This window comes from Muscardinus avellanarius (assembly GCF_963383645.1).
Source record: "Muscardinus avellanarius genome assembly, chromosome: 5".
NCBI classification, from domain to species: Eukaryota; Metazoa; Chordata; class Mammalia; order Rodentia; family Gliridae; genus Muscardinus; species Muscardinus avellanarius.
The window spans coordinates 108,222,316-108,283,263 of NC_137790.1; the positions used below are offsets into that span (position 1 = coordinate 108,222,316).

General features: G+C 35.6%; 1 protein-coding gene across 1 annotated transcript; it reads left to right on the top strand.

Moving 5' to 3' along the window:
• Positions 1–21,495: 21,495 nt before the first annotated feature.
• PDCD10 (programmed cell death 10) lies at positions 21,496–50,658 on the top strand (the record flags this gene model as incomplete). The annotated part of the gene is made up of 7 exons (XM_080696317.1): positions 21,496–21,591; positions 31,479–31,532; positions 36,925–37,042; positions 38,645–38,771; positions 46,770–46,848; positions 47,101–47,183; positions 50,577–50,658. 7 exons carry the CDS (start codon positions 21,496–21,498, stop codon positions 50,656–50,658), a joined length of 639 nt encoding a protein of 212 aa, XP_080552443.1.
• Positions 50,659–60,948: the final 10,290 nt, after the last annotated feature.

Genomic DNA, 60,948 nt, shown 5'->3' on the forward strand with positions numbered 1-60,948 from the left:
AACCGAGGGAATAAATGACTTGCCCAAGGTCACCAGCATAGGGACAGATCTTCTGAATCTAGCCCAGTTAAAGTCCAGGTTCTGAACCAGGGCTACCGCCCGAGGAAGAAAGAATAAGGAGGTTGATTGTAGTTTTTGAAGAAGATGGAGGAAGTTGCAAAGACATAGCGTTTTATGTATATCTAAGGAGCTGTAAGATGAACAGTTTTGCTTTTGAAGTGGGGTGAAATTCCTCGCTAAAGGATCCCAACATTTTGGAAAAGTAAAAAGGATCATTTTCAACTTACATGTTTTTCCCATTCATTAGGGTTATATTAAATGTTACACTCTACTTCCACAGATTGTTTTTACGGATAGGTAATGTTTAACAATATACCTCATCCTTGCAGTGAAAAGAATATTCCTTTCCATTCTTGCTTTACTCCAGTTTTGTAAAACAGAGAGCAGTGGGTTTGGAATTCTTTCATAGAACTTATTTTGCACATTTTTCTTTCTGAAATAATGCCAACACCAAGTAGAATTTGTTGTGCTCATTAGTAGAAGTTCAAGTTTTTGTATATGACACTTTGCTTAGATTTATGTTGACTTTCCCCTCACTTTCTTGTCCAGAATGTATGTGTTTAATGATATTTATATTGACTTGTTTCAGGTTTATCCTCTGTAGTTGTTAATGTGGCCATTACGCTTAATAAATATTACTATTGGATAGGTTTGTAATGGAACTGTAGGAATATATTTATAGGTATCAGCATTTCTTTGTAATATATTTATATCTATAAGGATATAAATGTAGTAAGTAGCAGATATTCCATCTTGGTCAATTTATGTTTATTGTATATATGTTGACCATCAAAAATATTCCGTATTTTAGCTATACTCTATAGTTATTAATGTTATCAATAATTTATCCAGTTTTTAAAAATACAAACACATTTTCTAAGATCAGAGGTATTATGTTTCTCTGTGATTGAAGTTAACATGGACTGGTTTTGATAGAAGACCTTTAAAGTAGAAAAAGAAGCATGATACTATAGAATGAAGTAAAATCAGGAATAATGTAGCACCAGGAGTAAAGTATTACGCAGGTAGAGAAGAATCAACCAAACAAATGGAAAATCATGTGGGCTTTGTGCTAGATTAGGAGGCTGTGGTACTTTAGACCATGAACTGTGTTCAGTTAGTGATGGTAGAGCAGTAAACTGAATGTACTTTCTAGATGGCAGTGCAGACCTTCGCCTTTTGCTGAGGAAGGTGTGAAATGAGTTCTGACTTTTGGCATGCAACTGTGGTTATGGAAAGAACTTTTGAACTAAGGAAAAATTTGAAACAAGTAAAATTGATATGAAGTACTTGTTTTGGGTATATTAGTTTTTATTTTTAATATTTCCACTAAGTTCTTTTTATCTCTGAAATCCATTACAATTTTGACCTTTCACCTATGTTGGGATGGCAGAGTAATGTTTCTCTTTTTATTTATCATCTTCCAGTCACATGTTAGAGTTCCCAGAGTGATGTGTTCATTTGTATTAACTGTAGTTTGTAGCTCACTAATGTCCACATTTGTCCCCCATTGGGGCTTGGTAGGAGACTTGTGTCAACTTTTGAACATCATCTTGTTGGGGACTTAGTATGTCTTGCATATACATCTCTTTCTCTTAAGCCTCTATGAGTAGGGCCTGTATATTATTTTTGTAATCTCATTAGGTAGAATAATTAAGTGTTTACAGAGAATGGAAGAGGCTCAAATTGGTTAAATGACTTGTCCAACATCATGTGACTAGTAACTGGTGGGAACTAGGCATAACCTGGATCTTCTAACTACAGATCTTTAATAGTATGGAATAAAACTTAATTCTCTTAGATTATTTTATGTGAAAATAAAAAGATAACATGAGTTTAATATTTTACCCTTTTACTCTCTTTAATATTGACAATTTATCTTTTGTTCCCTGTGCTTTTCTCTACTTTCTTATCCTCAGCTTTTCTCATTTATCGTATCTGTCATTTATTACACACATAAGCTCCTTCCTGACTTGGATCTTTTTATTTATATGCACCATCTCCCTACCTGGACAGTGTTCCCTTATTTTCCAAATCTGGTCAACTTCTAGTCAATTTTCAAGTTTTGGTTTAAGTGTTTTATCTCAGGGACTTTCTTTGATCCCTCCTTCTCAAAACAGAATTAGTTTCTACTGTATCTTCACTATACTCTGTATACTTTTTTGTCATTACAAACAACACTAGGAAATCATTCTGTACTTTTTTGATAAATAGCTCTTTTAGTGGCCTGTAAGTTACTTCAGCAAGGGCTTATTTGTCATGTGTCTTACCCACTACTTATACCACCTGGCACAAAGTAAGTGTTCAGTAAGTATTTGTGGGATGACTAAGTGAATATATTCATGCATAGTGTCTCCAGCACTCTGCTAGCAACAGAAATACAGAAAGGAATGAAACAGGTATGCTTCCTACCTCATTGAGGATTGAAAGGTACAAGAATTTTCAAATGAGCTAAAGCTTCGGAAATTTAAGTTATACAAAAGGAGATATTACTAGAAGTTTAATATGAATTATAAAAATGTGTTTGTGTTTGTTTTTTCTTCTCTAGATATGTAGTTTTCATTTACAGCAAAATTTCTTTTTTTTCTTTTTTTCAGTCCTGGGAATGGAACTCAGGGCCATTCTACCTCTGAGCTATACCCCTAGCTTTATTTTTTGTTTTTATTTTGAAACAGAGTCTCACTAAGTTGCAGAGGGCCTCACTAAGTAGCTGAGGCTGGCCTCAAACCTGCAATCCTATCTCAGCCACCCAGGTACTGGAATAACAAGTGTGCACCACCACACCCAGCTGCAAAATTCTTTTTAACACAGCATTTTGGAGACCTAATCACTGTCTTGCTTTTTGTCACACAACATTATAACAAAATACAGACCTGAATGAAACCTAAAGGATTTGCTATTCTTCCCTCATGTTTTCTCATTTTTGTCTTCAAAACAATTACTTTATTTGGGTAACATTCACACTTATTTTACAGCTGAGGACATCAAGGACTTAAGTATATCAAAGTTACCAGGGAGAAAATGTTGGAGCTAAGGTTTGAATCTGTATCCGTCTCTGTGTTTTTTCCTTATTCTTTGTTTTTATTTTATTTTATTTTTGCAGGTCTGGGGATGGAACCCAGGGGCATTTGACCTCCAAGCTACAGCCCATACCCTATTTTTTATTCTTTATTTTGAAACAGGGTCTCACTAAGTTGTGGATGGCCTCACAAGTAGCTGAGGCTGTCCACGATCCTCCAGTCTCAGCCTCCCGAATGCTGGGATTACAAGCGTGCGCCACCACGCCCAGCTTCCTTTTTCTTTGTTTTTAACCATACTATCATCTGTGAATTTTACTTTTAATATTATTTGCTTCAGACAAGGTGGCTTTGGAAGACTGAATAGTTACTTCAGATGACATTATAGTTTGGGCTTATATTTCATTGGGTCTTATAGTAATACTTGTATTAAACCTAGATATTTATAAGATTATTTTAAAAATATACAAAGTATCAGGGATAAATTGCGTTTAGTTTTGGTTATGAAAGCAAATTCTATAATCTTTTGCAGTATCTCACTAGTGGGATAAAGTATATTCAGCAGCTCTGTTGCTTTCTTGGTTATCAATAACACTCTTCCACAAGATACTGTCAAAAGTGATTGTTAATATTTGGCTTTAAATTTTGATAATGACACTAGTTTTTATTAGTAAATGTAAATCTTTGCTAAGTCCTAAACTTTTTAAGTCAGTCGTGCTGCTATTTGAATCTGGAATAGCAGTTTCATATTTACCTAGCATAACTAGTATGTGAGATAAAAATGAGATAGTACCTCTTATGTTGTTAGACTATCAAGACTATTTTGATATTAATGTCTCTAAGAATCTTAAGACATTTATTTGGTATTTTCTCTATTATGAACTGCAAAAATGATTTAAAAGTTAAATAGTATCATTTTTGAAATACAGTAAGTTGTGGTCTTAGAGGCTTATGGGATGTGTATATACACAAATAATGTAAAATTGTAAGGTGTGTGTGTGTGTGTGTGTGTGTGTGTGTGTGTGTGTGGTATTGGGAATTGAACCCAGGTTATTCTACCTCCAAGCTACTCCCTCAGCTGTATTTTATTTTTTATTTTGAAACAAGGTCTCACTAAGTTGCAGAGGGCCTCAAGTAAGTAGCTGAGGCTGGTGGTGAACCTGAGATCTTCCTGTTTTAGCCTCTCAAGTACTGGGATTACAAGTGTGTGCCACTATGCCTGGCTTAAATGAAAACATTTTATTATAGCTATTAGGAAGAAATTATTTGCTAAAAGATAGGCAGTAATTGATAGTTCATTTTTATATAAAATGGATTTTTTTAAATTTAAGCTGCAAAATTTAACTCTCTTGAATGTATTATCTATAACCCTATTTCAGGGCTACTCTTCCATTTTGGTTGTAAGGAACTTTTTTTTTAGCTACCCAAAAGTGATTTATTTATTTATTTATTTTGGTGGTACTTGGGTTCCTGGAAGCCCTTCTACCTCCGGGTACAGTCCCAGACCTATTTTATATTTTTATTTGGAAACAGGGTCTCTTAAGCCAGTGCGGCTGGCTTCGAACCTGTGCAATCCTCCTGTCTCTGCCTCTCAAGCGCAGGGATTACAAGCGTGCACCACCATGCCCAGTGCAAAAGTGATTTAAAGCTCTTTAGTTTTATTCTTCTACAATTTCCTAGACCCAAGGGTTGCCTGTGGAGTAAAAGGTTAAACAAAAACAAACAACAACAACAAACAAAAAGTAAAAAATAGGGCTTTACTAGCAGGCTTGAATATTATTGGGTAACAACACTGACACATACGGAGTTGTTATTATTTACTCAGTCAGGCCAGTCCTTGAAAATAAATTTACCAGTTGGTAAGTTTAAATTGCATAGTAATGATATCCTTTTACTCATTCGCTTTTCATATGTCTGTTGAGTATATGATACAGTGAAATTGCCTTGTCTACTTTGAAAAGAGCTGGAATCCATGGTAGCTTACATTATTAAGCACTAATTGTGCCAGGCCTAATGCTGAGCATTTTACATCATGATGTCATTCTTATAATGCCAAGAGAGAAGGATACCATCACCCACAGTTTATAAATGAGAAAACTAACATTCAGAGAAGTTAAGGAATTTGCCCAGGGTCTCAGTACCAATAATTACTTAGAATTAGGATTTGAATGCTGGCTAGCTGACTCAGTAAGCCAGGTTTTTAATCATTTCAGTAAAATTGATGTTAGAGTTTAAATTCTATTGGAGAACAGTTATTAGATTTACAGTTAGAGAAAGGTATATCTTATGCTAAGATCAGTGTAACAAATACAAATTACTTAGTATTCAGACTTATTTCTAAAAAATGTATTAGTGTTTAATAATTTTTACATACAGTAGAGACTAAAACATCATTAACACATCCAGTTTTCCTTTATCATTGGAATAGATTACTTTTTGTTGGATAATAGGTCACATATCTGATTTATTTATTCAGAAACTATGTTGGAAGAGAATACGTGTAATATAAGGATCAGTCAATGTGACAAGGTACTCATTGAAAAAGACCCTAAAACTGGCGTGAGATAGTGCAGACCATGTCTCTTACCTCTCTCATTCTAGGGCACATGTATATGGAATGGAATTATCAGTTGTTGTTTTCTTTTTTGTGTTCTTTTTAAAAAGTTCAGTGTGGGCATTGAACTTTTTAAGGTAATTGGATGTTGCATTTGATGCCAGTATGCTCCCCAAAGTGTTATACAAATTGGCACTTTAACATGTCACTGTATTTCTTATTTACTTATTTATGAATGATACTGAGATTTGAATCAAGGGGTGTGCTACCTTTGAGCTACACTCACATTCCCATTTTAGTTTTTAGTTTGAAACAGGTCACTGAGTTGCTGAGGGCTTCTCTAAATTGCTGAGGCTGGCTTTAAAAGTGTGAACCTAGCTGGGCGTGGTGGCGCATGCTTATAATCCCCGTGCTTGGGAGGTGGAGACAGGAGGATTGTGCTGGTTTGAAGCCAGCCCCGCTGGCTTAAGAGACCCTGTTTCCAAAAATTAATAAAAGTATAAAATAAGTCTGGGAGTGTAGCCCAGAAATAGAAGGGCTTCCAGGAACCCCAGTACCACCAAAAAAAAAAAAAAAAAAAAAAGTATGATCATCCTGTCTTAATCTCCCAAGTACTGGGATTACAGGTGTGCACCACTATGCCTACTATCATTGTATTTTTTTACCCTCTCTCTGACCTGAAAGACCATACACCCTCAGAAGCATAGACTTTTCATTACTAAATCTTCAACTAACATGCTTGCTGACTTAGCCCAAGCAGAGTACTGAGATAGGTCCTAGAAAAAAATGAATAAAACTTCCCTTTGGGGAATTTATACTTTAGTAGATGGTAGGGCTTATAAAGGCCATCATGTGGGCATTTAGCCTTTCTAATATTATTAAGTACTTCCACATGCTTCAGTTCTTTTGATATCTTTGGGTTATAGCTGAAAGAAGGGGAAGATGATATTTTCTCTAATTTGCTTTCTGGTCTTAGGCACTGAAACAAGTCTCCTTGCCTTAGTCAGCCATCATGTCTTCCTAGAGGATGACCCGGAATCCAGCTGAGAGTACTGTTAGGGAATAAGAAAACCCTCAGATGTTACACTCCTGCTGACTTCTCATACTTATGTAAGGTTATACAACAAAAACCAGTTGGGAATGTTCAGTGAGTCAGACCTGGCCTCCAGGCTGCAACTGCTCACTGTAGGAATTCACATTGTTACAAGATACTAATTTAATTCCAAAGGATTTTGGATAATGCTGTGGTCTTATATTCAGAATTGTATATGCTTTGTGGATGACTACCCATATTGGCATTTTGGCAACATTGTCAAAACCTGAGAGATTTCCAAGGTTCTACCTTAAGTTCTTTCTTAAAAACTGGATTATACTTTTTGCCAAGTGAAAGGTTACAGGAGAAACTGTATATGTAATATTAAAATTTACCATTCAGTTGTCTTTGCTTCTTTGTAAGTAATAACATGTATATTTAAGATCAGTTGGGAGCAGAAGATTATGTTAAACCCCATCACTGAGATAGAACCGTGGCCCCTTTAGCACCTAGTATTAAAAAAGGAGCCAGGGTAATTTATTTAAAGATAAAGCTTTTATTAACATTTTGAGTATCTTGTGGCAGTTTTGGGTTGTTGTTTTGTTTGTTGTTTAGGGGAATTGGTGCAAGGGGTTCTTGAGCTATACTCCAGCCCTTTTTAAAAATATATATTTTATTTTGAAACAGTGTTATACCAAGTTGCTATGGCTGACTTCAAACCTTTAATCTCATCTCAGCCTCCCAGGTACTGGGATTACAGGGATGTGCCACTGTGCCCAGCATGGCAGTGTTTTTGGTAGAAAGAAATGTATAAGGAAATATGTTTCATATTGTAGAAGGCATTCAGCAATTAGGAGTTATTACATGAAAGGGGCATCTGAGTGATACAATGCAGGTAGGCATGACCCAGTGTGGTACAGATTCCTTAAATTGTACTTTTATGCAGAGAAGCAAAATACTTGGCAGGCTTGTATTTACTTGAATTTCTAAGGGATTTTATAGGAAATCTAGACACAATTGGGAATTTAAAGCAGATCACAGATACTAATAAAAAGGAAAATACAAAGCCATGGACCTCAATGAAATATTAAGTAACTCATTATTCAATGGGGCAATTGATTTTTAAGCTTCTGCATTGAGAATTTCATGGGCAAAAGATGAGCATACTTGGGGACAGATTTGTTTCCTGCCTTCTATTAAGTGTTTTTGTTTAAGTTTTGCCCAAATAAGTATTTAACAAATTTTAGACACTGAAATAGAAAAAAAAGTGAAGATATAAATTGGAGAGATTTGTACTTTTCCCCTGAACTAGTTGTTTCTAAGTACTTGAGAAGACAGTTATTGCTATTTTTGTTATTGTTGCTTCCCATATGTAGTTCAGTGGTAATGATTTCTTGAATTCTTTTGTCAGTTTCAATTAGCTGTTATCAGATTATCCTCTTTTATAAAATGTCTCCAAAAGGTTTTTGATCACATTTTGATTCCAATGTGTTACCCAGCCTGCTTCTAGGTCACAGCTTCCTTTTTGAAGCTGACCTATGCACACAAGAGTAATTTTAACACCATTGTGGTAGTTTTAAAGTGCATCTGATAGCTTTACATGGTGGTGCATGCTTTTTATCCTGGTACTTGGGAGGTTGAAACAGGAGTATCTCAAGTTGGAGGTCATTGCCTGGTAGCTTAGCAAAGACTTGTCTCAAAATTTAAAAAAAAAGGTCTAGGGTATAGCTCAGTGGTGGAACTCCTTGGGTTCAATAGCCAGTACCACAATCTATATGAATGAATGAATGAATGAATGAATGAATGAATGATACAACTTATGAAAGAATTCTTACTGTGTCCTAAAACTGAGTAATTGGCTTTGGATGACATTTTCTTCTGGTGGCCAAAATAGTATATCTGCCTCTATTCTAGCAAATGGGAAAGAAAAGTTTTTGAAAATATCTGTGAAGTGTTGTTGTATTGTGATATCAGATTTAGACTGATTTTGAATGCTGTGGGGGGGCAGGACTAAGGTGAGGCAAGAGAAGCATCAAGGTGCCAGGTATAGTACATTCCTCCAGTCCCAGTACTTAAGAGGTCGAAATTGGAGGATTAGAAGTTCAAAGCCACCCTCGGCAACTTTGCCAGACATTTAACAACTTGGTGAGAACCTGTTCCAAACTAAAAGGGCTGTTTGTGTAGCTCAGAGATAGAATGCTGGGGGTGTAGCTCAGAAGTTTAAGCCTCTAGGTTTAATCCCCAGTACTAAAATAAAATAAATTAAAAATAATATAGGCATCTGTTTTGCAAAATTAAAGAAGGCACCAACTGTCATGCAAGTCAAAGGTAGTACACTGGCATGAGGTTTGCCTCATCCTAGTTGGAGCTCTGATCCCATGTCACGTTCCAAGAACTTTAATATCAGTAAGTGATATGAATTGAATACTTAATGGATGTCAGCCACTGTATTAAGTGTTTTAAATAGACCTAGTACTCTTTATAGCCCTGTAAGATGAGTATTTCAACATCAGTATTTCCTTTAATTTCTTACTGCTTTTGGAAGTGGAGATGAAGTAATGTAAGTGATAGCACCCACCTGAACAAGATTTAAACTCAAGTCTTTGTTTGAAATGTAAGCACTTATCTCTGCTCTGTACTGTCCATAGGTATGTAGGAAACTTAATTTCTTCTTGAATACTTTGAAAACTATTTTATATTAAGAAGCAGTACTCCCCCAAATATGTAAGTGCATACACTTGAAATGATGCAGTTAGCTTTTAAGGTGAATTAGAGGTCTTGTCAGTATCAAATTAAAGGTCCAAGCCAGGCATGGTGGCGCACACTTGTAATCTCAGCATTTGAGGAGGCTGAGGCTGGAGGATCACAGTTTGTGGACAGCCTCAACTACTTAGGCCCTCCTTAGTGTGACCTTGTTTCAAAATAAAGAATAAAAAATAGGGCAGGGAGTGTAGCTCGGAGGTCAAATGCCCCTGGGTTCCATCCCTAGACCTGAAAAAAAAAAAAAAAAAAGAATTAAAGGTCCACAAAATTCTGCTGCTGAGTATTGGAAAGTGACCGCTGAATTGACTACATTACTCAGTGTCCAAGTACCTCTTCATAGAGTTTGGGAGTCTTGGCTGTGTGCTGATTGAGCCACAGATAACACACAGAGCAGGGCAGGTTCATTTAGAAGGAGTTCAGTTTGTTAGACTATCTCAGATGTCCAGTGTAGTAGGATATAGTAGTACAGTAACATGTTTGGTTAAAATATCTGTCAGCATTCTGTTTTGTTTCTTACTATAATTTGAGTGGATTTTAATTTTTTTAAATTCAGAAAGTTGGAGATTGAACCGTATATATAGTTGAACTCTAGATCTAACTATATATAAAATGACAGTTTTCCCTTTAAAATGTTAGGGTGTTAGCCAGGCATAGTGGTGCACACCTGTAATCCCAGTACTTGGGAAGCTGAGACAGGAGGATCTCAGGTTTGAAGCCAGCCTCAGCAACTTAGCAAGGCCCTCAGAAACTTAGTGTGACCCTGTTTCCAAATAAGAATAAAATAGGGCTGGGTATAGCTCAGAGGTAGAATACCTGGGTTCAATTTCTAGTACCATCTAAGTATAATCTCTAGTTCCACTACCAGGAAAAAAAAATTGTTTTTTAGAGTTTTATCATATAAATTTCTTAAATTCATTAGGACGTGTGACAAGAATAAGGGTAAGTTTAGTGGTTAGAAATTGAGATCTGGAACTGAATTATGGAAAAGTTGGGGTCTAGATATCCCTTAACCTTACTATTAGGGTAACTCCACCTTTGTTCTTCATAATACTTTATTCAGAATGCTTGAGCTAAGTGTGCTGGTGAACCCTTGTAATCCCAGTACTTGGGAGGCTGAGACAGGAGGATTGCACAAGTTCGAAGCCACCTCACTTACTTAGTGAGGCTTTCAGCAGTTTAGTGAGACCCTGTTTTTCCAAATAAAATATAAAATAGGTCTGGGAGTGTAGCCCAGAGGTTAAAAGCCCCTGAGTTCCAGTACCTTCCCCACCACACACAAAAGAATGCTTGTGTGGTGATTATTGTTCTAGAGCAGTGGTTTTCAGATTGAGGAGGTAGGTAAAAATTTCTCTGACGGGGAGAGACCATCAAGACTTAGATGCTTAATATGATTATTGGATAAATGGATAAATGAGCAGTTTAGTGTTGTTCTTTCTCTTATACAGGGAAATATAAATGATTTTATTTTTTAAAAGTTCTACTGTCTTGGTTGAGGAGTTATGGGAGAGGCCTGACTCTAGAGAGAGCTAATCTTGTCATTCTAGGTTAGAATATATATGCATTTTTCTCTACTTAATCATAATATCTAATATTAAATAATTACTGTGTGCCATGTACTGTTCTGTCTGTAATAATACATTAAGTCTTCACAGCAACCTTAAGAGATAGATGGTATTATTATCAGCATCTCACAGGTGAGAGGAGTACTTACCTCTTTACCAAGAGTGTTTTTAATATTACTAGATATACTTGAAACAGTCTTATTTCAAGTTTCCTTTAGGTAACATGAATTTTGAAATATTTCTTATGACCTTGATGTTCTTATGTTAGGCAGCTTTCTGTCAATATAACAAGATATTTGAGATGATCAACTTCTTCAAAGATTTATTTTAGCTTATAATTTGGGCAGTTTCTGATGATATTCTGTTTGCCCTGTGACTTTGTGCCTGTGGAGATGTAGCACATCATGGCAAGAGTATGCTGTGAGAAGTCTCAAACCAGGGAGCAAAGAGTGAGGAGGGAGCTGGAGTCTCAGTCTCTTTCAAGGGCATGCATCAGTCATCTAAGGACCTCTCACTAGGCCACAGCCTCCCAATATTGCCAACTTGGAAAAAAAGCCTTTGACACTTGGACCTTTTGGGGAGACATTCAGGATCCAACTGTATTCTCTTCTGGCTCCCAGAGGTTCATGTCCATGTCCATGTCCATGTCATAATTAAAAATGCATTCAGTCCATTTCCAACAAGAGTCCAGAGTTTTAACTCTTCCAGCATTGCTCAAGAGTACAAGTCCACTGTCTCAAGGCGTGCTGTGAGCCTATATAATAATAAGAAAGTAACTGGGCGTGGTGGCACATGCTTGTAATCCCAGCATTCAGGAGGCTAAGACAAGAGGATCATGGTTCGCGGACAGCCTCAGCTACTTAGTGAGGCCCTCTGCAGTGTAGTGAGACCCTGTTTCAAAATAAAGAATAAAAAAATAAGCAAGGGGGGTGTAGCTCAGAGGTTGAATACCCCAGACCCGCCAAAAAAAAAAAAAAAAGAAAGTTACATACTTCCAAAATACAATGGTGGGTTGAACATAGAGTGTATATTCAGTTCCTAGAGGAAGGAATAGGGGAATAGAAAGGAGGGATGAATGTGAGACATAAGTGAAACCCAGCAGGGCAAACATTAAATCCTAAAGTTTCATGTCCAGTATCCAGGTTACAGTGTAGTAGATGTGGGCTTCTAAGGTTTGAGGCAGCCTTAGCACTGTGGCCTTGTTGGTTGCAGACCACATGACTTTCTTGGGTTCGTTCTATTTCTCTCTGTAGCTTTCTCTGAGGAGCATTGCACATTGCCGGCATCTCTGCCTCTTGGAGTTCTGTTAGCACTCCACTCCCCCTTTTAGAGGCTGCTTACATAAACTCAGACTCTACAGTGACCTCCCAGGATTTCCTTTGAAGTCTCCAAACAACTTGCCGTGACCTCCTACTCTTGAATTGTGCAGGTCTGCAAAATCAGCATCTTGTGGATGATACCTAGATCTGTCTCAAGTTGGAGCTGGTGCTGTACCTGGACCTTCTTGGGGACCTGCTTGAGCCATCGCTGCTGTAGCCTCTGAGTGCTTTGCTGCATGAATGTGGGGAAGCAGTCCCAGGGAAACAAGTCCCTAAGTGCTCCAGGTGGGCCTGGAGTCCCAGGGCTCACAGGAAGTCTTTGAAACAGATGTGCAGTTCTTAGCCTTTGAACCTCCTATGGGTTGGAGTAGCCTTGCAGGTTGCTGAGATGTCCTAGAGGCATCTCACCTATTATCCTTGTGCAAAGCACCTGGCTTTTTATCCTTGCTAGTAACTGCACCCTTGTTGGCTTCAGCTTTACCTTTACACATGTTCCTCTTTTGGCCAAGCTGGGAAATTTTCAAATGTTTCTGCTCTGCTTCTCTTTGCTCTTGTTAAGTGCAGTTCATAATACCTATGCCGCTGCCTGAGGGCTTTGCTACTTTTATATTTCCTCTGCCACATAAACTAGTCCATCCACCTTTACTTTGGCCTCCCACAAAGTATCAAAGATGGACAAAATGCAGCCAAACTCTACAGTGGTGTAAGGTTAGTCTCTAGTCCATTTTCCAAGAATCTTCATTTCCATCTGAAGCTTCCTTAACTTGGCCTTTCCTGCCATCATGTTGAGTTAAGCCCCTATCATTCACCCCTTAAGCTCTACTTACATCATTCTAGATTTTCTCTAACTTGCCCCTCCAAACTTTTCCACCCTCCTTTTGCAAACCATTTCCAAAGGCTTCTCCACATCTTCTCAGGTATAAATAATGTTACGGATTGGGAGAATATGGTTTGTGGAAATTGGTCCCGGGGACACCTGTTCGGGTCCCGGACATGACCAAAACCAGAAAATTACCGCGGGTTCTTGTCCTTAGCTAAGAATAAATATGCTTAGCTTGGACAGTTGCTGAAGATTTAAAGAAGTTTATTAGAAAGATAGAAATAAAGAAAATAGAAATATAGCCCCATGCCAAAATGGCATGCGGGGGTGACTCGAAATGAATACAGCAAAGGGCTGGCACGTGGACCGGACTTTTTATACCCATGACCTCCATCTTGTTTACGTAATTCTGATGTAGTGAACCTCCCTTAACCCTGTAAGGTACTTCCCCTAGCAAGGTGTGGTGAGGTGTCTCCTTTCATGAAGGGCTAGGTCAAACCCTGCTCCATCCTCCCTAGATCTGTCTTTAGATAGAGGCCTAGTTCTCCTTTCCTACTGACTTGTTAATCACCTTTAGCTAGGTTAATTTACATTGGAATAGTTGCCTGCTTTTAGGCAGAAACCAAGTCCTTGCACAGATTTGCCCCTCACCCAATTTTTGAAATATATTAATAATCATAGCTTTCTCAAATTTTCCTAGGCCATTCCCAATACTGGTACAGCTACACTCAACGCTCCACTTCTTTGTGCTGCTTTTCTGTATTAACTTTTTGATACTTGTAACATAATACCTGAGGTTACTTCTAAAGAGAAGAGGGTTATTTTGGCTCACAGTTTTGTGAGATTCCAGTCCATGATCTCTTGAACCTGTGGTGCGGGCATTGCATTGTGGTGAGTCGGACCTTGGCAGAACACAACTGCTTACATCATGAGCCAAGGAGTAAAAGAAAAGAGGAAGTGACTGAGGTTTCAGGTACCCTTCAAGGGCATGTCCCATTGACCCAAAGCCCTCCCACTAGACACCACCTCTTAAAAGTTCCATCACCTCCCAGGAACTCCACCTTGGGAATCAACTTTTTAATACTTAGATCTATCTTTAGGGGTTGTTTGAAATCCAAACTGTAGCACCTCTGTAGAAAAGTAAATTTTAAGTCTGAAATGGTTGAATCATAGATGTGTGTTAGAATCAAGCCTGCACATCAGTTAAGAAATATCTATCGCCCCAGGCATGGTGGCACATTCCTGTAATTCCAGTACTTGGAAGACTGAGACAGGAAGATCATAAGTTCAAGGATAGGCTCTTTAAGTCCTCAGCCTAGTGAGACCCTGTTTCAGAGGGCTGGGGATACAGCTTCAAGGTAAAATGCTCCTGGGTTCAATCCCCACTACCACACATATACAAAAGAAATACCTGTCTGTAACAGGTATACTGGGATTAGTCATGAGTAAATAAAGTTAAATACAGGGGATATTTACATTTAAACCTTTTTTTTAATCATAAGACATTCTCTAATATGTCATTCTTGTCCATTTACAAAGTCATTTTAACTAAATTTTCAGGTGATGTTTTAGTTAGAACTTGTTCCTTAATAGCTCTTAAGCACTTATTTAATTGGTCACAGTTACAGAAATGTTAAAGATACTTATTTTTGTTTTATTTTTAAAAGAAATGACAGTTCTTGAGCCAATTAGTGATATCAAGTACCAGAAAAATACGGCTTAATAAAGGAGTTGCCTTCCCAATTTGATTAAGTAGTTTCAACTTTCCAGTGAAGCAATGAAGTGTGTGAATTCATTACTGAGTGTTGTACTTTCTTTGGATTGTTTTTTTTAAAAGTCAAATGATAATGTTTGGTAACTTCATGGTTTGGTTTAGAAGTTTCCTTGTCTTTTATTATAACTACGTCTTATTTAAGTATATAGCTTACTAATCATCCATCTAAAAGAAGACATGAAACCATAGAGAAGTAAAGTAACTTGCACAGTGACAAGGGGGTTTATATAAGACAGGAACAGTATTTGAGCCCATGTGTTCAGAACTTAATTCTTAGGCTTTTTCTCCATATTACTTTGTAGAAATTTTGCATTTGATATTTTTTTTAAGCCTGTAAAAAGAAGAAATATACATACACATTACAGTGCTTTATAATATACTTAACTGGAGATTTGTTTGTTTTGGTACTGGGAATTGAATCCAGGGGCATTCTACCTCCGACCTGTATCTTCGACCTTTCTCCTTTTTATTCTGAAATTGGGTCGCTGAGAGTCTCTCCAAGCTGCTGAGATCTTCCTGTCTTAGCCCCTCAAGTACTGAGGTTACAGGCATGTGCTACCATGCTCAGCATCAGAGATTTTCTAGATGTCTCCAAATGTAAAATTCTGTAGCCAGTGAACTGACAGTAGTGCATACTCAGGGAAGTTGAGTTTCACATATCTTCATTTAAAAAGAAAACTGGAGAAACACCTTGAATTAGAAAATATAATTTGCAGAGGAAGGAAAGAGAGGTAAATATGTCCTAAAGACTTCACTTATCCTGTTCCTCTACTTTTCTTTTTCCCAGTGTCTTGGTTAACTTTCTCACTGCTATAATCCAAAACAACTAACCACACAACTTAGAAGAAAGGAGAGTTATTTGCTTACAGTTTTTACATGTGAGGCCAGGTTGTGTTGACAAATGATAGCTTTTCCACTTCCTAAAATAGCTATACTGTGATCTATACAGTCCTGCAAAAAAAAAAAAAAAAAAAAATCTACTTTTTCTACTTCTCTGGTGTGTATGATTCTTAGTGCTTTATTATGGAAAAAGAGGGTTATTGAAACCTTGAATCAACTTTTAGGAAGAACTTCTTTATTAGAATTCATAGCTTTTTATAATTTGTTGAGAGTTAATATTTTTAAATTTCTCATGAACTTATTTTAGAACCTTTAGTAGATACCAGTAATGAAATATTACTGAGTTTTAGAGTGCCAGCACCTTTAAGATGATATATTTCACTCCCTTTTTGTTTTTGATGGGGAAATGAGGCCATTGTGATTAAGGGAAACTTTCACAGTTCCAACAGTGCCCCAGACCCCTTTTCAGGTGCTTAGTGAACTTGATTTTACTTATCCCTGAGGCTGGCCTTAGTACCTAGTTTTGCTGACTGTCCAGCCAGTTTTTTCCATACCAGTGTTTCCCAGCTTGTTCTGTTCATAAGAATCATCTGTGTTATCTGCTAAAAATAGGTTCCTGGACCTTCCCTTGGGGTTTCTGAGTGAATAGTCTTGGGAATAGTATTTTTTAATAAGCACCAGAGTAATTGTGACAGCTTAGGTCTTCATGTATTTGGGAACTGAAGCACTTGTGTGCTTTTTCCTAGATGAAGACTTACTTTATGGTAAAAGTGAATTACTTTTTGAATCTTGTTGATTCAAAATCTTTTTGAATCTGTATATAATGCAGGATTAACCTATGTTGGGAATTCTTGCACTTTTAAGAATTTTGTTTTCCTTTAAATTTATTCTAAAGACATCCTGGCAGCCCTATTGAAGCAGGGATGTTTTGTCCATTGGATCTCGACAAATAAGTTTGAGAACTAGTGAAGGGTATGGAAATATGAAAGTGAGACATTAGAATTTATAATATCTGATTTTTTTTAGTTTCATTATAAGTTTCTGTTGGAATTTTGATTTTCTTTGCAGTTACCTGATGGTTATATTCTTTTAGCTTAATGTTATAGAAAGAGCTTGGAATAACCCAAACAAAGCAAAAAGTGGTAAATATGACTGGGTCCTGACTTTTTTAATATGACTAGCTAATAGAATTGTCCATTTATATCATTCATTTGTTCATCAAACATTAAATGTCTGCTAGGTTTCTGGTATGCTGTCCGTTGTGTATACAGAAAAAAAGAAGTACAAATGATTGTGAAGATAAGCATGTTGTTTCTGCTCAATACTAGAATAATTCTACTGTTTAAACTTAGTAGTCATGGACACTTTTCTTGAAGATCCAACATAAATCAATTTTCCCATTTTTAGGGAGGGAGATTATGGGAGAGTAACAATATAGGACCAGGTGAAAAGGCTAGGTACTGGGTTTAATTATAGAGAAGTGATTTTTTAAATAGTGCCTACAAATGTTTTAAGTGTAAATTTATTTAGGAAGCATTTCTGTGTTCAGGAATTGCATACATCAGTACCAAAGACTGAGTTTTAGAGTACCAGGGCCTTTAAGATGATATATTTCACTTTTTATTTCTGATGGGGAATGTAGGTTTGTCACTTTTTTTAGGAGTAAATAGTTTTGGTTCCAGAGTTATCTCATGTTCCAGATGAAGTAAAATGGGTCTGCTTCAGGAAATGCTGATTCTGACCCCTGAGATATCCTGAATGTAACTGTAAATGAGCGTGCTGGAGTTGGCTGAGCAGGGCCCAGATCCTAACGACTAAGTGTTTGGCAGTGGAGTAGCCAAGAATCTGGTTTTTGCTGCCTCATTCTAAAAAAGTTAAGCTCAGGAAGATATTTAAAGCTGATTCATTTTGTGTTAGAAATTAGCAGTGCTATTTTGAATATTCAAGGAAATAAGGGGGGAAGTAAAAGAGAAGGCTATATATACTTAATTCGTATTTGTATCCTCTTAACATAAGGCTTATTTTTAAAGAAAAGTGTTTTTAAAATACGCCTTTTGGTTTAGTTCTTACCACTTACAGTTCTGATTCTTGTTTTTTTATGGATGCTGACAGTTTGGGTAAAAATATTAGCTTTGAACTGAAATATTTTCCTCAAAAGGAACACATTTAAAATAGGAAATAAAATAGTTCTTACTCTGTTGCCAACATAATGATATTAAATTTTTATTACTTATTACTAGCTAGAAAGTGTGACTGTAGGTTAGTTACTATACCTTTTTTGGACTTTGGTTTCTACTGTAGGTAAGAGGCTAATGAGGTCACTTTTTAAGGCTCTTCCAGACTTGGGATTTTAAAATCTGATCTTGCGCTTCAAAGTCATACAGACAGCATGCACACAGGTCTTGGTTTGTTTCCCTTCGGGTTCCAGCCCACTATGCACCCCTCCCCGAACATAACAGTGAGATTGGTAATGACACTTTCATACATGGGTGTGGCATAATTGGAACTCTTTCCCGTATTAGTCCCCCCATTTTTCTCCCTTTAACTCTTTTACTATTTTTTTGTTATCCTCAATTGTCTAAAGGCCTTTTTGATTCCTATTTTCTCTCTAGCTTCCACATATGAGAGAAAACATTTGACCCTTGATTTTTTGAAACTTGCTGATCTCACTAGGCATAAGTTTTGAGGTTTTATTTATTTATTTATTTATTCAATTACTTATTTATTTTTGCAGTACTGGGGATTGAGCCCAGAGGGATTATTTCACTAGCTACAACCCTAGCCTTGTTTTTTATTTTTTATTTTAATTTTTGAAAAGATATCACCAAGTTGTGGAGGGCCTCACTAAGTAGCTGAGGCTGGCCTTGACCCTGTGATCCTACTATCTCAGCCTCCCAAGTACTGGGATTACAAGTGTGTGCCATCGTGCCTGGATAATTTCATTTTTCTTTTCTTTTTTTTTTCTTTTTTCATTTTTGGTGGTACTGGGGTTCCTGGAAATTCTTCTACCTCCGGGCTACATTCCCAGACCTATTTTATATTTTTATTTGGAAACAGGGTCTATTAAGCCAGCGCGGCTGGCTTTGAACCTGCGCGATCCTCCTGTCTCTGCCTCCCAAGTGCGGGGATTACAAGTGTGCGCCACCACGCCCGGCCATAATTTCATTTTTCTATATATGGATATTTATTTTTCCCAGCACCACCTACTGAGTTTTCTGAGTGTGTTATCAGCATTCACCCCAGAAACCCTGGAAAAGACCTTGGTAATTTGCTGTTCAATTGGGAAGATCTGCCATCACTCATACTCAAAGAAAGAAATCTTTTCAAAGGGGCAAGACCTTGCCTTTTTCTAGGCACTTTTTTGGCTTAGTTATATATAGAACTGTTTCAAATGAAGCAGCATGAACAAGAAATGCCAGACGCATATTTTAACTTCAATTAAAATTGGCAGAATTATTTCATATTTAAAAGCCTTATTAAAGTCATTGATTTGTAGTCTCATGTTAATGTTACCAGAACTGTGATGGGCCCTATTTTGTGAATGTGAATTTTAAATGGTTGATTGTAAATTTGTTTTTTGAAGTATTTTCTGTAGGAACAATACAAAAAGGTGATTATGGATAATTTAGGCTAGTCACCTATTAATCTATGTTGCTAAAATACTATTCTCAATGACAAATAAGGGCTGATAGTACTATAAAATTAAGTTTTAGAAGTAACTATTAAACACAGATTTTTAAATTCTGTGTTTTTAAATTTTTAAATTATTTTTTTAATGGGAAATTTTAATTCTGTGCATGCGTTTACAACAGCTAAAAGTTAAGTATTTGAGTAGGTTTATTGTGGTAGATAAGTAGAGATGTCAGCAGGAATTCTAAAAGTTACTCTGCCATATAATCTACTACCTTTACCTCTGTTGCCCTTTATATCTGCAGTGTTTTCAAAAGAGTAAAAAAAACACAAATAAAAATGATTCCATTGGTCCTGCTCTCCTTGTTATGTTAGTATTTCGTCTCTCTTTTACTGAGATTCTTGAAAACTTAGTGCGAACTGTAGGGAGTTCTCACTCCCTTTATATAAGTATACTACTCTTTGAAAGTTGTTTCTTAACCTTATCAAGATACCAGTTTTTTCTAAGTTATATATGTGTCCCATAGCATTTAAAATTTTGATCACTTCCTCCTTGAAACTTATTTTTGTAATGTTGGTTTTATCATCTAACTTTTCCATAGTGATATACAGCCTAACTTTGCCCTTCTGTGCTACTCAGTTATTTGATTTCTGTTTTTCCTTTCATGATATTAGCTCTATAGCATTAAAGACTCTATTGTCTGGCTCATTGCTCTATATTTAGTATCATATTGTCATGGGAGAAGAGGTATCTCCAGAAGGAGGGTCCTGAGGACTTCCCAGACAGAGGGGAACTTGACTCTAGACCACTGGGGTCATTGACATACCTAATGGAAAAGAATTTCAGCACCTGTCAGTAGAGGCACAGAGTTTTATTTAGAAAAGCAAGGAATACACCTTCAAGGGAGAATCTGTACCATCTCAAAAGTGAGAGATTTTGGAGGTTGCTGGCTTCTGTTTTAGAAGAAACTTGAAGGTGTATAAGGACGCCATGAGTTCATTGAAGTCAAGATGGTTAATGGTGGTCTCATCATTTTCAGGATCCTTAGGCTAACATGATCTCTATTATCTGATCAATAGAAAGTTCCCTAAATTATAGGTTTCTCAAGATACATCTTTTACTTTTAACTCTTTATTGGGGGATGAATTAACAGTGCACAAGGTAATGTCATAAGTGAGAGAATTTATAGTTAAGGTTTACAGATTTCCCAGGAATTTGGGAGTGACAGGCCTAGAGAGAATGACATAGGGAGTGACAGGCCTGTAAAAGTATGCAGAATTTCTGAATTAAATTTATTTTCTTCTCTTATGTCTCCTTTCTACCTATGTCCTTTATTCTACTTCAGTGCTTATGGGTAATTAATAAAATATTTATTAAATAAGTGTTTTTGTATACCCCCAGCTCAGTTCTTTATTCTTTATTTTGAAAGAGGGTTTCACTAAGTTACAGAGGCCCTCACTAAGCTAAGGCTGACTGTGAACATGCAATCTTCCTGTCTCAACCTCTCACATATTTAGACTACAAAGTGTATACCACTGTATTCGGTTAACATTGTCTTTATTTTTTCTTCCTCTCATTGAATGAGAAAGATAAGTTTTTTGTGGAATATTTTGTGGAAGGAGGGTTTCACTAAGTTACAGAGGCCCTCACTAAGTGGCTAAGGCTGGCTGGGAACATGCAACCTTCATGTCTCAACCTCTCAAGTACTTAGATTACAAGTGTGCACCACCATATCTGGTTTACATTGTCTTTTTTTTTTCTTATTGAATGAGAAAGTTGTTCAAGTTCTAGTTCTTTGTGGAATACTACTTAACTAGGGTCATTAACTATAGGAAAGGGTAGTTCTGGCGTCTGCAAAGGAAAATAGAAATGTCTCGCAGGCCTGGGTTGCTTTTACAAATTAAAAAAAATTCACCTTTTTATAAGATAGGAACCCCATAATTTGGTAAGGAAAATTATTGTTTCCCTTTAATATAAATTTCTGTTTCTTCTTTCTGCTTTACCAGGTCAGTGTATGTTTTGTGCCTGATTCTTTATCACACACGAAAAAGAAGAAATACTGCAGTGAATGAAGATTCCTCTGCATTTTAGCACTCCTTTTTCTACTGTAGTTGGCTTTTGAATGAGGATGACAATGGAAGAGATGAAGAATGAAGCTGAGACCACTTCCATGGTTTCTATGCCCCTCTATGCAGTCATGTATCCTGTGTTTAATGAGGTAAGTAGTAAACACTTTCTCATGATCTCTGCAAATTTATAAATGTCTGCTTTTATTTATTCACCCATTCTTTCTTATAATAAATACTTCTATAAATGAACTCTATCTCTGTGGCCTTGTGTCAGCACATAAAATAGTGAAACAAAAACCAAACAGATTTGCTTCTCCCCCCTGGTGGTTGTAATACAGTGGGAGAGTTAGATGTTGCATTAAGAGCACATTTATTTAAGTAAGAAATGAGTGCTGTAAAGAAAAAAAATTGAAGAAAATGGCAGGTGGGACTTCTTTTAGGATTCAAGACAGGCCTCAGTGAAAAACACTCATGCATGTTAAGACCTGAAAGAGTTAAGACTTAGGCTGAAAAGTTGAAGGGAAGTATATTTTAGGTAGCCAAATAAGCAGACACAAAGATCTTAATAATTTACTGTCAGTGAGGACAAATCACTTTTAAAAAGTTGATATTTGGAAGCCTCCATTGCATTGTACCTGGAAAATACATGGTTCTTTTTTAGTGGGGAAATTATCTTGGATTTAGTATCAGTGCATTTTTGGCATTTCTTTTAAATTAAGTTTTTGTTTTGTTCTGTTTTTGGTACTAGGGATTGAACCCAGGAAGTATCCTTCCTTCAAGCCACACCCCAGCCCGCAGTTCTCCTATCTCAGCTCCCCAAGTGCTGGGCTTCCTTAAAGATTATTGAATTCTCTCTCTCTCTCTCTCTCTCTCTCTCTCTCTCTCTCTCTCTCTCTCTCTCTCTCTCTCTCTCTTTTTTATCATAGTGAACTAAGTCCCTGAAATGTGAACTAATGTTTTTAAAATTACCTAAGACTAAAATCAAATCCAGTTATTTTGACTGCAAATTCAGTGGTTTTAGCCTTTTAACTATTTTTTCTAACTTAATAATTACTCTTTGGTACATTATTAATCTAATTAACCTTCAGAACCATAACCTCATTATATCTATTATACCTGAAATCCCTCACCATTTCTATCACTTTTTATTCCTTTTGGTAAACTATTTTTATTTGAGTCAGATTCTGGGTTTCGTTTTAATGAAAGAAATTCATTTTTCTCACAGTATTGAGTTTAAGTCTTAGGAGCAATAGTGAGTAAAACATTTATTTACGATAAGATTATAGGCTGAGTTGCCAAATCAGATGTACATTTTGGAATTTCAAACATTTTCAAATAGTGCTAGATTTGGCCGAGATTTTCTTACCAAGACCCCTAAAGCTTAGGAAATAAAACCAAGAATCAGTAAGTGGGATGGCATCAAATTAAAAAGCTTTAGCAAAGGATACAATTAAAAAAATGAAGAAGGAATTTACAGAATACTACTCCTCTGACAGAGGACTATTATTTAGAATATACAAAGGACTCAAAAAAATCAGTAAGAAAAACAACCCAGTTAAAAAATGGGCAATTGAATTGAAGAGATACTCTTCAAAAGAAGATATACAAATGGCCAACAAATATATGAAAAAATGCTCAACATTATTAGCACTTAGGGAAGTGTAAATCGAAACTACATTGATATTTCATCTAATTCCAATTAGAATAGCAGTCATCAAGAATATAAACAATAAATGCTGGTGAGGATGTTGGGGGAAAGGGACACACTGTTGGTGAGATGCAAATTAGTATAGCCACTATGGAGGTCAGTACAAAGGTTCCTCAGAAGATTAGGAGTGGAACCGTCATATTACCCAGCTATACCACTCCTCAATATCTTTCCAAAAGAAAGAATACTCTAGTGACACATGCATCCACTTGTTTGTAGCAGCACAGTTCACAAGAGCCAAATTATGGAACAAACCTAGGTGTCTGTTCAAGAGATTAATGAATAACAAAAATGTGGCATATAAACACTTTGGGGTTTTACTCAACCATAAGGAACAGATTTATGTCATTTACAGGAGAATGGATGGAACTAGAGAATATTATATCTAGTGAGATCAGCCACACTCAGATAATCAAGAACCACATGTTTTGTTTTGTTTTTGCTTTTTTCCCCTTAATATGTGAAAGCTAGAGAGAAGAATGGGAAAGGAAAGGGGCTTTATGAAAATGAGCAGCATTATCCAGTAGGATAATGAAAGGGGGTTGGGGGAGGGGTCGAGGATGGAGAAATTGAGGCCTGAGGAAGGAAACAGACCGAACACTGTATGTTGTATATGAACGTTTCACTGTCAGTTCCACTAGCATGTACAGAGGGGCAAGGGAATAGAGTGATGAAGGGAATGCCCAAGAGATGTTGTGTGCTTACATGAATGTATCACTTTGAATCTCACTATGATGTATAACTAAAGTTTTTTAAGGCACTTCAATTTATTTATAATAAATGTAAACAAGTAAACAAGTATAAACTAAAAAAAAAAAAACTTTTAAACAAAGAAAGAATAGTACCAAGTTTGACAACCATAAAGAAAACTTAAAACAGTGACTTGGCTAAATTTTTATATCCTTGTAAAGAGATTTTGGGGGCAAGTGGTTGAAGGTGATACAATGACTCAGTGTCATCAGAAACTTGGGTTCTTATCTTTTGTTCCACCATTCATTATCAAGATTTCATCACTGTGCAGGGTAGCTACCCCATTTCCATCCATCGGGTCCACTTTTTCCCCTTGAAAGAATGTGAAGTCCTGCTTCCAGCTGAGTCCATTTCTGTATGGTTGGGACTTTGAAAGGCAAGACTTCCATGTACATTTCTTTTATAGTCTTATGACCAAACCTAGTTGCAAAAGAGGCTGGGAAATTTAGGAATTTTATTATTAAAGGGGAAGCATCTTTTGAAAAAAAAAAAATCCCTGTTATAGTACTACCATGGTAGGATTGGAGGCATACTTTAAAGGCTGGTCATGCCCACCTGTGGCATTTATCACCAACATGCCGGTAGTTAATTCCACCATTTTTGTTGTTCTGATGTTTTATTCATTCATTGCAAGTAGCTAGTATTAGAAACAAGTTTGGGAAGTGCTTACTGAATGCTAGCGATTTATTTGCTTAGTATTCTGCTAGGCTCTGAATTTGTGGAGAATGCAGCAACATACGTATTCTCAAGAATCTTATCAGAGAATCTATTAGAGATCACATATGTAAGCAAATAAATTATTTTATTGTCCTTGTACCAGGAATGAGGTGAGGAAACAGATACTGAAACCTAGTAAACAACCTGTGTTGAACTTCTTAGGTACACCAAGAGCCTTTATCACAATTCCACTCAGAGGTATACCTAACTTGATAGACTATTGGACAAAGCAGTATGAGAGAACGTTTTGTATTCATCTGGTACTTTAAGTCTATACTTAAGAATATTTATATTGCAGAGCTTAAGCTTATTTGTATAGTTAATGAAGAAATATGAGAAAAGCTTTTGTTCTAGCAATATGAGTGGTCATTTTCTACATATTAAGAGTGGCTGCTTGAAACTTAACTCTTCAAAAGAGTTATATAGAATGTGGGGTTGTGGTAAAATGAACTATTGGGATTAATACTGATAAAAAAAGTTTCTTATTGGATTTATGTGTAAGAGAATTTAACTTGAAAAGAAGTGACTGAATGAACTGGTAAAATCTCATCTCTAAATGAAGGCAGTGATATTTTTTTTCAGATGAAATCTGAAAACATGTGGCTTAATGGACTCAGAATTAGAATGCATTGCCAAATAACTCTCAGTTTGTCCAAGAACTAATTATTAGAAGTAGATTTTGAAAATGAAGTGATTGAATATGGCAGATGGAGAGGTACTGTAGCAAATTGTCGTGGTCTAATTCGCAAATTGAATTTTCTGATCTAACAACATAGTATCAAGCTTTTTAAAAAATTATTTCTGTAATGCATTCAAGAACATGTTCGAAATGCTACAGAGTTTTAGGAGTAGTGATAGATTTTTCTCTTTGACAGAGATAAAATTTATTTGTTTTTTAATAAAATAAAATAATTATTGTTCCTTCAAGTGTGAAGTGTTTGTTTAAAAGTATTTTATTCAATATTAGCATTTTGCTGGCATTAAAATGTGTTTATGTAACATCTAAATAAGCTACCTAATGAATTAAACATTAATATTTAACTGTAGTTCAACCATAAATTTTTCTATAAGTCTTCTAAGAGGGAAATTATAGTTTAGTTCTTGTTTTTCTGTAGTATGCAGATTTAAAGATAAAATGGTTTCATATTAACCTTCCAGAAATAGTACCACAGCAGGGATGATTATTTTATTCTGAAGCTATATGGTTCACTAAATCTTACTGACAGTGTATCATGAATTAAAAATCTCACTTTAACATTTGATGCATAATAGTTACAATGGTAGTTCAGAAAATCATGTTTTTTACTTAGTAGGGTATTCTTATACCTGCAGAAATTTTAGTATCATTACTCTATCTTACAAAGCAATGTTATTTATGGCATTCTCGAAAGCTAAATTTTGAAAGACTTAATGAAGCTACTCCAAGACAGCTGAGAAGGAGTGCACTTACTGTTTAATCAGCTGCCGGGGAGTTCAGAGTCCATGTATATTGCATGTGTTGTAAATGTACTGTGAAGTGGTTTTCATTGTTGCATAATCAAATAATTGGTTACTAAAAACCTCATGCCAAGTGTCGGATCAGGTTCTCTTGTAGCTGTTTTATTTCTTACTGATTTTTTGTATATGGAGTAGGAGAGAGAGATGGCTCACTTTTTCATTCCAGGAAAAAATAAACTATATGTCTTCTTTGCCTGCGAATTTTAGAGGAATTTTTAAAGATGAAATATAATTTCTGAAGGAATATATATGTCATGTTTGAGAACGAATTTTACAACTAAGTAAGAATTTAAATCACAAGTGGTTTATATGTCTGTTTATTAATAAAACACAAAAATATACTTCTGAGTAAATAACATCATTCTGTTCAGAAGCTGTTTTTGAGTCAGCTATTTCAACTTTTGGCATATACAATCAGTTTTTTTCTGGTAAGCCAATGAAACATTGATCTACTTCTCTAACTTTACCTACCTCTCATTCCCATTCCCCTTTGGGAGGGAAAAAAACAAGCAAGCTTAGAGCATAATAAATATCACTTCTCTTCAATGAAGGTATAGATTTTCCCTACAATCCTAGCATGCAAAGGTGATCATAGTTAACATTTTGAGTGTGAATTACTGCTCTGCCACAGACTCATCTATATAGCCATATATAATGTTATCTCAGTTTTCTTATCTGTAAAAATCTATGAAAAAAATAGTATCCTTAATTCTTAGAAAGACTGAAATAAATGTGTTAATTTATTATAACGTGTTTAGAAAACTACTGTGTGTTTTTAGTGTTAAGTGTTATCATTAGGGAGTATGTTTCACATATGTTTTTCTGACAGAATTGTGATTATGTACTAGAGTTTTGTATAAGTCAGCATTTAGTGGGATATTTCTGTAGCAGTTAGGTGGCTCTGCTTATATTTTGAGTCAGATAGTCTGCAACATTAGGAACTGATTCTTTTAGAAACCTATGTAGAGCTTCATGTGTACAAAACACAGCTGATTGATTACATTTGCTTTCTCCTGGCAGCTCTGAAAGCTAAAGGTGACCTCTTGATTCCATCTACTTCTGTTCTGGCATGTTTAGTTTTTGGCCTGTCTTTCTTCATTCTTGTTTGAATCGTAACAGATATACCTGAAGTTTTTATTCTTGTGACTTTTCTCAGTTTAATTTCTTTTAAGAAACAGGATCAATAACGGGAGGGGGGGTGGCCTATAGAGAAAGGAGTATCAACATGGGAAAATCAAATCTTGCCTGATTTTGAGGAAGCAAGTAGATTTGTAGGCAATTCAGAACCAATTAACCTAATTATTTTGACCTTTAAAAAAACAACTTTCACAAGATTTTATGCAAGGCTCTTTAAAACTTGAGCACCAAAGGGCTAATTGAATTTTTTCAATTATAGGTTTAGGAAACTAGCTTGATGCTAGAAAAGTATAGAAATGAACTGGTACTTTTAAAGGGAAATGTTATAAAAGAAACTTTCTGTGACTTGAAATTATGTGTGAAATTTTAAATATTTTTTACAAATGAAGAGTGGAAATTCTAGTTTGCAGTTGATAGTGCTTTTAAAAGCTATTAATAAGTTGGAGAAGGCGAGAGTGGGCAGAGTATGGGGTTGAGCTATTTCCTCCAGATGTGCTTTAGTAGGCACCTTTCCTTTTCTCATAGTTAAGATGAGGCATTGTGGACTCTTCTGATTTAATTTGCCTTCACTTTTACTGGTGATATGAAAGTCCCATATGGCGGAGGCCCAAGAAATGTTTTTCCCTGTTCTAGTAATCATTATTGCAAGATGCAAATGTAATGCTCCTCCATTGGGCCCCACATAGGGTGTGTATGCTGTCAGTACCAACCAAGTAGCTTCATATTCTTCAAGTAAGCTGGGGTTCTTTAAAGATACCATAGCCAAAGAGTGTCATCCCAACAGCTCATAGAAAGTCAAACTCAGTGAAAGGAATGGAAACAGAATAGACATTTTATATTATTCTAAACCATCATATCCTCGTGTGTTGTTAACCTGAAGAAACCCCTAAATGAGAGAACGTCTCAGCAGATGATCTTAAGAGGCCAGGCATTTTAAAAATCAGTTCAGACACCCTCTATATAAAGACTTCTTTCAACTTCTGCTGCATGGCCCAACACTTATTGTAAGTACTTATTAAATAGATCTTCTGGAGGTAAAGTACTGTATTTCTTTGTTTCTCTTTACATTAACTTCTTACACATGATAGAAACTCAATAGTGTGTTGGTTCTTAGAGAATCACAAGTTACAGAAATTCAGTTATGGAAAATCCAGTCTGTAGTGAGTCTAGGGAGTTAGGGTAGCATTAGTGGATTGTGTACAGATTTTCAAGCCAGGTAGATTCTCAAGTATCAGTCCTGTCTCAGTATTTACTAGCTGTTTCACATTGGATTTTTTTTTTTTTTTTTTGCGTGTCTGGGGATGGAACCTAGCTAGGGTCAATCGATCTCTGAGCTACACCCCCTGCTCTATTTTTTATTCTTTATTTTGAAACAGGGTCTCACTATGTTGCAGAGGGCCTCACTAAGTAGCTGAGGCTGTCCGCAAACTGAGATCCTCTGGTCCCAGCCTTCCGATTGCTGGAATTACAAGTGTGGGGCACCTCGGCCAGCCACATTGGATATATTTATATGAACTGAATTTTTTCTGTGAAATAAATATACTGAAAGTTAATGTATTTATTGTGAGGGTTAAGATACTCTAGATAAATTCTAGATAAGTCTACAATGCGTACTTAAAAATGGTGGGTGTTATTAGAACATTATCAGAACTTGCTGCTGTCAAGAGAGGTATTGGTAGGATGAAGTAAAGGTGATTTGTCAACTTGTGTACCAATCAGTGGAGACGCCTAAAACAGAAGTGCTTTGTAATAGGAGAGATGACATTTGCTACCTATAAGAAGTAGAGATTGAAATTACAGATTCAAGAACAATTCAGGTAAGTTTATGAATGAGATTAGCTTCAGTTCAACCAGTAGGTATGCTGATGCTACCCTTGGAAATGTGGATAACATAGGAGTTAAAAAAAGACCTATTGAATTTATTGCAAAATATCTGGGTATATAGTATACCCTGAGCTGGCTCCCAGTTTTGCTGGGGTCCTTTAAAACTCAGACTTTTGATTTTGTCAAATACATCTGACCTTTCTGTGACTTCCTCTTTTCTTGTAAGGTACATATATGTAAGCAATATAGAAATCTAGAGATTTTAATGTCTATCTTGGATAATTTTAGTAGCTCTTCACTAGCTTTTCTTGACTTCTTTCATTTGTTAAAATGTTGTGATTGATATACTAGTCAGGGCAGTAGAGAATGACTTGATGATGCTAATTCTTCAAGGCACACACTGACTCAGACCTTTGACTTGTTGAAAGAGGTCACTGTGGTCTCAGCCCAAGTAAGGAAGTGGGTTTCTATCAGGGTGGAAACATTCATCCTGTCTGTCTGCCTCCTACCTCCCTTGCATAACTTGAGATCTGTTGAGCTGTATTGTTATTTTAATTGATAGTATTTATTATAATTACCTTAGTTATGTGAAAGTAAGATAAAAAGCCCTTTCATTTTAGGAAGCATACTTTTTCTAATTTTACAAACTACTTTTATAATTAATTCTTAGCCATATTTGGGCACTAGACTCCTGCTTCCCTCCCTTTTACCTTCCAACACATTAGATTTTACAAGCTTTTTCAAAACCAAGTTAGAACCAAGCTAAATGATTATTCACTGCTTGGGAGGGAGATAAATTATCTTGGTAGATTTTGTTGCTTTTGCTCTGTGCTTAATTTGAATAATCCATAGAAAGATAAGGTTAACATTTTTGTTTTATATAGAAAATAAATTGATATAAAGTATTAAAATCGAGCCGGGCGTAGTGGCACACACTTGTAATCCTAGCTTTCGGGAGGCTGAAACAGGAGGAACGCGGTTCACTGACAGCCTCAACTACTTAGTGATGCCATCCGTGACTTAGCGAGACCCTGTTTCAAGTTAAAGAATAAAAACTAGAGCAGAGAGTGTAACTTGGAGGTTGAATACTCCTGGGTTCCATCCCTAGACCCTCAAAAAAAAAGTATTAAAATCTATGTGTATATATAGGTACATATAATTTATAAAGCCGCATTTAGTACTTTTCATTGCACCCCAATTGAAAGGACTATTTATTACATAATTGACATATTTCATGAAAATTCTTTAGAACTAGTCACTTGCACAAAAAATCTATAAAGGTTATATTGTTTTTCAACACTTAATATTGTCCCAAATAAAAATTATATACAAGCAAGGTGTGGTGGTGCACACTCTTGTAATCCCAGCATTTGGGAGGCTGAGACAGGAGGATCACAGTTTGAGGACAGCCTCAGCTACTACTTAGTGAGGCCCTTTGCAACTCAGTGAGAACCTGTTTCAAAATAAAGAATAAAAAATAGACTGGGGTGTCGCTCAGAGGTAGAATGCCCCTGGGGGTTACATCCCCAGTACCACACACACACATACAGTTGAGTTTTATTGGGCTAATTAGCCCAAACTTTAGGAACTAACATCTGAATTTAACTGAAGCTGCATATGTTAAGCTCTTACTTTCAACAAATGGAGTTAATTTTTATGATAACCGGTGACTTCTTTGATTTACTGAGAAATTTGTTATATGAAGTGCATAATAAGGACTTTATATTTTATAATTACAAATCGTATATACTTGATAAAAATAGTGTTAGAGTTGAGCTTTGGTTCAGTATTTTAGATGAACACTTCTTACTATAGATGCAATAGAGAACAGATTGGAGCATTTCTCAAATCCAGATTATCGGGTCTTCAGTTTGCTTATCAGCACTGTTTGTTCATTGATAAAATAAACTGATATAATTTAATACCTGGCTAAGGGGTTGAACAACAATGAAAAAGGAATAAGATAGTAAGCAGAATTATTTTCATATATTGGTTGTGTTATATCCATCACACACTTACTAAATTTTTGCCCAGCAAAATATAGCTGTGGCAATGGAATTTAGCTTTAAATCTCTTATTTTCAGTAATGCAGGCAAATATATTTATTTTCTATACACATTTATTGGTACTGTTACTTTGCATTTTATCTTACTTAGAGTTTTCTAGTGGAGAGTGTATTATTTTTTAATAAAGGAATAAAGAACTGACATAGGTTTTCATGATTTCTACTGAAATTTTTAGGTGGCCTTACTAGTTGAAGAATTTCAGTGATTTATGGTTATTAGCAAGTATTTTGTTGATTGCATAATGGATGTTTCACTGTGAATACTACAGACTGGAATATCAGAAAAGTGCTTTTCCTAAAAAACTGGTATTAACAGTGATTTTAAATTTTTCTTACAGCTAGAAAGAGTAAATTTGTCTGCAGCTCAGACACTGAGAGCCGCTTTCATTAAGGTGAAGTACAAATAGTTTCTTAATAATAATTAAAGTATATTTTACATATAAATCTAAATACTATGTGATAATTACCAGTTTGTTTTAGTCAGAAATTGTTTTTAGATATCTTATGCCTGTTTTAGTATAATTTGTAAAGCTAAAACACATTTAAAAGGTGAACTGAAACAGATGCTGTTTCCTTAATATTCTTTTTTTCATCATTTTGTGCTTTTGAAACACGTCCTCAGAATATTTTCTATTTTACTTCTGAGTAAAAAAATATTTTTGACTTGTTAAGAACTTATTTGTAAAATTACACCTCGAAAGGTAACCTTCAAATTGTTTAGCTATAGAACATAAAAAATGTTTACATATATGACCGAAGAGCCGGGCATGGAAGTGCATGCTTGTAATCCCAGCGCTTAAGAGGCTGAGACAGGAGGATCAGCACAGTTTCAAAGCCAGCCTCAGCTTACTTAGTGAGGCTCTCAGCAACTTAGTGATACCTTGTTTCCAAATAAAGTATAAAATAGGTCTGGGAGTATAGCCCAGAGGTAGAAAAGCCCCTGGGTTCCACCCCCAGTACCACACACAAATAGTAATAATATTTTATGTTGAGCCAGGCATGGTGGTGCATGCCTATGATCCTAGTACTTGGGAGGCTGAGACAGGAGAACTGCAGGTTATAGACCAGCCTCAGCAAAATCTAAAAAATATAATTAAGCAGTGGGGGTATAGCTATGAGGTAGAATACCCCTGGAGTCAATCCCCACTACCAATAATGAATGAATGAATGAATGAATGAATGAATGAATGAATGGTTTTATGTTAATTATATGTTGGCATGATACATTTTGAATGTACTTTTAAAATAATTTTACCAGTTTTTTTTACCTTTTTTTAACGTAGCTGCTAGAAAACTTAAAATTATATAGATAGCTCATATTTTTTGTTTATATTATATTTCTTCTGGATATCCAACTCTAGAAACCTATGTTCATATTTAATATGTTCCTTAATAGAAAACTTTACCCATCTCCCCAACCCTAAATACGTACCAAGGAGCTCAAAACTGTAATTTTTATTTATTTGTGTGAATATTTCCATCAGTAGCTGAAATAACCTTTCATTTTTAAGGTAAATATTGTAATGTTTAAGTATGGCATACATTAATAGTTAATTTTTAATAGATGACATCTTTAGTGACACTAATAAAATGAGTAAAATAATGAATTTCACTAGGCTTTTCCTTTTAACATCGTAAATCAAGTTGATTGTGTGTGGGGGGCTACTGGGGATTGAATGCAAGGGCATACAGCAGCCCTATTTTTTAGTTTTCGAAACAGGGTCTCACTGAGTTGCAAAGGGCCTTGCTAAGTAGCTGAGGCTGTCCGCCATCTGCGATCCTCCAGTCTCTGCCTCCCAATTGCTGGGATTACAAGCATGTGCCACCAGGCTCAGCAGCCCTTTTTTTTTTAATTTCTTTTCTTTTTTTTTTTTTTTTTTTTTTGCTTTGAAACTAAAAACCCTTCCTGGGTTGCTGAGAGTCTTACTTCAGTTGCTGAGGATATCCTTAAATCTGTGATCCTCCTATGTCAGCCTCCCAAGTACTTGGGATTACAATCATGTACCACCATGCCTAGCTATCACTGATAATTGAATACTGAAATAGAGTTATTTAACTCTGATAGATCTGGTTTAATCCATTCATAAATTTTGTTATCCTAGTATTGAGTTGTTTTTCTAATTGGACACTCACTAATTTTCCCAGGCTGGCCTCAACTGTGTCTCTCAAATAGCAGGAACTCCTGGCATGCACCACTGTATCAGACTTAAAATACTCATTGTTAATGGAGAATAGTGAAAATTATTTTAGAGAAGCACAAATTAGCCAATTTTTCAGTGATTTAGTTTTGTCACATTTAATTTGTTAAATTTCAAATGAAATTAAAAGAATATGTTAATAAGATGAAGAGTTATGTGATTCTTAAACTCTTGAAAAATGAAAAAACTTCACTTATGCAAATAGTCTTTTATAAGTGTATTTCCTTTCTTAGTTCATAAAAATGATTTTTATGGGATTTTTATGTATTTGTATTTGGATAATAAGGGTTAAAGTATTTTTCCAAAAATAAGAAAGTGCCATTGAATATTATCTTTTTTTGATGTATAGTCAGCTGATGACCTGTTAACCTCATGCTTTCTGAGAGCTTCTAATAGATTTCCTGTCTCCCAGGTTGAGAATCACTAATTCCCAAGAGTGTATGTTTTTACCCTTTGGCATATTTTTCTCTTATACTGATTTCTTTATAAAGATTGGATACCCACAGCGTTCAAGGTTGAATTCTGAGAGAAAGCATGGTATAGAGTCTCTGATTTAAGAGCAGATCTACTTGTTTGTCAATTAGAGGTACTCAGTAAATTTAAACTTTTAAAATAAGAAGTAGCTTAACAAAGATATAAGCCAGAAGACACTAAGACTACTTTGTGACCAGACATCCTGGGTCCATACAGTATATTCAGTGAGGTGTCATGAAATATTTTAGAATTTGGAAAGCAAACAGTCATATTGAATACCTGTTTGACACTGGGTGAACTGCAATCTTGAATTAGTTTGCAATTTCAACATATTAGATTGGTCTGCATTTATTTAGGGTCTGGGTGTGTGTATGTGTGTGTGTGTGTGTGCGCATGCGTGCGTGCGTGCGTGCATGAGTGTGTGTGTTACTAGGCATTGAACTTAGGGGCATTCTACCTCCAAGCTATATCTCCAGTTCTTTTTAGTTTTTATTTTGAAATGGGGTCTTCCTAAGTTGCCGAGGCAGGCCTTGAACCTGTGATCCTCCTGTCTCAACCTCCTGAATATTGGGATTCTATAGGTGTGTGCCACGTGTGCAGCATCTGCATTATCATGTCTTCTCTTTGTGAAGCTGTACTGTTGGTCCCTGCTAAGATAGAGAGATACCACCCCCTCACCCCCCAAAAAAATCACTGTGCAAGAGAAAATAGGAATCGCGGGTCTAATATAAGTCCAGTGTCAGTCAGACCCCACTAGGTGCAAATATACCATTACAAAGTAGCTCTGGACAAGAATGATTTTTTTTTTTTTTTTTTTTTTGTGGTGGTCTGGGGATGAAAACCAGAGGCAAGTGACCTCCAAGCTATACCCTCTGCCCTATTTTGTATTTTTATTTGGAAACAGGGTCTCACTAAGTTGCAGAGGGCCTCACTAAGTACCTGAGGATGTCTGCAAACCACAATCCTCTGGTCTCAGCTTCCTGAATGCTGGGATTACAAGCCTGTAGCACCACACCCAGATGAGAATGAAATTTTTTATGTATATACTTTTTTTTTTTTTTTGGTGGTACTGGGGTTCCTGGAAGCCCTTCTTCCTCCAGGCTACACTCCCAGACCTATTTTATATTTTTGAAACAGGGTCTCTTACGCCAGTGCCGCTGGCTTCGAACCTGCGCGATCCTCCTGTCTCCGCCTCCCAAGCGCGGGGATTACAAGCATGCGCCACCATGCCCAGCTGTATATACTTTTTTTTAAGGTTACTAAATTATTAAGACACAGTACTTTATTAAGCTCTTCATACCTAACTGTTTAATAAGGGAACTCTGAGACCTTTGTAATTCTCCAGCTTGGGCATGGGGTGGGGGGCACAGACCAATTTAGTATTGAAAACTTTGTTTTCAGACTTACAACATTTAATTCTTTTGTACTGTAATATAACTTGAGAATGTTTTCCTGCTGAAAATTTTGCAAGCACACAGAAAATGATTTCTTGCCCCACCCCACAAGGTAATTCATTATATGAGTAGACTTAATATTACTTACAGATGGAAGAAAAAGCGTGACTGCCAAGTACTACATTAAGTATAATTTTTTGGCAGTACCTAATTAATACTGTAATGATACATCTTAAGCCATATTTGGAAAGCTTTTTTTTTTTTTTTTTGGGTGGTACTGGGGTTCCTGGAAACCCTTCTACCTCCAGGTTACACTCCCAAACACCTATTTTTTATATTTTTATTTGGAAACAGGGTCTTCTAAGCCAGCACAGCTGGCTTCAAACCTGCGCGATCCTCCTGTCTCCGCCTCCCAAGTGCGGGAATTATAAGCGTGCGTCACCACACCCGCCCTTGGAAAACTTTTTAAAGGCAACTTATTTTAAACATTTATAGAAGGCAAAATCAAAATAGGGTAAAAAAGAAAAGGAATTCGGTCAGATAAACCTTATTATTAATCATCTATCAACGATTTTTTGAATAGTATTTGATAGCAGTCAAAATGATTCTAGAATTGAGATAAATGTGTAAGTTTTCTTTTTCTATTTTATTCCACAACCTTTCAGTTTTTGATACTTGAGATCTAACAGGAAACAAGATGTTATAATGGAAAAAGCAGTAGGAACAGAAGAAAGCTATACCTGTAGTGATAGCAGCCTGGAATTGAAGAGGCAGAGGTTAAGCGTGCTTGAGACATAAGGGAGCAGGAAGATTGCCATAGGATTAGGATCATAAAATTGTTTCTATTTGCTGTTTAATATTAGGACAAAAAAGAAAAGAAAGCATAAGTGTTTAAATTGGCAGTCAGCCAAAATAAGCAAAATGAATTTAATTTTTAAAATATTTTAAATGATAGAATTGGTCAAAATTCTGGGAAAGATAAAATCTGAAAATTAATTTTAGTAAACTCAGAACTGTTTATGTTTATTCATGATATGACTAGAAGATTTTAGTTCCTTAAGGTATTCTATGACATAGAACCAGTGGAAATTCATTAGTGAAACACACTCAGAAGGTAGTAAAGGGATTGATTATATTCTGAAACTGAGGGTACAAAATATTCTTGCTACAAAAATGAAATAGGAAATTAAAATCAGTGTAGGGAAAAATATCTAAAGGGTTAGTCTCAATAAAACCTGCAAAAGAAATCCTAGTTTTTTTTGTTTTACTTTTTATTTTTCTGGCATTTCGTTGATTTAAATAAAAAAGGATTTCAAGATGCTGGTGAGATGAGTTATTGCTTGATCTTCAAGTTAAAATGTTAGTTCCACTAAAAATTCTCTATGTATTTAAACTAGTTAAAAGAGTAATTGGTGAGTTGCCAAAACATATATAATCTTTACTTATAATTTGATGGAAAGTGAAAATGAAGAAGTAGGGAACACTAAGTACTTTATGTTTAAATGCAAAATGAAACTATTACATAGTAAAAACTTACTGATGCACAAACTCTAACAAAACTTAAAATGAATCCATCACGACACCTGCTTTTACAAAGATTTCTGCCTTTGTAAGTGATATATCTACGATATTTCCAGCAAATTCTCAACAATTAATTAAGCTTCAGTTCTAAAATGCTAATCCATTTCTGTATCTCATAATTATTCTTTTTCTTACAGGCTGAAAAAGAAAATCCAGGTCTCACACAAGACATTATCATGAAAATTTTAGAGAAAAAAAGTGTAGAAGTTAACTTCACAGAGTCCCTTCTTCGTATGGCAGCTGATGATGTAGAAGGTATCAGAAGGAAGCACCTTATTTAGTTTTACAGTGGTTGACAAGCACTTCCTTCAAACATTGTCATTTAACAAATGGGTCATTTTTCCATTTTCTTCCTCTTCCTTTATTCTTCTTATTGTAATGATAGTGGGCCATATAAAACAGGAAAGTAGTTTTATGTTTGTAAGATTTAATTATGTGAAGTGTTTATTGATAATGCATGCTTTACATTTTTTCCCATTAATAAAGTGTGTGGCAACTTCCAGTTTTACTAAAAGATAACCTCTGTGGAATGGTAATTGTATTTTGTGTTGTTTGAAATTGATGAGTTTTTAAACTTTTAGTACAGTATTTCTTTTTCAAGTATATATTTGAGCAGTAATAGAGCCTTTTTTTTGGCTAGGTTTCTCTTTTTTTTTTTGCTTTTTAAAAATAATTAGAATGGATTTACTCATTTACACAGTAATTTAGAAAAAAAGTAGAAGTATAATTTTTCATGTTTATTAAGAGAGAACAAAAAATATACATTTTAGCTGATTCCCTAACTTATAGGAAAGCCCTTATCATTCTTAGATTTTAGAATTTTTAGCTTGTTAGGCTACAAATATATTGAATTGGTAGAGTTGCATTGCTTCCAACTCTGCAATAAACATAGTGATGAATCTATTTTGCCTTTGCCAAATCTGATTGAACCGCTTCCCAAATTTCTGTTCTGTGACCCCAGCCTTTGTGTTGGATTCGTGGTAGTATTTGTATTTTTAAGTGAGAGTTCAAGAATGTGCTGAAATTTTAGTAGGTTATTTGGGCTTTTGATGTAGTGACTTTAAATTATTAAACTCACCTTTTCCACTTACTTATTTTTTAAGACTTTATGGCTTTTCTATTTATCCCACATTGGGAATGTTGTATCCTTTTTGCTTAGAGGGATCCATTACTCAACCAGATTGAACTTTAATGAATTTTTCTTTGCAACCATTTTCTAATTATCTGGCCTTTGTTCCCCCACCCCCTTGACTATCATTGGGGAATCTTTTTTTAAAATTTTTTTATTTTTATGAGTAACATATTAAAAATGGCATACATTCAGACTATGCTTGGTGCCCTCTCCCCACTTCCACCTCCCAACAATGAGTGTCCAGGTTAACAATGCTACATTCATACTTATGTACATATATTTGGGTGTATATTCTCTCTAATATGCTCAAACTATTAGGAATACCAGAGGGACTCCAGAAAATGGAGGGGAAACCTCAGCAAAGCTAGAATGGAAGGATAGGAGAGGAAGAAGGCTGAGGTTGATAAATAGAAGAGCTATATCGGAACATTGGGAAATCTTAAACTTGAGTTTGTCAGGGAGCTACATGATGTTGTTTTTGACTTTTTTTTTTCTTTTCTTTGCTGTACTGGAGATGTAACCCAGGGGCATTCTACCTCCGAGCTACACCCCCAGCCCTATTTTTATTGTTTATTTTTAAACAGTGTCTCACTGAACTGCAAAGGGCCTGGTTAGGTAGCTGAGGCTGTCCTTGAACCACCATCCTTTTGTCTCAGCCTTTCAAATGCTGGGATTACAAGCATGCGCCATCACACCTGGCTTGACTACGTATTTTTTTTAATCAGAGTATATGATTGAACGACCAGAGCCAGAATTCCAGGACCTAAATGAAAAGGCACGTGCGCTTAAGCAAATTCTCAGTAAGATCCCAGATGAGATCAATGACCGAGTGCGATTTCTACAGACAATCAAGTGAGTGATTATTTTGGTTCTTTTCTCAAAAGTATTCTAAAGTAACTGTTCATTCTAGATGTTTTATTTGGGTATAATATTAAGTTGAAATAGTAATTTGAAATGAAATTTGAAAAATTTAATTCAAAGCTATGGCTTGAGGGTATAGTGATATCTTTTAAATTTTTAATTTAAAAATAATATTGAGCTGGACGTGGTGGCGCACGCTTGTAATCCCCATGCTTGGGAGGTGGAGACAGGAGAATCGCTCAGGTTCAAAGCCAGCCATGCTGGCTTAAGAGACTGTTTCCAAATAAAAAAGTATAAAAATAGGTCTGGGTGTGTAGCCTGGAGGTGAAAGGGTTTCCAGGAACCCCAGTACTATCAAAAATAATAATAATAATAACAATAATATTGAAGGAATATGCGTATATAAATGTAATTTGAATTATGTAAGTAATGGAAAAGTATTAATGTCAGATTAAAATGAAGAGAGACATAAGTGATGTTAACTAGAGATACCAAATTTTAAAAATTATTATTTTCATTTATTTGTTTTTGCAATACTGGGGATGGAACTCAGCGGCTTTCTACCTCGTAGCTATACCCCCAGCCCTTTATTTTATTCTTTATTTTTGAAACGGTTTCACTGGGTTACAAAGGGACTTACTAAGTAGCTGAGGCTGTCCTCGAACCGCAGTCCTCCTGTCTCAGCCTCCCAAATGCTGGGATTACAAGCATGTGCCACCACTCCCAGCTCTATATTATTGTTTTATAGCATAAGTTATCAGGATAAGAAATGTACTCATATATACATGAGTAGCATTTTATAATATTGACCAAGCTGTGAACCTCCACATCCTTAAGAATTTATATACTGGTTAAATAAATTTCAGAATATGCCTATGGCTAGAAAACTGGCTGGTGAGCAGTAGCAAGAGGGGTAGTTGTAGCCAGCGGTTCTCAGACACAGGTCCTTATGTAGAGTTGAGTGGAGAAATGAGGGGAAACCCAACGATCGTTTCTGGATAAAGATACCTTTAAACTAGAGTCTGATAAATTTCTTCAGCCTTGATGGACAGAAAACAAGCAAGCCAGGAGTAATTACAATGATTCTGTCAGTGTGGTGGTGAGACCATAGCTAGAAAATGCTTGAAAGGAAATGCTTAACACAGGTCTTTACAGAAGAGGCTACTTTATGTGTGTTAACTTTGAAGAGCCGAAGGAGGTCACTTAGAATAAATGTGACTTTTCATTTTTCAGAAATAATTTTTGGCAGTCCACATCACAAAATGCTATTTTAGTTAGTTTGGGCACCTGTTTTAAGTGATAAAGAGGCCGGATATGTCTCATTCTAGAAAATAATGGCTTGGGATTGATATCCAAGCCACCTACTAAGGAATAACTCTCTATTTTAATAATAATAGAGGACCAGAAATACAAAAAAGGCTTTTAATAGCCAAAAATCTTTCACAAGGGACAAACCATAAGGATTTTTTATATTTTGCCCTAATGGGAAAGTACTTACTTCCTTTAACTATATATTTAATATGTGAAGAGAGAAGATAGTTCATTATTTATGGAGTTTTGTTGTTAATATATAAAGTAAACATTATTGGATACATAAAAGAACTTAAAATTTAAAATAATATTTGCAGCAGACTCTTTTTGGTACCAGGATGGAACTCAGGAGCATTCTACCTCTGAACTATATCCTTCCCTTTGTTTTTTATTATGAACCAGGTTCTCGCTAGGTTGATGAGAGTCTTACTAGTTGCTGAGGCTGTAATCAAACTTGCAGTCCTCATGTTTCAGCCTCCCACTTACTAGGATTACAGGCATGTGCCACCACACCCAGCTGCTATCAGATCCTTGAAGTGGGGATTTACAGAATCATTGTCATCTTAATAGCAATCATTTGTATAAAAACTGTGTGTTCTAAGTACTATTTAAAACACTTCAGTTCAGCCAGGTGGGCGTGGTGGCGCATGCTTGTATTCCCCTTGCTTGGGAGGCGGAGACAGGAGGATCACACTGGTTCAAAGCCAGCCTCTCTGGCTTAGGAGACCCTGTTTCCAAATAAAAAAATATATAAAAACGGGTCTGGGAGTGTAACCTGGAGATAGAAGGGTTTCCAGGAATCCCAGTACCACCAAAATAATAATAATAATAATAAATAAATAAAAATACATAAATAAATAAAACACTTGATACTTGTTAACTTATAGTAACTGTATCAGATGAAAAATTTCAGGCATAGGAAATTAGGCAACATTTTCAAAGTCACAGAGCTAAATATAGTCAGCTGGTGTTGGGGTCTTTGCTGCTTTTCAGTCTTAAGATTCCTAATGTTAATCTAATCTGGTAATTGAGTGAAATTTCTGCTACTTGAAAGAAGTATGATAAGAGACATCCTGTGTAGAATACCAGTATATAAGAGAAATAACAGTATTTTCATTGAACCTCGTAGAAATGGTAGACCCACCCTCATCCTGGTTCTCCCTAGAAGTCTCAGGAACAGTTCTGCTAAACCTTCTGACTCTAGGGAGATACAGCTTGAAAACTATATTATTTAACAGCCATGTTTTAGCCATAAGGAAGTTGAGCTCAAGAGCGAGTCTTGTCCAGTCATTGATAAGAGACTTTATTAGACTTTATTAGACTTTATTAGAACTGTGTCTCATATATGGAGAATAGTAGTATTTTAGTTCTTTTTACTAGAGTGTACTTAGCATCAACTAAAGAGTAATGGAAGCTGGACGAGGTATGCTTGTAATCCCAGTGCTTGGGAGGCTGAGACAGGAGGATCGGATTGTGCAGGTTCGAAGCCAGCCTCAGCTACTTAGTGAGACCTGGTTTCCAAATAAAATATAAAATGGGTCTGAGATTGTAACCCGGGGGTAGAAAGCCCCTGAGTTCTACCCCCAGTACTGCACGCCCCCCCCCAAAAAAAAAAAGAGTAATGGGATGGAAATTTATTTTTTACCTATTTTAGAAGGAATAACTTTCCTTGGTTAAGTTTTTGATATATGTTATTTCTGAGACTTAAATTCAAGCATGTATGAATAGCATAGATGGCCAAAATATCTCTATGTGATAAATTCTGGCACATTTTGGTACATGTTGTTTTTACTGTTGATTATTTTACAAGTAATAAAATTGCCTCAAAATAATAAATGTTGTATCCTTCAGGCCGGCACAACATACTGTACAATTACTGTTTTTCTTTAAAATATCTTACTTTTTCATATTTAAGGTAGTTATCCTCCTTATTTATTTTTTTTTTATTTTTTATTTTATTATTATTTTTCTTTTTTGCGGGTCTGGGGGTGGAACCCAGGGGCATTCGACCTCCGAGCTACACCCCCTGCCCTATTTTTTATTCTTTATTTTGAAACAGGGTCTCACTAAGTTGTAGAGGGCCTCATTAAGTAGCTGAGGCTGTCTGTGAACCGCCATCCTCCTGTCTTAGCCTCCCGGATGCTAGGATTAAAAGCATGCACCACCATGCCCAGCTCATTTTTTTAATCAACATTTTCATTACCATGCGTCACACACCTGCTACACTAAGTATTACAGGTGATGCTATACTTGTATTCAAGTAGTGAAAAGATTGCTGATAGCTACTTAAGGATGCCAGCATTATTTAGTATCATAGTAGATGTAAGTTTGAATCTCTTTTCCAGCATTTAGCTGTGTGACCTTAGTTATAAGATGTTTGGCTTCTGTCGTTTTAATTTCTGCCTCTGAAAATAGTGGTGAGGATTGGAAGAAAATAAGTTGCGAGAATTGAAAGAAATGATGTACATAAAGTCTAGTTCAGAACCTATATACTCACAGCATGAGCTGTCATTGTGGAATAAAGGAAGTTTAGAGCTGGGGACTGCTTAGTGGTGGTAGAGTGTTTGTCTAGCATTTGCTAGGCACTGGATTTGATATCTGTGGCACCACACATAAAACTCCCCCCTCTCCTTTATACAGTTGATTAGGAAAAATAACCTAGCAAGCAAATATTTTAAATTTTTCTAATTAATGATTATTTGATTACATTTGAGCTTATGCAAATATTTTCTAGAAGTAATTTTTACTTTTTTTTAGTCTGATACATTCCAATTAATGGTTGACTAGTAGAGACTCATGATTTAATAAATGAAAGAGAAATACATTTATCTGTTTTACTCTTTGTATTCTACCCTCGCATATTCTTGGCCTCAAACGCACCAGGTTTACTTATTTTGAGTCAGTTTTTATGGAGGCCTCACAATAGTTTTTCCAGGGGTGTCTGTTTCAGGCCAAATTTAATATCCAGAGGGATTTTCTCCATCAGAGTATTTATCTAAATATGTATCATAGAGATTGGGATGCATGATTAGAAGCTCTGCTTTCCCATGCAGTTTTTTTTGGGGGGGGAGGTTGGGGATGGAACCCAGGGCATTACTCCCTCTGAGTTAAACCCCCTTCCCTAAGTTTTTATTATTTTTAATTTGAAACAGGGTCTCACTGAGCTGTAAAGAGCCTCACTAAATAACTGAGGCTGTCCGCGAACCATGATCCTCTGGTCTCAGTCTCCTGAATGCTGGGATTACAAGCGTGCGCCGCCACCCCTGGCTTCCCATGCATTTTTTGATAAGATATATGCTTAATTTCATCTGCTGCCTTTTGTCTTTCAGTGAGTTTTCCTAAAGTTGCCCTACAACTGCAGATTACCACGTTCCTTCTCATTCCACTTGTCTGTCTCTTTTCACAGTCTATCTACCTGCTGCAAACTCCATAATTACAGTTATTTTACCCATTCTTTATCTGGTTAATTGTTTCAAGTACTTCTTATGCTATTTTCCTTTGTAGGAAACAGACTCTCAGTAATTACTAATATAATAGTTTCCCTTGGTGCCATAAATAACAGTGTTTTTCTGCGCATGTACAGTAACATAATACCTGGCACAAAGCATTTCAAATAGTTTCTAGAGCACATTTTTCAACAATTTGATAGGTCACTTAATAGTGTCTTACCTAATGTTGAAACAAAAGGCCATGCTTAGGAATAAACAGGCTTGGTCAGTATTGTTCTTTATAAAAGTGCTATATGGATAAGACATCAAATCTTACTAGCTCCTTTTTCCCAAGCATCAGTAGTTTTCAGCCATGGCTCATTAGCACAGTCACCTGGGAGCTCTATTTCTTGATATTTTTCTTCCTCTCTTTTAAAGGTATAGGCAGATTCCCAATTCTTAAAAGCAGATCTTTCTCTTTTCTCCCCCTACCCCATCTTCTTTTTTATTTCCTCCCTATGTGAGTTAAGCTAACTACTGTTTTTTGGGGGGGATTTTGGAGTTTTTTCGGTATTGGAGATTGAACCCAGGGGCATTTGTACCTCCAAGCTGCACCCCCAACCCTTTTTTCTTTTCTTTTTATTCTTTATTTTGAAACAGGGTCTCACTAGTTTGCAGAGGCCCTCACTAAGTAGGTGAGGCTGGCTTTGAACCTCCTGTCTCAGCAATCCTCCTGTCTCAAGCTCCCAAGTACCGAGATTACAAGCGTGCGCCACGACTCCTGGCTCAGAACTACTGTTTTTACCTGCAGAATCCAGCCATTCTGATTATATATATAGACTATAATGTTCATCTTATCGATTAGCTTGATTAGCCCTGGACACATTTTTATAGTACTCATTTTGCAGAATATTAAAATATATAGAGTGCAGTATGAATAGTTGTCTGATTGCTGTATAGTTCTATTATATTCCATTTTAGGTATTTCTTTTGTGGATTCAGTGAACTTTGCTCTCTGAGAAGAGATTTAATATTTTTTTACTTGTTGAAATTGTAGTTGTTCTCAGAGAATACAGTGCTTACATCATACTATTTTATTAAAATAATGAGAGATTTATGTCCATCACAATAATACAAAAGGATTTAACTTGCTTGAAAGTGAAAGGAGCAGTTATATAGCTTAAAGGAGCTATTACTACTCTGGAGACAAAACGTAAGTGGACAGGTAGTCTTTCCATGTCATTGTCCTACTCAAATATGAAATGTTTTAATGTTTTTGGGTAATACCAAAATATTTGATGCACAGAAAGTATTTATTGAAGTATTTAATAAAAATGCTTTTACCACTTCAGGATACATTTAAATATTTTTTAAATACCAAAATCCTATATGCCTATAAATCTTTTCAACATGCTTATTTGTTGAAAAAATATGCTGGCAAACACACACATACCTGCAGAGTCCTGTACACAGCATTTTCCCCCCAAAGAGTAAAGCTGAAATGTTAAGTGGGAAATAACTGACATCTGACATTTGTGATGTAGAGAGTCAGCAATAAATAGTTGTGTTTGTTTCAGATGGTCTTGGTATATGTGTTATTTCAGTCTTTGTGCTCATGTTGCATTTTAACAGCAAACATAGGGACTAACGGCTAAGAGAATGGATGTAAGAAGACAGACTATCCTTAGAGAGTGTGGGGCTATTTGAGAATACAGAATTACATAAAGTTCAGTTTAACAGAAAAAATGATAGGAAGTTAGAATGTAGAAATTGAAAAGGGCATACACACACACACACACACACACACACACACACATATGTATATATAAAAGACAGGAACTGTTTCGAAAAATGGTACATGGGTAGGATAGTCAATTCCAATGAGAAGTATTGATTTCTCTTTCTTTAGAATGTGTTTATGCATAGTCAAAGGATGATTGCTTGAAACCTTATGGTAGTAGAATATTCAGATATTATCTTTCTCAGTACTTATTTTCCAAAGGAAATAGGCAAGGTTTGAAAGAGACAGATATTTAGTTGCTAGATTGAAGGTGAAGTATCTCTTTTTTTTTGGTGGTACTGGGGTTCCTGGAAATTCTTCTACCTCCAGGCTACACTCCCAGACACCTATTTTTTTATATTTTTATTTGGAAACAGGGTCTTTTAAGCCAGCGAGGCTGGCTTTGCACCTGCGCGATCCTCCTGTCTCCGCCTCTCAAGCACGGGGATTACAAGCGTGCGCCACCACGCCCGGGGAAGGTGAAGTATCTTTTTTTTTTTTTTTTTTTTTTTAATTTTTATTTTGGTGGTACTGGGGGTGGATACCCAGAAGCTTTCTACCTCCGGGCTATACTCACAGACCTTTTTTTTATATTTTATTTGGAAACAGGGTCTCACTAAGTTGCTGGAAGCCTCACTCAGTAGCTGAGGCTGGCTTTGAACCCGTGTGATCCTCCTGTCTCAGCCTCCCAAGCGCGGGGATTACAAGCGTGCGCCACCATGCCCAGCAAGGTGAAGTATCTTAAGAGGAAAGAAGAAAGGCACCAGGTGTGGTGGTGCACGCTTATAATCCAAGTACTTGGCAGGCTGAGACAAGAGGATCCAGGTTTGTGACCAGCCTCAGCTATTTAGTGAGGTCCTTTGCAACTCAGTGAGACCCTCTTTCAAAATAAAGAATTTTAAAAAAGGGGGAGCTGGGGATATAGCTTGGAGGAAGAATGTCTCTGAGTTCAATCCTCAGTACCGCAAAAAAAAAAAAGGAAAGCCAATATTTCCTCACTTCTAAGGAGGAAATGTTTTATTTTAAACATCAAAATGGGTAGATATATAACATGAAATGTTGGTTGATACAAAAATGAGTTACATATAATAAAAAATTTCCTAAAATTTTTCATGAAATAATGAAAAGAGGATATGGTAGGTTGAATTCAGTATGTAGTAATTAATTAGTTCAGTACTTTAGCCTTTGAAAAGGAAAATCAAAAATGAAAAAGGTAGGAAGACATAGGTATAACTTCTTTTAAATTTGAGTGATGATGAAATGCTATTGATTTGTGAATGCTGGGTATAGTTAAGGATGTTTGGTCAGTAGTTCAAGACACCCTGATTATAGAAAAATGCAAGCTACAACTTCTACTCCAGTCAGCCAGCCAAGTATATAAATAATCAAGAGTTAGAATTTACACATGCATATGTATGTGCACACTTCTTTAAAATGCTGCTGATTTTAAAGATTTTCTTTTTCCCACAGGGATATAGCTAGTGCAATAAAAGAACTTCTTGATACAGTGAATAATGTCTTCAAGAAATATCAATATCAGAACCGCAGGGTAAGAGAAACATTGCTAGTTGCCACCCTAAATATTGGTTTACACTTAGTTGTTTTAGTGAATTAAACACTAACAGGACTTGATTATTTTGTTATTAATATTAGATTTGTCTTAAGTTTAAGAGTGTTACATGTGTTGAAGTAAATACTACTAAAAAATACTTACCTGTATATAAGTTCATTCCATATTTTGTATAATCTGCAGTCTCTGATTTTTTTTTAGTAATTTTTTTCTTGCTGTTCATAACTATAGGCACTTGAACACCAAAAGAAAGAATTTGTAAAGTACTCCAAAAGTTTCAGTGATACTCTGAAAACATATTTTAAAGATGGCAAGTAAGTATTGTCATTTTTCCTTTTCTTTTAAAATTTAAATTGATTATGTAGTTTTATATCATATTAAAATTATGTCAATCAAGCTCTTTTACTATATTGTTAATACTCAGTGCAACAAAAGCAGAGACTGTCAGAGAATGGCTGCTAATCTATCCATAACTCTAGTCCTGAGCAAGGAGTTGTCAGAATTTTTCTAAAAAGAGCCAGATAATAATTTAGATTTGGAGTCTGGCAGTGCCTACTTCCCCTCTGCTCTCATAGTGCAAAAGCAGCCATAGACAGTATGGAAACTAGTGGATGTGGCTGTCTTCTAATAAAAGTTCATAGATAACTGAAATTTGAATTTTGTAAAATTTTCATGTATCACATAATACCATTCAAAAATAAAAACATTTAGAAGCATAAAAGTATTCTTCATGGACTGTTTTAACAACCCCTGAAGCAGTGGTTCTCAGATTTCAGTAGCATTTAATTTAGTATATCTGGGTTAAAGGGTGAGGGGCAAGAATTTGTATTTCTAAAAGTTTTCATGTGATACTGAAGCATTTGATCTGTCCAGATCTGTTGCACTAAGGTTAAAGCAATGATTCTCAATCTTTTCTGCATTTTAGAATCATTTGGAGGTTGGTTTTTAAAAATCCTATTGCCTGGACTCCATTTTCAGCGGTTGTGATTCACTTATCCTGGAGAGGGACCAGGTCTAGATGTTTTGAATGTTATTCTGCCAGTGTTTTTTTGTTTTTGTTTTTGTTTTTTTGGTGGGTGGGGGTGGAACCCAGGGGCTTTCTACCTCCGGGCTCTACTCCCAGACCTTTTTTTATATATATTTTATTTGGAAACAGGGTCTCAATAAGTTGCTGAGAGCCCCACTAAGTAGCTGAGGCTGGCTTCGAACCTGTTTGATCCTCCTGTCTCAGCCTCCCAAGCGCAGGGATTACAAGCGTGCGCCACCACTCCTGGCTTGGTGATTTTAAATAGCTCTAAGTGTTGTAATCCACCGTTCTGGAAAGAGGGAGGCTTACATTGGCTTTTATGGTGTTATTCTATTAAATAAGTTTATTAAAACTATAAGTTGCACCTTATTTTCAAAGTTGACTTTCAGTTGGATGTAAATAAACTAGCAGTTTGATGTATTTTTTATATAGAAACTTGTACAAACATCTACTATATAAACATGCAGAAGCTGTGTCTTCTGTATTAGTGCTTATATAGATCTTCATTCTTAAAGCAGAATGCTAGGAATTTTGTGGATAAGTCCATTTTCTATCAGAGCTTAAAACCAGAAATAATTTAAATAGAGGCTTCAAACATCCTATCCTTTTTTTAAATTGGAGTTTTAAGATCCCTATGTGCATATCATACCACTATAATACCATTATAATATTTTATATAATAAACACATTGGAATTCTATTGTTCAGAGTCAGGGTTTTGTTTTTGTTTTTTGTTTTGGTGATACTGGGGTTCCTGGGTTCCTTCTACCTGCAGGCTACACTCCCAGACATATTTTATACTTCTTTTTTATTTGGAAACAGGGTCTCTCAAGCCAGCGCGGCTGGCTTCCAACCTGCACAATCCTCCTGTCTCCGCCTCCCAAGCACGGGGATTACAAGTGTGCACCACCACGCCCGGCTCAAAGTCAGTTTTAACAGTTCAAAAAGTTGAAATATTTGTATTTATAATATGACTTAAAGATATTGAGCTATATCACGTATTTATGATTTTGTTCTTCCATTCAAGTTATCTTGGGAAATGTTCCATGATGACCTAGTTTAATAAGCTAGGATTTATATGGATTAAAATTTTGTGTCTTTCTTTGAAGTCTTTTATACTAAGCTCAAATAGGCAAAAACACATTAAAAAAATAATTCCCATGATACTATAATTTTTTATTCTTATTAATAAAGAGCTGCTATAGAATAAGTACAATAAAAGTTTGAAGTTATAGTAGAACCTACTTTAAAAGCATTTTTTATTGGTGCAATGTCTTAATGGAGTACAAGATGTCTACCATACATGTACACATCACACATTTAGCCCTCCCTCAATTCCCACCCCATTACCTCCCCCCTTCCACATACAGCCTAGTGATTGGCCTTGACATGTTTGTGGATGCACATCATGTACGTTAGGGACTTTCCCTCCCATCTCCCTCAGGTAGGTCGCCTTACTTGCTCATCTATGGTTTCTCCTTCGTCTAGAGTTCCTCCTATGACCCTTTTCCTCCCTAGCTTCATGGACCTGGAGAACATTAGGCTAAGTGAGATTAGTCAGTCACAAAAAGTAAGAAATCTGATGTTCTCCCTAGAACCTACTTTTTAATAATCAGGAATTATTTACTGTGCCTGTGGATTACTCAGACTCCCTGCTTCTATGTTTCCATTGAGCAACTTCTAGTTTTTTGTGTGTTTTGAATAACATGCTGTGCGTTTTGTGCCTGATTTCTGAAAGTGGATAATTATTAATAGAGCCTGATCTTTAATCTAGCTTAAAAAGGAGGCTGAGCTTGCATTGATTAAACTAATATATTTCTGCTCCCTCTTTTTTGAACCATATCTAGAGTGAAAATACAAGCTTTAGCTTTGAAACATGAGAAATTGATAAGGCCACACAATGGGACTAGGGCATCAGCTTAATACTCTAGTCACATAAACTAGGCCACTAAGAGAATATGGGTAGCTGGCAAGGTGGCACATGCCTGTATCCCAGTACTTGGTAGACTGAGCCAGAAGGACCACAAAACGAGACCCTATTTTAAAACAAAAAATAAAATAAAATTGGGCTGAGATTGTAGTATAAGGGTATAAATGCCTTGGGGGAGGGAGGGAAGGAGGGAGGAAGAGAATGGATATAGTGTAACATGAAGCACTTTTAAAGAGCATAGTATTTATTGTATATTGTTAGATGCTAGATATTGAAACTACATGATTATTTCATCTTAAAAGTATATTAATGAAACAAATTAGAAGTAATTAGCTTTTCAAAGTATTTATCCTGCCCTTTGGTGTATAGACTAATGAGACTGAGTATACTACATTGCCTGATATTGTTAACTTCTGCAAAACCACAGCTGGAAATCACACCTGAATCCTCTTTGGCCAGTTATTTGACCTATAGATGAACTCTGTTGAGGTGCAGCCTATCTTTAGCAGCCCTCCAACACCTTATTGCCAGCCAGAACCACCAGGGGGCAGTAATTCCTAGATACTATAGTTTGGAATGCTGCAAGATCGTTAAATACCAAACTGGAATGAAGGTTTTAATAGTCGGTACCAACTTGTCTTTATTTACTTAAGTTGATTTTATTGCTCCTCTTAGTAGATGACATTGTCAGTATTTTAGAAGTGTGTACTTTTTGACAAAATTAATGTATTTTTTTTTTCTTTTTAAACAGGGCAATAAATGTGTTCATAAGTGCCAACAGACTAATTCATCAAACCAACTTGATACTTCAGACCTTCAAAACTGTGGCCTGAAAGTTGTATATGTTAAGAGATGTACTTCTCAGTGGCAGTATTAAACTGCCTTTATCTGTAAATTTTAAAGTTTGACTGTATAAATTATCAGTCCCTCCTGAAGGGATCTAATCCAGGATGTTGAATGGGATTATTGCCATCTTACACCATATTTTTGTAAAATGTAGCTTAATCATAATCTCACACTGAAGATTTTGCATCACTTTTGCTATTATCATTCTTTTAAGAATTATAAGCCAAAAGAATTTACGCCTTAATGTGTCATTATATAACATTCCTTAAAAGAATTGTAAATATTGGTGTTTGTTTCTGACATTTTAACTTGAAAGCGATATGCTGCAAGATAATGTATTTAACAATATTTGGTGGCAAATATTCAATAAATAGTTTACATCTGTTAAATATTTCTTTACTTGAAAATGCATATATATATATGTGTGTGTGTGCGTGTGTGTGTGTGTGTGTACATATATAATCAAAAGACCAAAACAACTTGGTATAATGTCTAAAGAACTTCTAATGGGAACTTATTAGCAGTTTATCAAATAATAAAGCAACAAGAATTTCTATTTTTTGTCCTTAATCATTTTGGGCAAAAAGTAGTCAATGGAAATATTTTTGTTAGTTGTTACATGAAGTACTGAATATTTTTCTGTGATTTCCAATTTGTTTTAGAAGCTTCTGAGAGATGGCAGATTTTAGTGTCTACACTATAATGCCACTTCATTTATTTATTTATTTTTTTAATTTTTAATTTTTTTTTTTTTTTTTTGCAGTACCGGGATGGCACCCAGAGGCATTCTACCTCCAAGCTATACCCAGCCTCATTTTTTACTCTTTATTTTGAAACAGGGTCTCGCTGAGTTGCAAAGGGCCTCACTAAGTAGTTGAGGCTGTCCTTGAACCACAATCCTCCAGTCTCAGCCTCTTAAATGCTGTGATTACAAGTGTGTGCCACCACGCCCATCTTATAATGCCACCTTTTGAACTGTGTAACATTGTAGATTTTACTCTGAGAAATTAAGTATTTCTGTATACTGGGTCCTAATAAGATTTGTACTCCCCCCCCCCCAAAAAAAATAGCCACAGTAAATAGTAACTTAAAGTAGAGAATTTTAAGGAAATTATGTATCAAGTGTTAATGTTAAGTGATTTCATTTTTCAGTTATGATAAAGGAAAAAATTAGAATCTATTTATCTTTTATAAAGATTAAGTATTAAACTAAGTTGGTGGTGACAGTTTTTGGTGACACTTTTTTTGCTATAATGCAGTTTAGTATTTTTGGTCCATTATTAATGGATTTTTGAAAAATCCCTATCATTGGCAACATATAGGTAAATCATCTTGTTAAACACAAACATGAAATAAGCGGAAAGAAGCAAAAGCAGATGATTGGATGAGATCTCATAATTTATGAATATTTTACTGACTTGAATTTTTTTCTTCAAAGATATAAAACCTGTAAAACTAATAGAATTGGCAGTCTTTATCATTATTTTTGACATAAAATAGCCAAAAAGGAAGCTAATGCTCAGAATATTTAAATTACCTTTATAATCTTACTAGCAAGGCTGAATTCCTATCAACAAGGAAAGAGCCAGTGTGGTTCTGGTCAGCTCTCTGGTCAGAAAGTGGCTTCAGAGGAAAGGGGAGGGATGGGCGCATTTGTCAGGTTCCTCCTGTGTGCCAAGCACTATTCCAGATGACATTTAGTTTGATCTTCTTAAGGTCCTGTGATTTAGCTATTTGTCTTACAATTGAGGGAACTGAGAGAACTTAGGTTCCACAGCTTGTAGCTACCAGAGCCAGGGTTTGAAGTATGTCTCCAGACTTCTCTGTCCACTCCTCTGGATTCACTCTGCCCAAGAGCATACCACTTGGGATACTAGTTACAACCACCAACCCCACCCCTTTTTGGCCCACAGGAGAAAAAAAAATATGACAATATGATTTTTCTTCATAAATCTAAATTCATTTGTTTTAAAAAGACATTCTTTTTTGGAGATTACTACTGTTTTGAATTTTTTTAAATGCCTTTTCTCTACTCTTAAACAATATGAAACAGTAAGTGATAGTTGTATATGGTGTTTGTTTTTTGGAGTACTGGGGATGGAACCCAGGGGCATTCTACCTTCGAGCTATACCCCAGCCCTATTTTTTATTCTTTGTTTTGAAATAGAGTCTCACTGAGGTGCAGAAGGCCTAAGTAGCTGAGGCTGGCTGCGAATTGTGATCCTCCTGTCTCAGCCTCCCAAATGCTGGGATTACAAGTGTGCACCACCATGCCTGGCTGTTTTTTTTTTTTTTTTTTTTGAAGATCACACTGAAGATTACATTTTAATAATAATAACTAAGACATGAGGTTGGCAAGTCAATGTGAGTCCTTTCTAAATTTTGTGACTTTTTATATGGAAATACATTTACAGAAAATTGGCAAATATGAGAATAGTATAAAGACTATCCATACTTAACCCTCCTTTATTTTGTCATCTGCTTATACATTTACCCTGATCATTTCCATGGCCACCCTTTGTCTTACTTGGCATTGACATGTCATTTTCCCCTCCTTCCTTTTAATAGGAAGTTCCTTGTTTAACATTTTCTCATGATTAGATTCAAGTTATGCATTCTTGGCCAGAACACCACCTTAGTGGTTGCATCATCAGGGAATGACATCTGTCTGGGAACACAGGATACGTGTCTCCTTGCTGGTGATGTAATTTTAGTTACTGATTATGGTATATTTCTCTTTCTCCAATGTATAGTTAGGGTTTATTACCATGCAAGTAATAAGCAATCTCTAAGACTTTTGAGTCAAAGATAATATATTCCCCCAGGATTTAACACCCTTTGATCCTTGTTTCAGTCTATACTTTGGGGTTTCTATAGGACATTTTTCCAACTTCAGCATTCCTTCCACATGTACCAGTTGATAAACATTCTACTGCGAGCAGGAGCCCTTAATTCTCCCTGAGCTAATAGGCCATTTATCCATCTGTCTATATCCACCTAAATTTCAATTACTGTTAAAAGACTTGGCTTTCTACTCCCACCCCAGTACTTTTTTTTTTGTCTGTTTGCACTGAGGATGAAACCCAGGGTGGTGCACTTGCCAGACAAGCGCTTTGCCACTGAGCTACATCCCAGCCCACATCCCAGTACTTCTATATAATTAATTAACATGCTTCCTTTGGTGTTCAAGTTGTCTTTGACTTGGTAAGTGCTCTCTCAAGCCATCACCTACGACCTATGTGCCCTCTCCTACTTCTTTTAGCACCACTGGTTAGCCTACATAAAAGGTATTCTAGGATCTGTAATCAGCAGTTTCTCCAAAGAACCCTAAGGCACAAAGTATATGATACCTATATCTGGATCCTGGTATTTTTTTGTCATATGAGCACATGTAAGTGTGTTGATTTACATGTATGTTCATATATACATGTGTAATTTCAGGAGTCACAGTTCACACCACACCTCCAAATCCTACCCATCCTTTCTTTCCCCATCCCATATTTCTATGTCTCAGAAAAACCTGGTTTCAATTAATTTATTCACTCATTCAACACTGTTATATATCTAAAATAGTAAGAGAATTGTTTTTGCCCACACCCCTAAAAAGGTAGACTTGGCAGTTCTCTCCCTACTTGTATCATGTTCAAGACTAAGGAAAATTGTTACAATATATATTCATAAATTACTTTTTTTTTTTTTTTCCAATTTGGCTGTAGCTTTAAGGACCCTGCTATGCTGGGTGTGGTGGCACACACTTGTAATCCCAGCATTCAGGAGGCTGAGACCGGAGGATCTGGGTTCGCAGACAGCCTCAGCTATTTAGCGAGGCCCTCCGCAACTTAGTGAGACCCTGTTTCAAAAATAAAGAATAAAAAATAGGGCTGGGGTATAGCTTGGAGGTAGAATGTCCCTGGGTTTTATCCCCAGTACCGCAAAAAAAAGGGGGGGGGGCCCTGCTACATCCCTTTCTGTCCTTGTTGATGTAATTTCACATTTTAAAATATATGGAACCTTAACATGCTTGTAGACGTCAGAACTATGTCAAAACACATACTTCAGAAATTGAACTCTTTAGTGTAATTCCCTCTCATATCCTGCCCAATTCCTGATCCCTCATAGGTGCTCATCTTCACTTTTTGGTATTTTTCAGTCCTTTGTGTCTTACAAAGGAAAACAATAAACCTATATTTTCCTTTTCTTAAGCTCCAACATAAGTTTTGAAGAGGACAAACCATAACAATTACCCTGTGTAAATGTCTTTTTAGTTTTATTGATGCATATTTGCAACCATGCAATTTACATATCTATCCCTTAAGAAAATCTAAAGATATAACTTACTACCACAAAATTGACCCATTTTAATTATACCATTCATTGCTTTTTAGTAAATTTAGAGAGTCTGACCACATTCAGTTTTTTTTTTTAAATTTTATTTTATTGGTGCACTGTATTCATACATCATAGTGGGATACAAACTTTTGTAGACATACATGCACACATCGCCCAGTCAGCCCCCACCCGATCCCCACCCCATTCTCTCCCCATCCCTCCCTCCCATGCTTGGCTTAGTGGTTGACATCTAGTATTATAGCAATTTATCCAAAATTAAAAATGATAATCTCACATAACAGTTTCATTTGTCTGATACCAAGCTTTTGATGTCTTAAAGATAACATTTCAATATTTCTTTTTACTTTCTTTCTTACCAGAGAATATTTTTTTCTTTTTTTTAGGTGAAACTATCATATATTTATTTTTCAGAAAAAAATCTATCCTGATATGGAATATGGACTCTAGATACCCAAAACGATCTTGAAAAAGAACAAAGCTAGAAGATATATATTTTCTGATTTCAAACCATATAAAGCTCCAATAATTGAAACAGTGTAGTACTGTTCTAAAGGCAGATATATAAACCATTGAAGTTAAATACAAGCCTAGAGCTAAATTCTTCCCTATATTATCAAGTTATTTTTGACAAGGTTTCCACGAACATTTGGTGGTGGAAATAATAATCTTTTAACTAAATATTGTTGAAAAATAATAATTACATGGAAAAGAATAAAATTGGACCCTTACCTAATCCCACATACAAGTATTAACTCAAACTAGATAAAAGACCTAAATATAAATCTTAAGACTATAAACTTTTAGGAGAAAATCTGGGTCATAAAACCTCACAACATTGAAATTGGCAGTGATTTCTTGGATATGATTTCAATGGCACAGAGAAACAAGAGTTTCCATCCAACAGACAACTAAGATTGGTTATCTGTGGAGATTCATTATTTATGTTAGTCTTTTACCTATCTCTAAATTGTATTGTTTGCCTTTATTGTTGTTAATTTTTAGGATTTCTAGTTGGAATATTAATATACCTTCAGATATAGCATTTGGAAATATTTTATCCAATTCTATTAGTAACTTTTAACTCTGTTTACATTGTCTTTGGATATACAATATTTTCTTTTATTTTTTAGGGAGTTTGTATATTCTTCTGTTGCCTGTGCCATTGAAATCATATCCAAGAAATCACTGCCAATTTCAATGTTGTGAGGTTTTATGACACATTCAGTTTTAGAATGTTTTCATTACTATAAAATTTCTCATGCCAGCCAGGCATGGTGGTGCACCCTTGTACTCCCAGTACTTGGGAGACTGAGACAGGAAGATCACAGGTTCGAAGCTAGCCTCAGCTACTTAGTGAGGTTTGGAACTTATAAGACCCTGTTTCAAAATAAAGAATAAAAAATAGGGCTGGGGGTATAGCTCAGAGGTAGAATGCCTCTGGGTTATATCCCCAGTACCACACACACACACAAAATCTCTTATGCCCAATTTTAGTAATTTGTAATTCACATTTCCAGCTCCAGGCAGTCACTAGCTGCTTTCTGTTCCTATAAATTTTCCTTTAAACTGAATTGTAAAATGTTATCTTTTAAGTCTACCACTTTTAGTATATTTTTTAGGTTTATCCATTTCATATTATATATTGGCATTAAAAAAAACAACTTTAATGTAGTACCATTACTACATTGAACCCAGGAGCATTCTACCTCCAAGCTAAACCAACCCCAGCCTATTATTATTATTATTATTATTTTTATTATTATTACTATTATTTATATTTTAGTTTGTAAGAGGGTCTCACTAGGTTGATGAGAGTCTCACTACTTGCTGAGGCTGGACTTGAACCCGTGATTCTGTCTCAGCCTCCCATGTCCTGGTATTGCAGACATGCATCACCATGCCTGGCATATATCAGCATTTCTATCAGTAGTTTTATTGCTGAATAGTATTTCATTATATACCATATTTTCTTCATTCATTTGAGAGTAGATAAACATATTAGTTGCTTTTTTAAAATAAAGTACATAAAGCTGCTATAAGCAAGTGGAAATTTGTGGACATAGATATTCACTTGTGGGTAGATAACCTAAGAGCATAATTGTAGAGTTCTGTGGTAAATTTATATTTTTAAGAAACTGCCAATCTGTTTTTCAAAGCGGCTGTACCATTGTACACCTCGCTGGGATTGTCTAAGTTTTCCCACTTTCCCATATCCTCATCGTTTCTTACTGGCTATTTCTTTTCTTCTAGCCATTTTAATAAGTATGAAGTTATTTTAATTTGTATTCATCTAATAAAGTTATTTAAGAAATTACTCAACAAGAAAGCAGTACCATGCTCAAACATCTTTATGTGGGCTTATTAACTCTACCACATAATGCTCATATACTTTTTTCTTCACTTTAACTCCAGAAATCACTCCATCTGAGTTGATAGACATCCTTCTTACTGTTTTTTTCCTCAAATCTTGTTAGATATTGTCAATTTCTTTCACATTAAGGTTGTGGCTTTCACATTCTGCCAGCAATGGAAGAGGATGTTTACCTATAGCTTCATCAGACTTTTGAATTTTTGCTAATCTGGCACGTGAAAAATGGCACCTCATTGTAGATTTAATTTGCATTTCACTTATTGAAGTGAAGTTCCATAAACATGGCCTATTTTTATATCTTTTTGAGATTTTGACTTTTTTTAGGTGGTTTTTAATTTTTTTGCCCATGCTAACATTTTTATCAACCATTCATTCTGTGAAACCCTTTGAGCATGGTACTCCTTTCTTTTTGAGTAATTTCTTAAGTAACTATTCTATGAAAATTGTTTTTTAAGATATTTCTACAAAGGTCATTTAGAGTGTGTGTGTGTGTGTGTGTGTGTGTGTGTGTGTGTGTGTGTGTGTGTGTGAAGAAATTAGCCCTTCCTCTCATCATTTAAAAGAATGTATTTCTGCCCAAAATAATTTTATGTTTTTCATTTTTCTCTATATCAATAGTATTTCTGGGAATTATTTCTTAGTCTGTATATTTGCACATTCTCCCTTCTGTGCTACACTGGCATTGTTAAATTGTTTTTGGTTTTCCTAGATCTTACTCATTTGACATACTGTTTTTCTTTTCTCTGCTTATTAATATCTGTTTATCATTTGCTTCCTTGGACATTATTTTACTTTGTTGTTCTAACTTACCTGGGGATTCAGTTTTTAAATTGTTTATTTGGTGCTATGAAATTTTCTTTTATTACTGCTTAGAAGTTATCCCAATGATATATTGTCACTATTTTTAAGAAATTCTACAACTGTATTTGCATTTTTTATTTTGCCCGAGTCAGGTTTAATAGGTATCTTTAATTTTCAAAAGAAAAGACTTGTGTAATTTTTATTTTTATTGCTTCTAGTAATTTTATTTTATGGTACCTGCTGATGTGTTCTTTGTGCTCTAACATGGTCAGATTTTTTTAATGTGAATGTGAATGTTTAATGAATACTTGAGAAGATTGAATATTGACTATTATTGGGATATAGTAATATATATCTCAAAGTCTATTATTTTGTTTACTTCTTAGATATTCTTACATTTTTGTTGTTGCTATTGTTTGCTTGACATATCTTGTATGTCAAGGGTCGAAGTTTCCTTTTAGCAGCGTGTTTCTATTTTCTCCTATCTCTTGTAGTTTTTGTTTTATATAAGTGATTGCTGTTGTTTGTTGTATGTATACCTTCTGCGTCCTAAATGTGAAATGCGGATTTTATATGTTTTATTTTTTATTTTGGTGGTACTGGGGGTGGAACCCAGAGGCTTTCTACCTCCGGGCTATACTCCCAGCCCTCTTTTATATTTTATTTGGAAACGGGGTCTCATTAAGTTGCTGAGAGCCTCACTAAATAGCTGATGCTGGCTTCGAACCTGTGCGATCCTCCTGTCTTATCCTCCCAAGTGCAGGGATTACAAGCGTGCGCCACCAAGCCCGGCAAAATGTGGATTTTAATATATTGTTTTCTTTTGTTTTGTTTAATGATTTTTGAAATTTGCATTTTAACCTAGAGTTAAATTCATTTAATTTATTCATTACATTTGGGCTAAGTTCTTTTATATTATTTGTTATAATTTCTGCATTATGTGAAAGTTACTATGTGTTTTATTTGTGTGTCCTTTTTACTTTTTAAAGCCTTGTTCTTGAGGAAGGCTTGTATTTTTATCTTCATATTGCTTTGTATTACTATTTATGTATTTTAATCCCCTTTTCTTAAACTTTTACTCACATGTCAGCTTTAAAGCGATGGTATTCCTATTCTATTTCCCCTTTTTCCTTTCTCTCACTTTCAGTTGTGTTTTTCTATTTTATCATAACATAAAATTATATCCATGTTTACATATGATTCTTCTAATATTTCAGTTATTTCATCTAATCTCCACAGTTAAATTCATGAAATACCCATTGGTAATATTTTGTCAAATTTTCCCGGTCATCTCAGTTGGATGAAGTTCATCTAGTAGATAGTTCAGGAAGAGAACTTCTTAAAGAGTATACTCTGAAATTTTGCATATTCAAAATCATTTTCATGTAGTTTTTATATGTGAAGTCAGTCTTGGTTCTTTATAATACCTTGGTTCACATCTACTTTCCTAAAATTATTTTCCTGAAAATGTAGTTTTATTCTTGTCCTGCTTTGTATATTTTTGAGAAGTCTGTTGTATTTCCTTTAAAATTTTTTATTATTATGCCTGGAATCTCTGAAGATTATATATATATATATATATATATATATATATATATATATATATATATATATATTCAAATAGTTTTATTATAGGATATGTATTAAAGTGGATTTTTTAACGTCAATTTTCCATGTGTCTAATAGACATGTTCTATGTATAGGTTGAGTTGTTTTATTTCAGGGAAGTTCTCTTAACTTACTATTTTAAATATTGGTTTTAAGTTGGGCATGGCGGTACATTCTTGTAATCTCAGTCCTTGGGAGGCTGAGACAGGATGATTACAGGTTCATAGCCAATTTCAGCTACTTAGGCCCTCTGCAATTTAGTGAGACTCTGTTTCAAAAATAAAGAGCAAAAACAGTAGGGATGGGGGTATAGCTTGGAAGTATAATGCCCCTAGATGATTCAGTCCCCAGTAAAACACACACACACACACACACACACACACACACACACACACACACAAATTGGTTTTATTCCACTGGTTTTGTCCATTTGTAGCACCAAGTAAACATATGTTGGACCCTCTTTTTCTTTCCTTTTTTTTTTTATTACTTTCCTGCTATTCTTCAAGACTATTAAATTTGTATCCAAATCTACTCTATTTGGGATAGTTATAATTTAAATTGTATTTCTGGCATATACTTTTTTTCTTCTATTTCTTTCTTAAACTCAACCAATTCCCATTTTACTTCTTCCTCTTTTGTGCATTTTTTCTTAGAACTTGAACTTCTGATTCTGTCTAGTTTTTCATATTCCATATATTTGTTTGGAGATATTTAATTTAGCTAGAATGTACTGGTACTGGTTTCTTTAGCCCTTGTTTTTAAGTTTATTTGGATGAAGGAAGTTTTCCTCAGCAGAAGTGAATTGAGTTGATGGTGTTGGGGAAAGATGGAGGACAGCCTTGCTTTGTTTCTTCTTTATGTCCTCGGATGCTTAGTTTTCCCTTCTTGTTTTCTTTTATTCCCTTTCTTGCTTCATTCTCTTCTAGGAGCAGTACTTCACCAAAACTGCCACTTCCAGTCTTCTCTGTTCATACTATGATTTATCAAGTACCCACCCATGCTCTCTGTCTCGGCCTGAGTGTTGCACTCTCTTTCTGTGCAAAATTTTATTTTTGCGTTGTTCAAGTTCTCTGATTCCCTATACTCTTGTTTTAAATACCTGTATTGGAGCATTGTAATTCTACATCATGGTGAGGCTCAAAGT